This window comes from Aquarana catesbeiana, linkage group LG12 (genome assembly GCF_042186555.1).
Source record: "Aquarana catesbeiana isolate 2022-GZ linkage group LG12, ASM4218655v1, whole genome shotgun sequence".
In the NCBI taxonomy this organism is placed as follows: domain Eukaryota; kingdom Metazoa; phylum Chordata; class Amphibia; order Anura; family Ranidae; genus Aquarana; species Aquarana catesbeiana.
The window spans coordinates 39053610-39125698 of NC_133335.1; the positions used below are offsets into that span (position 1 = coordinate 39053610).

At 44.3% G+C, this 72089-nt stretch overlaps 1 protein-coding gene across 1 annotated transcript; it reads right to left on the reverse strand.

The window, feature by feature from the left end:
* Positions 1-17802: 17802 nt before the first annotated feature.
* Positions 17803-44130, reverse strand: DDX42 (DEAD-box helicase 42). Its single transcript, XM_073607603.1, has 18 exons — positions 44020-44130; positions 38395-38604; positions 36624-36774; positions 34166-34227; positions 31820-31856; positions 28621-28773; positions 28429-28533; positions 28224-28343; positions 24973-25149; positions 23970-24098; positions 23281-23380; positions 23065-23112; positions 21677-21774; positions 21275-21551; positions 19695-19921; positions 19362-19472; positions 19025-19126; positions 17803-18939 (listed from the first exon to the last, which is right to left on the reverse strand). Exons 2-18 carry the CDS (start codon positions 38601-38603, stop codon positions 18214-18216), a joined length of 2832 nt encoding a protein of 943 aa, XP_073463704.1. The 5' UTR covers position 38604; positions 44020-44130; the 3' UTR covers positions 17803-18213.
* Between the last annotated feature and the right edge of the window lie 27959 nt (positions 44131-72089).

Genomic DNA, 72089 nt, shown 5'->3' on the forward strand with positions numbered 1-72089 from the left:
AAGAAATGAAAGGGCTTACCTGATTGGAGGGTAGCCTGAAAGAGAGGAGGGGCTATGTGCATTTAAGGTGAGGTGTTCCCGCCCTGGCGTCCAGAGGATCTCGCGGGGCAGGTAGCAACTTCCCACCCTCCCTGGTTTTTCTTTAGGTCAGTTCTCACACCAGGAGCTGTGGGTTCAGGATGTGGTGGCAGCTGGCGGATGTTGGTCTTTGCTGGCGAATGAAGAAACCTCGGATAAGGAAGGGTTCGGGCCCCATTGGTGGTATGGGTCCCTCTGGTGTATTCCAGTTAACACTGGTTTTAGCTGGAATAGTTTAATGGGTGCACCGCGGTTAGTGGGTTGTCACCGAACCAGTATGTTGCGGCTGGAGGCCTAGTATAGAAAAAGGTACCGCAGTGCATTCTTGAACGATAGTTTGGGGTTCCTGCAAAGACCAACGTGATTAGTAACTGATGGGTTTCGGTTTAACAAATGTTTTTTTATGGTTTATGTTAATTTAAGTTGGTTTGTTAATAAAGAGGCTGCTACTGCCAATAAATTCCATTTATTGTGTGGTCTCCATTAATGGGATTTAATTGTACTGGTTGGGATGGAGTATGGGGTTGGTCTGACTAAGGATGGAACATCTGTTGTACACTGGTCATTGAATTGGATGCGGGTTTCGCAATAGTGTGAACCCAGCCTTAAGTTGAATAAAGCCCTTGCTATGCATGTAGGCCATACCTAATATAGCGCTACCCCCACAAGGGCTGCTGGTAACTAGCTCCCCTATTCCTGCACAGCCAGGCAACACACATTTCCAACTTGCATCCAGACACAAGAAATCATCCATGGGCTTGTTTTTGTTGTTTTATTGGGGAAAACAATTTGGATAGGGTGTAGGGATTATGAGAGGCCCAACTTGACTCGAAGAACAACAGATGAGGACTGCTCTGCTTGCTAGAAAACCCCAGTCACTTTGGATCAGTGGCAAAGTCCCTTACAGACCAGGAGCTCTTAGCGCCCTTTGGTAAATAGCACAAAATGTTGCAAAACTGCATGAAGGAGTATCTCCTCCTAGCTCCACCACCTGTAGGAACTACCAGCCCTCCTGGCTGCTTGTCTGTCAGCCCACCCGGTTGCTCTGAAGATCTCCCAGGACAAGGGATAAAGGGTTAAGCACAGCGCTGTCCTTTGAAAGCTTGCTACATGTGCAGGCCCGGATTTACTCCCTTTGCTGCCCCAAGGCCAGGTCCTTCAATGCCCCAACCCCCCCCCCCCCACACACACACACACACAGACACAGATGATCGTAAATAGTGTTTTATGCAAATACATTTCATTCATTTTTATGCACCACAGCTCAGTTGCAGTGCATAGAAACAGTATGCATTTTGCACCACACTGCTCAGCACGCAGTGGCGCTGTTGCAGTGTGAACAGGACACATAGAAAACAATTGTTTTCTATTGCCCTTGCAAAGACCTGTGTTTTGCTAGTGCAGAAATCACAGACACCCTTTTACATCAGTGTCCTCAGTCCCCCCCCTTCACATCACATCACAGACCCCCTTTTACATCAGTGTCTTCAGTCCCCCCCCCCTTCCCATCACATCACAGACCCCCTTTTACATCAGTGTCCTCAGTCCCCCCTTTACATCACATACCCCCTTTTACATCAGTGTCCTTAGCCCCCCCCCATTACAGACTGACCCATCACAGACTGACCCCCCAAATCACAGACCCCTCATTACAGACTGACCCCCCCATCACAGACCCCCATTACAGACTGACCTGACCCATAGCAGACCCCCCATCATAGACTGACCCCCCCATCACAGACCCCTCATAACAGGCTGACCCCCCATCACAAACTGGTCCTGACCCATCACTGACTCCCCATCACAGACCCCCATCACAGACTGACCCCCCAAATCACAGACCCCTCATTACGGACTGACCCCCAATCACAGACCCCCATTACAGACTGACCTGACCCATAGCAGACCCCCCATCATAGACTGACCCCCCCATCACAGACCCCCCATCACAGACTGACCCCCCATCACAAACTGGTCCTGACCCATCATAGACTCCCCATCACAGACTGACCCCCCTAATCACAGACTGACCCCCCTAATCACAGACTGAGCCCCCATCACAGTCCTCTCTCAATATCAAACTCCGTTACAGCACAGCACTCCCCCTTCCCCAAAGAACCCTACCTTATTCACACAAGACATGGCACCTGGCCGCTCTGGACAACGGGCGGGACTTTTCACGTTAAAAGTGAGTGATTTATTGCTGGGACGCCCCGCTTCCTAGCAACCAATCACCCACTTCTTAACTTAAAAAGTCCCGCCCTTTGTCTAGAGCGGCCGTGCTTCATGTTTTGTGTGAATAAGACAGACAGTGTGGGGAGGGGGCAGTGCAGTGATATTAGAGAAGGCACAGACCTGCCGCACATGCCCTGCTGCTATGTTAGTGCGGGGGGGGGGGGGGGGGCGGCCGCGAAAGCCGAGAAGTTGCCGCAGGAGCGGTGCCGCCCCTGCACCACTGCCGCCCCGAGGCCTGGCCTCGGTGGCCTTGTGGGCAATAAGGCCCTGTACATGTGGCGGTCTCTCCCCTTGTAAAACCCGGGGTGTACTGATGTACTCACTCTGTCCTCCTTGCTTCCTGCTGCTCTCAGATTCCTTCTCACACCGGATGCTGAAAGGATTCTTCCAAGCCAGCCTGAGCACAGCCTGGAGGCAAAGCCCCCCTAGACCTAGAGGACCCCTCCTAGGCCACGACAGCCTCCTCAGCACTCCATCTTCCACCTGACTCCCTGCTGGCTAGGCTCCACCATATTTAAGGGCTATGAGAAAAATATATCCCCAGGTGGAACGCATGCCAACACTGGCTTATGGGTCTTGCCATTCTCACCATCCTTGCGGGTCAGGGAGAGGATTTTTTAAGTTTTAGGCAGCTGTAACCTTGCAGTTTGATTCAATAAACAGTTTGGAATGGTTTACGCTATGCGGATTTTCATTTTTCCTTCCTTTCTCACCCTGCTTACCAAGAGATCTCAATGTCGGAACCCACGTATCATCGTGAGGAGGGGATGTGAGCAGGGGCGTTGCTAGGTCTACAAAAGATCTGGGGCTAGAGCCCATAGCAGTGTAGTAAAGAAAGTCATACGCTTGGGTGGGCATACACATGTATTTACAGTAATATACGTGTGTATATCCCCAGAGAGCCCCCCACTTACATCAGGGTCTCCAGAGAGCCTCCTTCTTACATCAGAGTCCCCAGAGAGCCTCCCCCTTGCATCGGTGTCCCCAGAGAGCCCCCCACTTACATCAGGGTTCCCAGAGAAAACTCCTTAAATCAGGGTCCCCAGAGAGCCTCCCCCTTGCATCAGGGTCCCCAGAGAGTCTCCTCCTTGCATCAGGGTCCCCAGAGAGTCCCCCACTTACATCATGGTCCCCAGAGAGCCTCCCCTGCCTTTGGGGACCCCTGCAGAGACCCGGGGCTATAGCCCCAAAAGCCACCCCCTAGCAACGCCACTGGATGTGAGTATCAGTTGTTTTCTCCCCCTTTTTTCCAGTCTCGGAGACCACTAAGCCTTATTTGACTCCTCTTGCCATACGGCAAATAGGGTCAACAACGCCCAGTGAGTAGGAATTTCTACAATACCCTGCACTGTTGTCTGATTGGAAAGTTTTCGCCTATGCTGTTTATGATATCTACCAACCATTATGGTCCATGAATATTAGGATGATCTTATACACCTGAAAGAACTTTCTCACATTAGATGTCACAATTTTTTGTTCACTAAGAAAGATTTTTTGTTTGGACTTTTTTGCATTTGTTTGCTAGTTTATATGAAATTCACCTAATTTCTTCACATTATATATATATATTTTTTCACTGATGCATATGTTTTCTTCACAGGGAGTCACCCTAGTGCAGTGATGGAGAACCTTGGCACCCCAGATGTTTTGGAACTGCATTTCCCATGATGCTCATGCACTCTGCAGTGTAGGTAAGCATCATGGGAAATGTAATTCCACAACATCTGGGGTGCCAAGGTTCGCCATCACTGCCCTAGTGGATCACCTAACACTTTATATTTAAGGGCTGACCCAGCCACCCTGCCAGGGCCTCTGCCCAGGGATTGGCCAGATTCCCTCAAGTATGCAGATTAGGATCTCCTGGCCTCCGCCCACTAACTTCCAGAAGCTTCTCCAAACTTCTAGATCCAGGGGGAGGTACCAGAGACCTGTACTGTAAAGTCACCCAGCCTGACCTGCAGTGACCCGACCTAATTACAGACTCACACTGTTACCATGAGTGAGTTATACAAATAAATTTACCAACACTAACCCTAGTAGCACACTAGAGGGTGCTACACTAATGAAGTCCAGCTGGAAAACTCCTGGGATGTTGCTAAAAAAGGACCAGCTGTTACTGTTCACCTTCCCCATCTAAGGACTAAGCTCTTTCTCTGATTCAAACTCCCTCACATGCGTTTTCTCTCCCCTGATGCAGTAGCTTTGAGCTCAGTATTTGAGAACTCACTCCTGTGATGGAGGAGGTGAGCAGTAACAGCTGGGCCTCTCTTGGCAACGTCCTGGGAGTTTTCCAGTCAGGCCTCAGGATTATTCAAATTTGGTCAGAGCTGCACAGTTTGTTTTTACCTATAGACGCCCCTTACCTGCATAGGAAGGGGGATTATTCTCCATTGATTATGTTTTCCCTGCTAATGACAGGGCGATTTCTGTTTTCTGGGAATCCGCTGACCTCACCGTCCCTGGCTGATATGTAGGGGCCTCAAAACTGTGTGTAGACACAAGACAGCTGTGTAATATGGAGAATGATGTCATGCCCCCCCCACACAATACAATCCCATCCTGGAATAGAGATTTCAACTGCCTGTGTTTGCAATGACATACATATAAATCTAACAATGTAAGCATAGAACCCTCAGCATCAGGAGAAAAGGCAGCTTGCAGGAGATGATTCTTTAATACTCTCTTGTCTCCTCAAATAAATGTTTACTGGAGAAAAATTTTAAATTCCAATTCCGGCTAACACTATTGTCTTTATTTTGTTTTGGCTAGAGTGAGAAAAAAAGTCGGGACTTTTGTCAGGTTTTTATCTCCGTGTCCCCATTGGAGACCTTTCCCCCCACTTCCTGTACCAGTGTCACCGTTGGTCGCAAGATGCTATTGTCAGTCATAGAGCGGCAAGCCAAAGGGTACACAGACTGTAATAAATCCTTGAAGTCTGGATTTAAAGTGAACCGGACATCAGATATACAGTAATTAGAATCACAGTCAACAGTGTTAAACAGCAGGAAGACTTACGGTAAATGTACGAGAACAAATGTTTTAAATCCTGGGGCCATTCAGGGAAAATGAGAACATCTGGCACCTACTGTATGTATGTTGCAGAGCCTCCTCATGTATTGTTGCATGTAATTAGAACAATTTGTTACTGTTCAGATTTCATACAGACTCAAGGTTTCATACAGCGCATGTTTTCAGATTATGAATTACATTGTTATACACTCTGACAAAGTGAAGGACATCTCGCCCCCAAAATGTGTTGAATTTTGTATCCAATTTATGTTTGGCATGAAAACGAATTGCGGGCTCATACATTTTGGTGTGGCGCTTCAATTCCTCAGATTTATATATAGCCTTCACTGCCCAAGGAGACTGCGGTAATCCCATGGCGTTTGGAAGCTGCCTACCAGACATCCAGGTGCCCCAGTCTGGGACATCCAGGCTAATATTTACATATGTATTTGAGGATTATATTGTTACAGATCAATACCTCAAGGTTCTAGCACCATCAATCAACTACACTGAGCCCTACCATCGATGGTCAGTGTAGATGGGAGATTAAGGTCCACCACTGAATACAGCGCAAGGAATGTCTAGCAATTTTTGTAGGAACCCTAGTTGGTCTAGAGCAGCCTTTCTCAATCTTTTTTTACCCCAGAGGAACCCCTAAAATAATTTTCAGGTCTTGGGGAACCCTTACCAAAACCCATAGTTTGGGGGTCAAAGGGAAAAATGCCCATTACTTTAGTCATACTGTAAGTACCAAGAATGCAAGCCTTACAGTGATGGTCAGAGGGCCACCCTTATGCCCCGTACATACGATCGGATTTTCCGACAACAAAACCGTGGATTTTTTTTCCAAAACTTTTTTCCAAACTTGTCTTGCATACACACGGTCACACAAAGGTTGGCCAAAAATTCCGAACGTGAGAACGCAGTGATGTACAACACGTACAGCGAGCCGAGAAAAAGGAAGTTCAATAGCCAGTGTGGCTCCTTCTGCTTGATTCTGAGCATGTGTGAACTTTTGTGCGACGGACTTGTGCACACACGATCAGACTTTCCGACAACAAGTCTTGTTAAGAGCCTTCTCTCAAACATTTGTGTGCGGATATTCCGATAGCAAATGTTCGCTGGAGCCTACACACGGTCGAACTTTCCGACAACAAGCTCAGATCAAACATTCCCCGTCGGAAAGTCCGATCGTGTGTACGCGGCATTAGACAACTAAAAAACGTTCATTGGTGTCTTTTGCTGCTGGTTTTGCCAAGTGGCCCTGATCCCAGAACTATGCACCATCAAATAGGAGGCCATTCGGCCACAGCTCAAAGAACTCCTAGCAACCTCTGGAGGAACCATAGGGTTCCAAGAAACATTGATTGAGAATAGCTGGTCTTCGGGGTGGCTACGCTGCCTTTTGAGATCTCCCTGGAGCCTCAGCGTAGCCACTCTATCTGTGAGCATTCCCGACAAGATTACATCTGTACATGATGACATCAATTAGAGAACTGAGATAAAAAGAAAAAAAAAGAGTGAATGGCGTTTATTGAAAAAAAAAAAAAAAAAAAAAATGCTGGTCCTTTAATGCAGGAAGCTAAGGGAGAAGGGAGCAACAGAAAATGAGAACGGAGCACACACGCGTTTTACAAGAAATGCACAAGGTATCGTGACAAAGGCCAGTCGTTAGACTGTCTTCTGTCGGACAGACAGCTGTATTTTTGGTTTGTGTATATCCAGAATAAGCACACCAATGAAAGCAGCTTATCTAAAGGTGGAAAGTGAAGATGATCTTCTACCCAATGATGGAGAACGCAGACAAGCAGTGGGGGCATGTTCATACATTGCAAGCACTATACGTCTAGATATAGGAGCTACCAGGTCACTTCTCTGCACATGGGAGGTGAAAGGCTGTGGAGTGTTGGACTGTACCTGGAGTAGAGGAGGACCTCAAAGACTGTGTCACCCTGATCCAGAAGTCCACATATTACTAGTAATTGTCTCCTTGCTCTGCACTGTGGTAGACTTAATCACCGCACTAGGATGGACACAAATCACCCCTTTATTAGCAGCTCCGGTAAGCCATACACAATACAATGTGATCGTACAATCTGCTAGATTTACCAAAACCTTCGTAATGTGAGGGCCTGAATAACTGGATATAAATTGAATGGATTATTTAATTGGACCCTAGCAAGACATAGGTCATCAGAACGTAACCTGCCTTGGTTTTGGTGACTTGCTGAACAGTGAACTGGCAATGTTGATTGGATTGCATTGTGATTTGGTAAAAATCCAAGTGTTGATGAACTACAACTACCCTGTGAGGCCGCCAGGGGCCCAAAGGGCCACAGCAGCACACATACCCATGATTAGGTTAGGCATACCTAACCAGGACTTTCTGCATTCACTTTATTCACTGAAATTACATTCATAGACATCCCACCATTAAAGCCCAACTCCAACAAAAATGTTGGACTTCATTTTGGATAGAGCAGGGAGGGGTTGGAGCCTCTGTCATCTGTGTCCCTGATAGGGAGATTCGCCTTCTCCATTTGGCCCTCTGGGTCCTTTTTGGGGAGATCCCCATATTCTCATCACACACATGCCTGGGCACAGCTAGCAGGTTGATTGGATAGGAACATATCTCACCAGCCCACCCTGGATCCCCAGTCACTGATCCCAACATTTATTACAGCCAGAATAATAATTAAAAAAAACATTATCTGAAGGTCTAAACCTTCCCAACTGTAATGTCCTCAATGAAGAGATTTCTTACTACTTCCTGTCCTGAAAAGAAATCTCCCCAAGAAGGTAAGAACATGTCAAAGCACACCTTGAATCCATAGTTCAAATGTTTATTACAGCAAGAATAATGAAAAACATTATCTAAAGGTCTAAACTTTCCCAACTCTAATGTCCTCAACACCGAGCTTACCCATCACTTCCTGTCTTGAAGAGTAGAGTAGAGCTGAGCATTATGCTTTTTATTACTGTCTGCACCTTTCACAGTTAAATGTACAGGAATCACAGGGACAGGAAGTAAGAGGAAATCTCCCCCATGGGACCACAGACAGAAATAAACACCTGCATGAAATGTAATGGCTAACTACACATTTTGCACCATGTTACACCCGTATTTATGGTGCAAATGAGGCCCCCTACCCCCAAACCGCCCCGCCCCCCAATGATAATGTACAGGGGGTGTTTCTCCTTCTCAGTCGCTGTCATTTTCAAAATTTGCACCACTGTGCAGGACGCTGTGCAGTTATTTGAATAAATAAGCTACAAGTCCACTGCAGCAGACGGACGTGTAGTTCTCAGTGGGACACAAGTTTGGTGGCCACCGCGCTCATAGTCCATTGACACTTCCTCCAGATATCCACAAACTCTATTCCTCTGTACCAGTGTTTCTCAATTCGCCCTCAAGGCGTAGGCGCCCCAACAGGTCATTTTTTCAGGCTCTCCATTATTTTGCACAGGTGATTTGATCAGTTTCACCGCCTTAGTAATTACCACAGCCATTCAGCTGGGGGAAATCCTGAAAACATGACCTGTTGGGGAGCCTTGAGGACTGGAGTTGAGAAACACTGCCAAACATAGAGCTGCAGCAAGGGTCTGCAGGAGCCTGGTATTGCACTTGCCAAACATTGATAGCAGTTGCAATGCTTTGCAGGTTGATTTTTCTTTCCTGCAAATATAAATGCACATTTTTTTTTTTCTAAAAGGTGGACTTCGCCTTTAAAGCAGTGGTCATCAACCCTGTCCTCAGGGCCCACTAACAGGCCAGGTTTTATGTATTACCTTGGGGGGATGCAGACTAGAATACTTCAATCACTGAGCAGCAAATTAGATCACCTGTGATGTATTTTAGTTATCTTGCAAACCTGGCCTGTTAGTGGGCCCTGAGGACAGGGTTGATGACCACTGCTTTAAAGGATATCTAAAGTCTCGTTTAAAAAAAAAAAAAAAAAAAAAATCCAAACACGTCATACTTACCTCTGTGCAGTTGGTTTTGCACTCCTGGCTCCTCCTCTTCTGGAGTGCCCCGTTGGAGAGCCGCTCTGCCCGGGCGCGTTTCCGTGTCCTGCTGCTGCCTCTATTGACACAGACAGCAGGACTTGACCCTGCCCCCCACGTCATTGGATTTTATTTGCCGCATATCAGTGCCGCCTATCAGTGCCACCCATAACTACCCATCAATGCCGCCTATCAGTGCCACCCATAACTACCCATCAATGCCGCCTATCAGTGCCACCCATAACTACCCATCAATGCCGCCTATCAATGCCCATCAGTGCTGCATATCAGTGCCACCTCATTGGTGCCGCCTTATCAGTGCCCATCAGTGAAGGAGAAAACTTACTTATTTACAAAATTTTAGAACAAAAACAAAAGAAAAACTTTTTTTCAAAATTTTAGGTCTATTTTTATTTGTTTAGCAAAAAAAAAAAAAACGCAGAGGTGCTCAAATACCACCAAAAGAAAGCTGTATTTGTGGGAACAAAATGATAAAAATCCTGTTTGGGTACAGTCAGGGACGTAACTAGAAATAGCAGGGCCCCATAGCAAAATGTTGTATAGGGCCCCCCTGCAAACAGCCCCCCCCCCTCACAGCTGCCCTAGTGTCAATACAGCGTGACCTGTGCCCCATACAGCCTCACCTATGCAGAGGAAGAGGCAAGCCACCCAGATCAGCAGAGAGCGGGATTGCCCGCTGTAATAGCTTTCATTTGAATTTCCCGTCTTCCTGGGGCTCATTGTCACATAGCCCCACCTCTTGGCCCGACGCCTTTGATGACGTCACATGTCCCGCATTGGATCGGCGTTCTGTCTATCAAAGGCACCGGGCCAAGAGATGGAGCTATGTGACGTGAGCCCCGGGAACACTGGAAGTTCTAATGAAAGCTCTTACATCGGGCAATTCAGCTCTCTGCTGATACGGACAGCTCGCCTCTTCCTTTCCTCTCTCTTCCCCTGGCTGACTGTGCTGGCGGTGCTCTCATCCTCACCGGGCCCCACTCGGCTGAGGGCCTCATAGCGCCTGCATGGGTCGCTATGGTGGTAGTTCCGCCCCTGGGTGCAGTGTAGCATGACCGCGCAATTGTCATTTAAACAGCGACAGCGCTGAAAGCTGAAAATTGGCCTGGGCAGGAAGGGGGTGTAAGCGGTATTGAGGTGGTTAATAAACCCCAACATGGCTTATGTAGCAATTGTTTATGCTAGAATACTTTTTGCTGCTGTATTTTTTTCATGAAAGTGGAGTTGTCCTTTAAGTAATGAAGCAATGCCGTAGCTTCGATATTACCACGAGGCTTGATGGGGTCTGTTAGACATGCTAACAAATATTGAGCGGCGAGCTTCATTGATTTTTACCTCCCCCTCTGCCTATTCAGTACTGGGACACAATTGTTGGAGAAACACAGCGTTGAGTTTTCTCCATTAGAACACTGAAAGGTCTATAATAGAAGCAGAGTATTGCTTCCGCTGGGTATACGGTAAGAGAAGGGTTCAGATGCTGTGTGCGTGCCCAGCGCAGGGCTGCGTGTAAAGAGGAAGCGAGATTTGGGGGGGTGGTGAAGAGGAGGCGGATGTGGGGAAAGGTACAGAGATACAGGCAGATTGAGAAAGATGCTTGTGAAAGAGATCAAAACGAAGATATCATCACAGAGCACACAAGTGACGTCTGATCCCTACAGAGTACATTTACAGCTCATCACACATCCGACTACAGGAATGTCACATCTGTGTGCTACGGGGTACAGCACCGAGTACACCATCAGGCCTGGATTTACCAGGAATGTCCATTTATCAGTTATACACTAAATTATGAGAAAACAACTGTTGATGTTATTTCCCAGGGTGATCTTTATGAGAGGTAATAAATACAGGACATAAAAACATACCCTATTACCAAAAGTATTTGGACACCTGCCTTTACATGAACTTTTAATGACATCCCAGTATTAGTCCGTAGGGTTCAATATTGAGTTGGCTCACCCTTTGTAGCTATAACAGCTTCAACTCTTCTGGGAAGGCTGTCCACAAGGTTTAGGAGTGTGTCTATGGGATTGTTTGACCGTTGGAGGTCAGGCACTGATGTTGGTCGAGAAGGCCTGGCCTGCAGTCTCCACTCAAATTCATTCCAAAGGTGTTCTATTGGGTTGAGGACAGGACTCTGTGCAGGCCAGTCAAGTTCCTCCACCCCAAACTCGCTCATCCATGTCTTTATGGACCTTGCTTTGTGTACTGGTCCAAATCATTTGGTGGAGGGGGATTATGATGTGGGGTTGTTTTTCAGGCGTTGACCCCTTAGTTCCAGTGAAGGGAACTCTTAAAGAGGAAGTAAACCCTGATGAGCTTACTTCCTCTTTGTTTCTCTGCAAAGGTAAAGCATAATGGGGTACTATGCATCGCACTTACCTGACACAGGAGCCTGCGATGTCACCGCTGTCCCCTCTGCTACGGAGCGTCCATCTTCTTTCCGGGTATCGTGGCTCCGGTGCTGTGATTGGCCGGAGATGCGATGACGTCACTCCCACGCATGCGCAGGGAGCCGCCAGTAACGGCATATCGCCGTTAGCAGCGGCATGCTCAGTGCGCCTGCACGCCGCTTTCTACGATGCATGCGCCGTTGACAGCAGTGCCTGTCTTTTTGCAAATATCTCCTAAACCGTGTAGGTTTAGGAGATATTTCTTGGACCTACAGGTAAGCTTTAATCTGGGCTTACCTGTAGGTCAAAGTGGTCTGTAATGGTTTACAACCACTTTAAGGTGTCAGCATACCAAGACATTTTGGTCAATTTCATGTGGCCAACTTTGTGATAACAGTTTGGGGATGGCCCCTTCCTGTTCCAACATGATCGCACACCAGTGCACAAAGCAAGGTCCATAAAGACATGGATGAGTGAGTTTGTGGTGGAGGAACTTGGCTAGCCTGCACAAAGTCCTGACCTCAATAAAACACCTTTAGGATGAATTAGAGTGGAGACTGCGAGCCAAGCCTTTTCGTCCAACATCAGTGCCTAACCTCCTACCTAAACCTTGTGGACAGCCTTCCCTGAAGAGTTGAAGCTGTTATAGCTGCAAAGGGTGGGCCAACTCAATATTGAACCCTACGGACTAAGACTGGGATGCTATTAAAGTTCATATGCGTATAAAAGCAGGTGTCCCAATAATTTTGGTAATACAGCGTATTTCTTCATTGAGGTTTTTATTGCTCCCCACTGAGGAGATTCATTCTCTATGTCCTGGTCACTACTGTCACCAAGACAGGAAGCGATGGGAAATTCTAAAGACATGGATGAGCGAGTTCGGGGTGGAGGTACTTGACTGGCCTGACCTCAACCCGATAGAACACCTTTGGGATGAATTAGAACACAGACTGCGAGCCAGGCCTTCTCATCCAACATCATTGCCTGACCTCACAAATGCTCTTCTGGAAGAATGGTCAAACATTCCCATAGAAACACCCCTAAACCTTGTGGACAGCCTTCCCAGAAGAGTTGAAGCTGTTATAGCTGCAAAGGCTGGGCCAACTCACTATTGAACCCTACAGACTAAGACTGGGATGTCATTAAATTTCATGTGCGTGTAAAGACAGGCGTCCCAATACTTTTGGTAATAATGTATGTTTTTATGTCCTGTATTTATTACCGCTCATAAAGATCACCGCTGCCAATAACGTCATCAGTTGTTTTCTCCAGGACAGTGAGCTCTTTGTTTAAGCATCGTCCAGAGTCACTATTTATTCATGTAAATTCTGGGGCCGCTGTAATGCTTGGTTGTGTTAACAAATATCTCACACAGATCAGCCTCATCTTTGGGTGCCATAAAGTTACAATGTTGCAGTCGGATCATTGAAGGAGAGGACACTGAGGAAATGGAGCCTCCTGCAGCAGACTGAGGACATCATCTCAGCATAGGCAACATCAGGTCTGAAAGAATACCAGTAAATAAATGAGAGTTTAAAAAAAAAAAAAAAAAAAAGATTGCTACTTTACATTATTTTAGAGACTTGAAGCCCTTTCACACAACCTGTCAAAGTTCACTTGAACAAGCTGAAGTTAGAAGCGGATTGGTTTCTATGCACAGCTGCACCTGATTTTGCACTCTCTAGGTTTCAGTAAATCAAACCCAGTGAGCTGATCAGAGCAGATGACAGGTCCGTCCACTTATGGAGAGCGGACCCAGACAGACCCCCGCTCTGCTCTATGGGCGGCCAGGAGTAGATTCCATTGTCCTTTTACACCCCGCTGACTCCGATCTAGTCCACTCCAAAGAGAACAGGACATAGTCCTCTGGGGTTTTTTTTTTTTTCTTAGCGGGCCCGATATCGATCACTGACCCTGGAGCATGTTATGTTTCCTTCCACTGACCTCTTACTCCCCAAGCGGAAGGGGATGTAGTCCTCAAATGTTTTTTTAGCTGGCCTGATACTGACCCTGGAGCATGTTTCCTTCCACCCTGAGCAAGAGGACGCAGTCCTCAATATTCTTTTTTTTCTTTTATCTGGTCTGATACCAACCACTAACACTGGAGCACGTTTCCTTCCACTGACCTCCTCCATTTTTATTTTGAACTGATACAGAGCACTGACACGAGCGGATGCTACCTACCGAGGTTCTGTGTGAGACAAACGCCGCCATTTCTCCACCAAGGACTGATTTTTTTTTCCAACAAGTGCAGCTATATACTAGCCTGAACTTCTCTGTTAACCTCCCTGGCGGTATAATTATTTCGGATTTTAGGTGCTGAAAGCGGTACAATTCCTTTGCATGGAAATTTGGCGTTTTATATTGTAGGTCTGTAATTCTTAACAATAACACACTTAAATCTGTCCAAACAAGAGTCTAGTAGATATCCCGGGTATGACGAAGTTTGAAACACAAAAACATAAATTATAATATAATAAATAAATATAAATAATTAAAAAAATAATAATAATAAAATACATTTCCCCACGATTCACTATTGCTCAATTCTGCAAGTGTTCTAATTTACTATCGCTGTTTTCTAGCTGATCTAAAGCCACTTTTGACATAAAAGGACACTTTTTGGTTGCTATGGACAATCTCCAGTTTCCAGGCAGAAAGAACAGTATTTATAATATAAAACTGCATGCAGGGCATGGGCCAAAGCACTGGGGACAAAAGGGATGTGAAATAATTTCATACAGTACTGTAATTTGTAAGATTACAGTACTGTATGTGTTATGATTTTTACTTTCTTTTTAATTTGCCGCCAGGCTCCGCCCCCATGCGTCGCGCCACTCGCAGGGAACGGAGCCTGGCACGGAGAGGCTTCGGAGGAGACAGAGCCCACGGACACTGCGGGGGACATCGCAGGATCCCGGGGACAAGGTAAGTAACGCCGCACCAGGATCCTGCAATGCAATCCCGAGTGTGGCTCGGGGTTACCGCTAATGGGACTGAAATTTAACCCTGAGCCACACTCGGGATTACCGTCAGGGAGGTTAAGAGGACTCACTTTGTTGTTGGGGACCCTTGTGTGGAATCTTTCAAGTCTTGAGGATTTATGCTTTTTGCTCGGGCAACCATCTTCCCCACCTGGATATGTGTCTCTACACCCTTTTGGTACCATCTAAGTTTAATATTTTATTTCATGAAACAGTATCGAGCACCTCCAATTATTGTCTCCTCCATGCCCCTGAAGAAGAGATTTATCTTGAATATCCCGAAACGCATCGGGTTACAGGAGAAGTGTTGTGTTGTTTTGCTCATATGCTGCACATGAATACTGTATATATTATTTTGTGCATTACTGTCATGTTTGCTTATGACAGGGTTTTTTTTTTTTAATATGTAGAAAAATAGAAAATTTTGTATTTTCTTAAAAAGTTCACCCTTAAAATCCCTTTTGTACCGGGGGGGTACTTACCTTTATATATAATATATTGGGACGGTGGCAACAAATGAAGTTCTGTCTCCACAATGGCTCTTCCCAAAGAATATATACGGACACGAGAACATGTTTCCTTCCACTGACCTTTGCCGCCCCAAACAATGGAACGTAGTCCTCAATTTTTTTTACCTGGCCCGATACCGACCACTGACCCTGGAGCAGGTTTCCTTCCACTGAACTCTTCTGCCCCAAACAGAAGAGGACGCAGACCTCCATTCTTCTTTTCTTTTGTTTAGCAGGCCCGTTACCGACCACTGACACTGGAGCAGGTTTCCTTCCACACTGAATGGAAGAGAACGCGGTCCTCCATATTTTTTTTTTTTTAGCTAGCCTTATAACGACCACTGACACTGGAGCAGGTTTCCTTCCACTGACCTCTTCTGTCCCAGACAGAAGAGAACGCAGTCATCCATTATTTTACCGGGCCTCGTACTGACCACCAGAGTATTTTTCCTTGCAGTGACATCAGGGCATTCTTCGTCCTTATGGTCACCAATACTGGGCATTGTTTTCTACACACTGTCAGAACAGTATTCCTGCCCTTGACCACCTACACTGGGCAATCCTCTGGCCCCCATACTGGGCATTTTTTTCTACACACTGACAGCACTGCATTCACCCTCCTTATGACCACCAATGTTTTGCATTTTTTTTCTACACATTGGAGTATTCGTCCTCTCCACGACCACCAATCCTGAGGCACAGACAGCAGTGGGTAGAAAAAAAAATGCTCCCGTTTCGGTGGTCATGGAGAGAATGAATGCTCCAGTGTCATGGTGTAGAAAAACTACACCATGGAGTCGAAACATTCATCCTCTAGATCAGTGGTTCTCAACCCTGTCCTCAAGTAACCCCAACAGGCCATGTTTGCAGGTGTATCTTTATCTTGCACATGTGCTTTAAATCAGAGTCAATGGCTTGGTATTTTGGACAGTTATTTTATCTAAGAGAAATTCCTAAAACATGGCCTGTTGGGGGTACTTGAGGACAGGGTTGAGAACCACTGCTCTAGATGACCGCCAGTGCTGCCCTGACCACTCGAGCTGGGCAATTTTTCTACACATTGACTGACAGTCACCTTATTCTTCCTGGCCCCTAAAGCATTCTTTTCTTCCCACTACCCAAAATACTACAAGCTCCTCTTTACTAGCATGTTGATTGATAACTCTCTGTGAGAAATCATATGAAAGCTGCAGCCCAGGGTATACTGAAGTCTATGGAGGTGGTGTGGAAGGAGGTAGACTCACCTGAATTTTTATACTTTTTTTTTTTTTTTAAAGGTTAACTTTTTTATTGTTTTTATTACACTTTCCTTTATAACTTTAGACATGACTAGTAGAAGAATCAAAGCACAAAGGGGTTGCTTTACTAAAACTGGAGAGTGCAAAATTTGGTGCAGCTCTGCATAGAAACCAATCAGCTTTCAGGTTTTCTTATCAAAGCTTAACTGAACAAGCTGAAGTTAGAAGCCGATTGGCTACCATGCACAGCTGCACCAGATTTTGCACTCTCCAGTTTTAGTAAATCAACCCCAAAGTCTGGTTGCTCTGGGTAACAGCCCTGTTTTGTTCTTTGCTCCAACTTTAATAAATGTAGGTGTTTCCATTCATATGATACGACTTGTTCTCTTTCTTACAGACGTGACCATTGAAGATGTCGTTTTTAGCACACTCTTTGAAATTATGGGACTCAGTTAAATTTTCTGCGGGTCTGATCTCCCCCCACCTCCCTCTTTTAATACTTCTTTATTGCCCATTATTCCCCCGGGTCGCGATAACCCAGCCCAATTTTCCTGGTGGACCGCGAATGGCTTCACAGATATCCATTCCCTGTTTATTCCTACTAGGATCCTAACTTTTGATGCCTTACGCTCCTCTCACAATATCCCTTTGCGAGAACATTACAGCTATCTTCAACTTAGACATTTTCTTCAGCAGATTATTAAATCTTGCCATACTCCATATACTCTGACTCCTTTTGAGAGAATATGCAGAGCTAGACCCCACTCCCCGGGCATTATATCCCTGATATACTCCTCTATAATTTTGGCGAGAAAACCCGTTGAGACTATATCAACTCCAATGGGAAAAAGAACTAAGGAGGCAGTTAGACCCAGAGGACTGGCACATAATGACTATAACTCTTTCAAAATGTTCCCACAAGGTCCTTATCTTAGGGAATGCCTATAAAGTACTGTATAGGTAGTACTACACGCCAGCTAGACTGGCTTGGTTTATCCCATCCTAGTCTCCTCTCTGCTTTCGGGGGTGTTCACAAGAAGGGACAATGGCACATATTTGGTGGTCTTGCCCAAGGGCATGCAGGCTTAGTTCGAGCTTTAGCTATTGAGCTCTGTAATTACTTTTCCAGTGAAATATCAGCTTTGTTGAGAGAAGAAAAAAATAAAATAAAGAAAATCACAACCACCCCGTTCTGGTGAACCATATACATTGAAAGAAATGAACCAAGCTAATTTGCCTGACCAAGATATTTCTCTGGGCATGGCAGGATCTGCCTTCATTATTACCAACTGCTCAGTCTTAGTCAAATCATAAGGGAAAACAAGTACCATTGAAAACAAAACTCATTCTTTTATTCACGGTTTGTGAAATGAGAACAACTTGATACACAGAAAAAAAAAAAAAAAATGAACATACGGAATAATAAAATCAGAAAACGGTGCTCCATACAGAGACGCATCCTAAACACACACAGGTCGGAGATGATGGGTTTCTGGATGGAAGGACTCTTGTCTTGCGTATGTCACACAGAGTGAGGAGTACAACATGGTAGTAGCTGCTCTACACAGTAGCATACGGACACCAAAAATACTCTGGAGATTGTGTGAGGGCAAAGCCTTTTCCCAACGTGTTGCAAATCCAGGACAGTATATAAATCTCACCAACCTTCCACCCAGCCTCCCCAGAAGCAAACTACGTTTGTGACAAATGTTGTACCCCTTTGCTACATTTTTCGGGGAAGTTAACTGTCCCATCTGCTCTTTTTCCGCTTTGGAGGATCTGGAACGACAAAACTTTCGCTTTTCGATTCTTTTCGACTTTCGCCCTCATCCTTCGATTCCCTGCGACTGTCGCTGTCCCTGTCCCGGGAGCCCTCTCTCTTGCCTTCATGAGCGCTTCCTTCTTTTCGACTTTCTCCATGGCTGTCTCTTCGGCTGTCGTCCCTGTCGCGGGAGCTTTCCCTCCGTCCATCGCCCTCTCGTGAGCCCTCCCTCCGACTGTCGCTATCTCTTCTGCCATCTCCATTACGACCATCCCCATGTCTCCCACCGCTGGAATGCCGGTGTCCGTCTCCATGGCGGTGGCTCTCTCTGTCGCTATGGCGATGTCCTTCCCCGTGTCTCCCTTTTCCATCGCTGTACCTATCTCTGTCTCGGCTCCCGCTTCCCTCTCTTCCGCCACCGCTGCTGTCTTTGGCACTGTATTGGCTGGAGGCAGCGGGGTAACTGGGAACACTCACAGGAGCATAAGTACTGGGAATACTGCTTAGTGTTCCACTGCTGGTAAAGCCAGGAATGGATCTAGGAGGGGGTGGAGCTGACTCCTCTGCGAGTACTAAACTGTGTGATGGGGTGCTGGGTACGGAACTTAAACTACCAGCACTTGTCCATGCACCAGAGTTGACTGTAGATGTCCCTGTTTTCTGAGTGTTCAGACTAGCAGCAACAAAGTGATTTTTGTACTGAGACTGGAAATAAGATGGGGAAGAGCAGTCATTAAGAAGTCAGAAACAGTGATAATGTACATTGCAGTGTAAACTTTCCATCGCTTACCTGAAAAGCAGCCTTCATGGCAGACAATCTGTCTCCCATCGCCCCGCCTGTCGGTTTGAAGGCTTCGTAGTTGCTCATCACATTCCCAGTCATGTTGCGTTCCTACAAAAGGTTTGAGAATTTTACTACACAGATATAGCCAATGGCCTGCAGCAGAATCTATGGCACCTCAGAAAAGGATGGGAGTTTTATGACTTCTAGAAGCCACTTTGGGTCAGGAGGAGGTCTACTGGTGGCTGAAGGGCTGAAGTATGAAGATTGGAGGTCTACTGGTGGCTGAAGTATGAAGATTGGAGGTCTACTGGTGGCTGAAGTATGAAGATCAGTTGTCACTTACCGAAGTGTCTGCTCCAAGTCCTGGGCGCTCTCTATAGCCCAGGCCTCCTCCACCTACGTTTAGCTTCTTGCCTTTTCCAGCCTTAAAGCGGGACTTGCGAAACCAAGCATTCTGGGTAGCAAAATAAAACAGACAAGTCATCAAATACAGAAAATAAAAAAAGGATACATGATCTGACCAGGTACGATGGTCAGGCATCCACTAGTTTTTGAGCATACAGTATACCCCGCTGTTATTGCTATGAAAGCAATATTTGGATAACAGTGAAAAAGTTTCAGCAGGTGTTCTAAATAATCATTCTGAAGTTACTCATACGTGGCTAGTGTGAATTACCTGCATAGCCAGGTCCAGAAGCTCCTTAGACACATACTGGTTTGCTCCTTCCAGATTCCTCACCAAGTCCCCAGCAAAATTGCTGTCTTTTGGTGTCAACAGCGTATAAGCCACGCCCTTCTCTCCTGCTCTGCCCGTACGACCAATACGGTGAGTGTGTGTGTCAATATCTCGCGCCACGTCATAGTTGATCACGGTTTTGATTGATGGAATGTCCAAGCCTCGGGCTATAAACAGGAAAAGAAGAAGAATTTTGACAATCTGATGACCAACATGAATGGTATTGAAGACTGAAACCTAACATAAAACTGTATTACTCAAATTCCACCATACCTTTATGTATTTTTTCTAAGCATTCACTATACCGGGGGTGTCTGTTTTTGTCATGTTCCATGGCTGTTTCACCTCAGACTAGGTTAGGGTTAATCCCACTGTTCGGACTAGAATGGGCAGGTTATGTTCGGGGGAGGGGTAGCAGGGGTTAAGCCATGTTTCACAGGAGAAGAACCTTAGAATTAGGCTTGGTAGATGAGCTTTAGTGAAGTTAGTGGTAGCAGTAGTATAACAGTCAAAGGTTCCATTGGTTGTCCACCTGCTCCAATGCAGATATTGACTTGCCCTGCCCTTCTTCATTTACTAGTCAGAGCGAGTAGAAATGCAAAAGCTCCCCCATGCGCATGTGATGGTTACTAGGCCCAGTGATTGGCTGCACAACCATTAAAGCAGAACGTCACCCGAAAGGAAAGTCCCGCTTATTTGCATCCTCCGCTCCCCTCCACTGCCACACTTGGCAATTTTAGGGGGGAGATGGAAGTTCAGCCCCCCTCCTTCCCCTGCACCTATTCTGGGACACGTCACATGTCCCAGAAGACAAGACCATTTACAAGGCGCGGCTCTCGCACATGCACAGTAGGAGACCAACTGTAAAGCCACAAGGCTTCGCTGCCCGTTTCCCTTACTTGAGGTGCCAGCATCTGCACCTGAAGCAAATTGAAGAATCAGTTTGGGTGAGCACACCGCTGGATGCCTGGACAGGCAAGCGTCCTTACATTAAAAGTCAGCAGCTACAGTATTAGCTGCTGACTTTTACTTTTTACGGGGGAGCCGAGAGCTCCTCTTTAGGCACTGCAATTAGGAAAGGAAAGAAGAGGGCCACGTGCTTCCCTATACCTGGAGGTATCAGAACTTTTACAGAGTGCGATCTGGCAAAAAGGGTGGGAGAAGGAAGAAGACATGCCATTAAACTCTTACTTTGCCTTAAATGAGTATAGGGAGTAAAGTGACAGGTTTGCTTTGAGGTCAAACAAAGCAGCTCAGGTTAGGTTTAGCAAAGGGTCAAGCACATTTTAGCCATTACCAGCATTATACATGCATGTGCATTATAGGGGTGTATTTTAAACTTGGTAGTCCCAATAAATATAGGATTTTCCTTTCTCTTCAAAAACTGTCAAAGCCGCTGAAAAATTCCATTACGTTTGCTCTTAGGCTATGCATACTTTTTCACTGAGCTAGCCATGAAGTATAAACTGCTGGTATGTTCAGCAGTCTAGCATTCTTTAGTTTATCTTTGAGGTTCTCACCAGCAACATCTGTAGCTACCAGAATGGGGATGGCCTTCTTTTTGAAGTCTGTGATGACTTTGTTCCTCTCACTCTGGTCCATATCTCCATGAAGAAGTCCCAAAGAATGGTCCTCTAAGCGTAGGTTGGTGGCCAGCTCTTCAGCGTTGGCTTTCTTGGTGACAAAAACAAGGACGCTTCCTGTAGATGTGAACTCTACCAGTCTGCGGCTCATCCAGCTCCATTTCTCTGGGCCAGATGGGAGAATCTCAACCAACTGAGTGATGTCTTCATTGGCCTGATGTATGAAAATAAATGGTTATATTGTACTTTGCTTGTGAAAGCTTCCAAAAAAAAAAAAAAAAAAAAAAAAAAAAGGGGGGAGTGTTCATTTACTGACACACAGAAGAGAAGACACCTCACCTCTCCGATATCTCCCTGAACAATGCGGATGGGATCAATCAGAATATCTCTGGCTAATCTTTCAATCTTCTTCCGGAAAGTGGCACTAAACAGGAGAGCTGTGACAAGGAAATTAAGAGTTTAGGAACAGCCAGCTTTGTATTGGATCAGTGATCCCCAGACTGATTAATGGTTGGCCACTCACTATATTCACAAAACATCCTTAGTCTAATATGCTTCCATATATTCACACATTACAAGATGAGTGCATAACCTGCTTTAGATGAACTATGTGGGATAAGGATATTCCAAAACAATCCACTCTATATGTATCCAACGAGGCAGACCTCTGCACTACATAGTTGCTGGAAACCCCTCAGAAGATCCAACAATTAGAATGTAATGTGTGTGACCAGCAAGGAGCATAGATATGGTTACTTGCCTATCATGCTTCCCCATTGCGTGTAATGCAGAGTGCAAAGATGATTGCACTATATAATGTAAGGAGTTAAGCCTGTAGTTTTATTGTGGTGTATTTTTTTATTAAAATAGTAAGATTTTACATTGGAGCTTTTCTTTTTTTCCCTGGTTGTTTGATGAACTGGAGGGTGAATACCTGGCCTGATTCATGTATGAGGAACCCCTGGCGGGGATGAAGAGCATTGTGGCCCAATCTAATTGAAGCGTCCTGGGACTCTGAGTTCTCTGTATTGCTGGTGGTGGTGACATACTGAAGATTAATAGTATACTGGATAGCACTTTAAAAGAACAGCACTTTGTGGATGAAATACAAACACATCGTAAGCATTTTTGAAAACTACATGGACACTTTTTTGTTTTGTTTGTTAAAGATATATGTATGGGTACATATTATTCATACAAGATTGATTTGGTATTGGTGTAAAAGCACTGTTCAATTCAAATGAGTGATTTGTATTTCTGTACATCTAATTCTGAAATTGACACTGCTCTGCCCCACAGCACAACGCTGTCTTGTGATGTTTTAAATACACGTGTGCCTGCATTTGTGTACAAAAGCGAAGCGGGGAGGGGGTTAATTTACGTTCAGTTTTTTGCTACCACAGAGGTGGCCAACAAGCCCACTATGTGATAGCATTTGGCAGGTGACAGGTACATTTTATGGAGACAACAGGGGCTTTATATCTCCCCCTTACTTTCTGCTCCAGCCGATCAAGCACAGACTTGCTAGATCTGCTGTTTAACCAGCCTTGCAACCAATTGAACTGAACTGATGTCTCAAATTTATGAAGGACTGTATTTGATGTACATTGAACCATTCTTCAAAAGAATACCCAAAAAAAACAAAAAAACAAAAAAAACCTGGAGACATTTGCCCAAGGTGTCTAATATGCTCTCTGGTTGATCACAGCTGGTCACGTGGTACTTACTTTGTCTGTCTGGTCTCACATGGTTGGCGATGGATCGGACCTGGTATTCTGAAAGGAAAGGTGCATATGTTTTACAATAGACACTAAGGAAAAATAAAGAACCTTCCAAGGGCGTTAACCCTTATCTACTCTATGCAAATGAAATAAAATAAAATGGTCTTTAGATATACTTCATTAAGCAAAATAAAATTAGTTACTATAGATTTGTAACCTTACCAAAACCCATGTCAAACATTCGATCCGCTTCATCAAACACAAGGTAAGTGACACGTTGCAGGTTGGTGGCTTTTTTCTTCACATGGTCAATAAGACGGCCCTAAACAGAAGACATGTATCTACTAACTGATGTGGAAAATAGTAACAACTTAGCTGTCTTTCTTCTGATGAAGGTCATATTGTTTGGTAATCGTATCGAAATTTCTTCAGTTTTATTAAAAAAAAAAAAAAAAAACTCAGATTAACCCAGCCAATGCTTTCATATATACTGTGTATACAAAGGCTCGGATTGTACAGGATGGTTATTATGGCAACACTAAGGCCTGGTAAACACTAACAGTTTTTTCGTTCAACCCAGCGGGCTGAACAAAAGCAAATTGAAGCGCTCTGGAGGAGATCTCGTACTAACAATCCGATATTAGTACAGCAATATCCTCGCTGAGCTATTGTGTTCTGACAGGGGGACAGCCTACAACAGTAAGCGCTCTCAGTCATTGGATCGGCTGCTGATTGGCAGACCTTATTCGGTCACGCCCCTTCGACAGAAGCCAGACGTTCATCTGGCTGCCGTACACATGGGCCAAAGGTCGATATCGCCCGATATTTAGCCTGTATGTACGGGGCTTAAGCCTGTAATGTCAATGTTCTACAATCACTGTAAAGCTTCACAGACCCTCACTGGGACTCACCGGAGTGCAGACCACAATCTCTGCTCCTTCCTGCAGAGCCTTGGCCTGTTCCCACATGCTGCCACCTCCGTACACAGCCACAGAGCGCAGGTTATAGGCCTTTCCAAAACGTTTACATTCACTGTGAATCTGAAACAGAAAATATAAAAAAAAAAAAAAGACATAACTATTAGGGCCACTATCTGCAAATCTGTTGTTCTTCTGGAGCCAAGTCCCCCCCCCGACATTCAACTGTCAAGGTCAAAGCCTTTTTTGGCCACTGACAACTGAATGAAAGGATAAAGTACAGTGTGGGTCTAAGAGCCAAGGGGCTCCACAGAAACAGACATTAGTATGAAGATTAACACAGGTGGCACTTCAACCCTGCCGGTATAGTCCAATTTAGGTTCTCCTTTACCCTTTTTACCCGGGGCAAGACGTTACATGGGCTTTGTCAGGCCTGCGATAGCCGAATGGCTTTCACAGGACCAAGTGATCAGGATCCGGAGTCGCCTTTGAAAAGTCTAATAAATGATTAAATTCATTATATGCATTATAAAAACAGATTGTAAAAACAGAAGCCATATAAAAATCTCAAATTCTGTCAAAATGAAAGAATTTTCTTTTTAGAATTGTGACACTGCTGGCTACCTGAAACAAACAATCACCAGCTTCCTGAAGAAACTGGTGGTGGGAGGCCCCCCCCATCACTGCCACTATACGGGGATCTCTTTTGCCTTTCTGGATTTGATCTTATATTATGCAGAATTTATAATGTACAAAGGAATTTCCTATTGAAAGATCTGGAGTTCCAGGGAATAAAAAAAAACTAGGCGATGAGTCAAGTGAAATATAAAGATTCAGTGGTTAAACCTTTAAAGAGGCAGAAATTGTTCTTTGGGATGGGAAATTGTAATAAAATGTCCATCCAAGAGGTAACACTGTATACACAAAGAAATAAGAGAAGACTGTTAACTTTAGACAAATGGTCCATCAAATATGAATCCTACTGCGTCTGCAATACCTGCTGGCACAACTCGCGTGTGGGACACACAATGACTGCAATGGGGCCATCCCCTGTCTGGAGCTCCTTCTGATCCATAATGTGTACCAGCACCGGCCAGATGAACGCAGCCGTCTTACCACTCCCTGTTTTGGCAATGCCAATCAGGTCACGTCCGCTAAGTGCCACTGGAATACCCTACAGAAGGAAAAAAGAAAAATATATACATAAGGCGGCAGTTCAGTTCTAGTGCCAAATGACAGTACTGGACATATGGGAAAGGTGGCCATCTGCAGCTTTGTTACCAGTTTCTACAGAACAGGCTAAATTTCTAAGAATACCCCTTTAAGTGACTTAAAGGGCCGCTCCAGATTTGCTTTCACTTTAAATAGTTTGGCACACACTGGCAAAAATAAAATTCCTTTACCAAGAAGCGCGGCTGCTGTGAGCGCTGTATAAACTGTATGTAGAATCAGCTACATACAGCATACAGTGTTGTGCTCCAGCAGCAGTACAGAGACTTCCCATTCCAAGAACAAAATGGAACCCTTGTATTTTAATCAATGACTAAAAGACTTCCTCCGATTGGCTGAGGCGGAGATCATAATGTCATCTAAGTTCACCTTTACCAAAAAGCACACTATGCTGTCCCCCATATAGGTATAGCAGCATAGTGTACTAAAACCTGCCATCCACTCAGGACTCTCTTTCATTTCAAGGAATGTATGCCAAAGAGGCCTTGTTAAAATTCTCTACAGCCTATGATGGCGCCATACTGAATTATTGTAGGGATGGAGCAGCAGTTGGTTTTCTTTAAAGCTGGAAAAGCTCTTGCTCTGAGCTCAGCTTTAAAGCAATGGCAGAATGTACAGCTCTCTGAACATCCAATTGGCAAAATCTGACAATGTGTGAGACTTGTAAATGATCTTGGGAGATGGGAAAATTGCCACATCCGGAAGTAGAGGGACACAGGGAAGGGTACTTACTAGAGTAACCAAAAATCGGACTTTACATTGGAAACAATGGCAAAGCGACAAAAATAATATTCATAAAATTTATTGAAAAAAGTACATCGTATAAACAGTGTGTTCAAAAAGAGATAAAAAAACATGAAAATGATACAGTTTGTACAGTAAGCCCTTGTGCGTCACTGTTATGAATATTGTTATTTTCATTTTTTTTTATCTCTTTTTGAACACTCTGTTTATACGATGTACTTTTTTCAATAAATGTTATGAATAATATTTTTGTCACTTCTCCATTGTTTCCATGCCTAAAAAGGTCCGATTTTTGGTTACTCTAGCAGTACCCTTCCCTGTGTCCCTTGTAAATGATCTTGATCGCCCCCAACATAACTACACAAGACAGGAATAAAAGGGGCCGTCCATCCCTTTCCTCTTCATGTCTTGTTTTACTTTCCCCTATTATATTCCATGTTTAGGGCCGGTTGACACTCGATTCAGTGCGAATGCACAGCGAATTCGCTGCAAATTGGCACTGCATCAAAATCGCAACCTGTTCATGCGAACTGATTTTGGAATATATGCTAAGGTAACGACACCCCGCAATTAGTTTGCAAAACGCAGAGCGATTTGCAGAATCGGATCGCATGGGTGTGAACACCATGCGATCTGATTCCGGTGTGGACAAAAAAGGGTCCTGCACGAGTTTGGTATGAATGTGATGTGAATTCAGACATACAGTTTGTATGGTTGAATTTGCATCGCATACATCGCATGTCGTCTGGCATTGCACTAGGGTGAAGTGGCCCTTAAGTTCCAATTTCAATTTCCACTTCACTAGATAGCATACGGAATTATCTTAAAGCAAAGCCCCACCCAAAAGGGGATGCTCTGCGTGTCTGCCTCCCTCGCCCGCTGCTACATTTGGGGAGGAGGGTAACGGGTACTGGGTTTTGACAGGCACACGACACCACTTGCAGGGCTTCACTGCCAGTTTCCCTTATTAGAGATTCCGCGGGCAGCACCCAATAGCAGATTGAAAATTTGACTTGGGTAAAGAAACCGCTGGATTCCTGGACAGGTAAGTGTCCTAATATTTAAAGTCAGTGACTACAGTATTTGTAGCTGCTGACTTACGTTTTTTTCTGAAGGAGCCTGGAGCTCAGCTATAACAAGATTGATAAGAGAAAGCAAGAGTACAGGTAAAACGTTAATTTCTAATTTAGTTAGTAAAGGGTCAGAAAGGGTTCTTAATGCTTTCTCTTTGTTTGGGCAATTTCCCCTCACTTACTTTCCCAAAGACTACATTTGAGAGACAGTTCCTCCAAAGTGAGAGGAAATCTCACTGCAATTAGAATGGGTGACCCCACTAGATTTCCCTTTTTTCCTGTTTAAGCGACAAGTATAAAGATCTGAACTTCTCTCATCCTCCCTGGTGACAGCAGTAACCAGATTGAATAGAGAGCGGATCTCCCTGACCAGGGATGCAGACAGCAACAAAAAAACCTAGCAAGAGTTCTAACTTCCTCACTCGATTAAAGTTTTGCCTAGATTTCCACTTTAAGCTCTCACCATCCAATGGTATACATTACACTAAAAGTCTATTTACAAGCATAACACAATTCTGCCCATTGCCTAACCTACCACAAATTAAAATACTAACTTACAAAGCTATCCACAGCTCAGCCCCCAGCTACATCACTAACCTAGTCTCAAAATACCAACCATTCTATTCACTCCTCCCAAGACCTCCTGCTCTCTCGTTACCCTCCTCCCATGTTCACCTCCAGGACTTTCCCTGAGCCTCTCCCATCCTTTGAAAACTCTCTACCCCAATCTGTCCAACTATCTTAGATTTTGTCTACTTTTAGGCTATCCCTGAAAACCCTTTTCTTCAGAAAAGCCTATCCTGCCCACACCTAACAACTGTACTTTTATTTTCTCCATCAGCTCGTCTCACAGTTTTTACCTTTTGTATGAATTGTCCCTCCCTTTTAGATTGTAAGCTCTAGTGAGCAGGGCCCCCTGATTCCTCCTGTATTGAATATTCTAACTGTAATGTCAGCCCTCATGTTGTAAAACTGTGCACAAACTGTTGGCACTATATTATTTTTATACAGGATTTATATAGCGCCAACAGTTTGTGCAGTGCTGTACAAAAATGAAGACATTACAGTTTTAATACAACTGGATACAAGAGTAATCAGAGTGCCCTGCTCATTATATAAATCCTGAATAATAATAATAACAATATAGTAATAACTGATAAAAATATCTGTCTGTATTGGCAAAATGTTCTGCTGGACTCACCTGGCACTGGATGGGTGTGGGTTGGGTGTATTCAGACTTCCTAATCTGGTGCATGAGCTGTTCATCAAATCCAAAGTGAGCAAAACTGCTGGCTGGACGTGGCGGAGCGGCTCCAGAGACCTGCGTTCACCAAGAGGAAATGTTTACGATACGGAGTTTCCCGTTTTCATGAAAAATACACATTCTCCACATCTTTTATCCTCACCCGCAAGTTCAACTTGTGCCTCAGCTCCACAACCTGCTGGGGGGTCAGAGCAGTGATCTCCTCATGTTCTTCATAGAAATTCTTCTCAAAAGATGAATACTCTATCTGCAAAGACAAGACCAATATCCACAGGTCAAATAATTGAAGATGTGAACATTGGACAGGAGGGCAGCATGGGCATCCTATTCTTACCTCGGAATGATCCATGGGGGGAAGAGGATCAATGACACGCTTGGTGGTGCCAGCCATGGGGTTTCCATCACTATCATACTCAAGGTTGTCCTCCTCTTCCTCTGGGATAAGCCCGGCGGTTGGGTTCTCAGCCATGTACCTGAAGTACGCTTCCTGCAGGTTAAGAAAAAAAAAAAGAAAAAACACGAATAAAATAGGGGAGCAGACAAATATTAAATTCATACTTGCCGGATACTAAACACCTACCATAACCATACTGCGTTCTTTAACCCTTTTGCTGCCAGAGCCATTTTTTTGCACGTTTAAAAATAATTTTAGCCATGAAGATTACATAAAACCCCAAAACATTATGTATTTTCTGAAAGCCGACAACCTAGAGCAGTGGTTCTCAACCCCTGTCCTCAGGACCCACTAACAGGCCAGCTTTTATTTATTACCTTGGGGGAGATGCAGACTAGAATACTGCAATCACTGAGCAGCAAATGATATCACCAGTGATGTATTTCAGTTATCTTGCAAACCTGGCCTGTTAACGGGTCTTGAGGACAGGAGTTGAGAACCACTGTCCCAGAGTATAAAATAGTGGTAAGTTCCAATTTTTTGTCACTTGATATTACCGCAAAGGTCTGGGAAATGCAAAATTTTAGCCAAAAAAAAAAAAAAAAAAAAACACTCTAAAGTGAATTTTAGGGCAAACAAACAAGAAAAAAACCTACCCACATTTTTGGTAAAATATAAAAGCTGAGATTGCACCAAGTAAATAGATACCCAACATGTCAAATCTTAAATTTGTATATGCCTGTGAAATGGCGACAAACTTCAGTACCCTATAGGTCATCAGTTTACTAGTTTAGTGTTTACGGAGGAGGTCTCATGCTACAATTATTGCTCTCACGCTGACACACGCGTCGATATGTAACATGTGTATCGCAATCGATGTTCGCACATGTAGGTGCCCCCCCAACGCTTACATTTGTATATGTGAGGGGCCATAAAAAATTTTTTTTGGGGGGGGGGCCTAATGTGCTTGGGTGTAACTTGTGTAATTATTTCTTTTTTACTTAACTTTTTAACTCTTTAATGAGACATGTAAGGTCACTAAGAAGCTGACCCAGAAGTGACATCATACAAGTTCCCCTCCCGGTCACAGCAAGAAGGAGAGGAGAGTGGACACGTGTCTGCTCACGCCCCTCCCCTCCACCCACCACGTCGGGGGCGTGCCACCAATGGGGGTGTGTGGAGGCAATCGGTCGTCAGCGCAGCCGTACAAGTGCATCCACCTGACAGGCAGTTTTTACACACGATTGTGTGTGAACCCCCCCCTGCTGTCAGGTCCGTACAACGTACAGACCCGGCAGCGAAAGGGTTAAAGCCCATCTCCAGGTAATATAAAAAGTGCGCCTCTGCAGTGGGGCTGTGTGTTTAGTTTGTCTGAGGGAGGGGAGAAACAATTTTACTTATTTGACCCTTTGCTCCACCAGCAGATGACGCCTCCCACAGCATAACCAAGTCCAATGCAGGGTTAAGGACCTGGCTTTGTTCTTGAGGACGTCAGAATACTAGACCACCCTAGCATGGGGGAGAAGACACTGTGGGGCCTCATTTACCAGCAGGGAGGAGCGAAGAATCAGGTAGGTAATTATTCTTTTATTGTTCTGTTAGACCTCTAAACAAGCAATTAACTGACCAAGGGATAAGTTTAATTGCCTGGAGCTGAGCTTTAAAGCATGTTCCCAATGCTGCAGTGGCCGCCTACCCCCGAATTGGTTCAGGGGAAAAAAAAAAAAAAAAGGAAGGACTGCTCAAACATAATAAGCAATTCTAATACAATGGGGAGCTCCAAGAGACTTGTTTATTCAAAGCATTGTCTTTCACATAATTTAAAATTACATAAAGAGGTGGAGCCAGGTGCTTAAAGGCAAACTGTCTATTTTAGAGACTACCTCAAAGCAATATCAGGTTCAACTTTCTTGTTGTAGCATGGTTGTGCTGCAATATTTTTAAATGGTATTTTGTAGAGAAACTTGTTGATTTTCCCACTAAGCGGCTTTCTGAATATCAGATAGTTCGTATAGCAACATTGCCATCAAAATCAATTGAGCCAATAAGCTCAAAAACCTCTTATCGTGACTACTTAGTAGTAAGGTACTGTACAACTGCTGTGCTGCATTACTAAACACGAAGTACATCATGTATATATAGTGACCAAATATGGCTGCTGCCTTGTATGTATATGTGACGGGAGGGCCCATGGAACCCAGAATCCCTTGGAGAGGCTGGGAAACCTTTGTTTCAGCTCCCCATGCACCTCCTATGTCTAAGCCACCCTGTGTCCCTGAGAGGCACAGGGTGATGAGAAAAATGATGGACGGCTGTTTAATGGACAATGAGAAGGTGGTTACTTAAATATAACAGTAATATTTATCCACAATATCTCCCAGGATATATATAAAAAGCTGATCACAGGCCTCCAGAGCTGGGTAGGAGCCGGACAGTCTACCGTTTGTATTGTTAACTGTAATTAGCTTCTGCTATTGTGAGAAGGTTTTATGTGTTTCTATTTATGATAACGTTGATTGTGTCTTCTGAGTTAAAAGACGGCAAGTCCTAAAGGTCATGTCTCTAAGTCACCTAGGCTGTCTAAAGGATTAGATAATTAGCTAATGTTAATTAGGTTTCTGGTTACAGTTTGTATTGTCATCCTGCTGCATATATTTATTTGTGTGAGATCTCAAATAAAGCAGGCTATTCCTCATGTACTCCAAGACTGGTTTTGTCTGGTTCTTGGGGGTTACTATAGCAAGATCCATTGGACCCGTGTTCCAGGACTTAGGAAGCGATATACTGACGGAAGCACTCAAGCGGAGTGTGGGACGTTCAATCACAATTGGTGGCAAGCAGTGGGACGCTTCCTGCAGTCTGGGACATCCAAACCTCCACCTGGATCCAAGATCAGGATAGCAGACTTCGGAAGCAATATACTGACGGAAGCACTCAAGCGGAGTGTGGGACGTTCCGTCACAGTGTACAAAGAAAAAATATTAACAGAACTAAAGCATTTAAAAATAGCATCATTGTTTACATCAAGCTGATCCAAGAGCTTACACGTATATTGCTAACACAGACAAGCTGTGCATCTTTCTCTGTTACAATCAGAGGCCAAATATCTACTTTGGAGAAAAAAAAACTACAAACTTACCTGGTCATCTTCTTCCTCAATGTCGTCCCTGATACCCCTGCAAGAAAAAAGAGGAGAAACAAACTTCCCTGCACTCAGTCCACATACTCAGTCTTGTAACAGCCTAAGTGTTTAATGCAGCGTCTGTAAAGTAGTATATAAGTGTATGGCAGAAGTGCGTGCACCGGGGGGGGGGGGCTGGGGGGAAATCCCAAATAGTCTGAGCCAGAAACATTCATGCAGCTGTCTGCGGCTCTCCAGTGTCTGCATTCATAGTACATGTGCCAAGCACAGAAAACAGTTATGCACATGCATGCTTGGAGGTGGTAGCCTGAGCCGAATAGGAGGAGTCATAGTTTTGCTGCGACAAGAAAACACACAAATTGCTTTCTGAATAAATTAGCCTGTAAAACACGTGTGCTTCCCGTTCCAACAACCAGAGTATAATCACTGATTGGCCACTTTCACCTAAACTGATGTTTCTACTGATAAGTCGATTCATCCATCAGTTTCCCACATACATGTTAAAGGTAATTTGTTTCCATTAGTTCCTGGCTCCGCCCCACTGCTACATCACTTACAGAAATCTTTCATAATGGCAGTGCTATTTAGATCTCTAAATAGAAATGACTTCCTGAAGTTTCTACACTTAGGCCGCCCATTGACAGTTCAAATCCTGCTGAACCCACCGAGATTTGTGTGCGGGTAGGCTGAATGTACCAAGTTGATCGAACAACTTGGGTACAACCAGCTTCACTTGCGATTATTGCTAGCAGCTGCTAGCAATAATCATTGCCTTCTTCTGGTGGGGATGGCTACCCCCCCCAACCAATTCTTCGGCAGAAGTGGTTACCCAGTCAGCACGGTCTGTGTTGATGGGGGAATCGTGCAAATTGCTTTTCTGCAACCCGTGGTTGCAGGAAAGAAATTTCCACCATCTATGTCCTGCCTTAGATAATCCAAACAGTTTATCTGCGTTTGACCTTCTACAACAGCACTAGGAGCCATGGCCAGCCATGCTTTGTGTGGACCCAGCCACTGAATAGTTCAAATGAGCAATGTTTTTTTTTTTTTCCTTCCTGACAGACTTGCTTAGCTCCGCTCTACTCCGCTACGTAGAGGTGCCATACATAAGGTTTTAATTTTTTTTTTACTTCTGTCTTCCAACGGTTAAGGTCATGGAGGTCTCCATAAGCAGGAAAGAGTTTTCACTTTCACTGCTATACATCTCAAAATACACTAACGTTGTGTGGCCATTTACTAGCCAACAGTGCTTGGTGGAATTCATTAAAAAATAAAAAAGCCCACCAGTTGGCCTTTTCTGTTCACATTGCACTGGATCTGTGTGCTGGTATAGAAGCCAACAATGCTTCGTGGAGTTCTCTTTAAAATGGAGTTTCACCCAAAAGTGGAACTTCCGCTCATTTGTCTCCTCTCCCCCTCCGGTGCCCCAATTGGCACCTTTCGGGGGGGGGGGGGGGGGGGGCTCTCCCTCCTCCTCCCCCTGTCGCCGGGCCAGTAGGAGAGAGGTGGAGCCTCGTGCCTGCGCAGTAGGGTTCCTGGCGTGAAGCTGTAAAGCTTACAGTTACCTGCAATGGCGCTGATGGAAACATGACAATGACAGCTGATGGAAACATCAGCTGCGGTGCCAACATCGCTAGACTCCAGGACAGGTAAGTGTCCTAATGTTAAAAGCCAGCAGCTGCAGTATGTGTAGCTGCTGGCTTTTATTTTTTGGGCGGAACACCGCTTTAAGAATAAGACACTGGTTGGCTTGTTCTCTTAGTTCTCATTGCACTGGGGTTGTGTGGAAGTCTGGAAGCTGAAGTACATTTACTTTTTAAAATATACTCCACTAGAAAACTCCACTGATTGCCTATTTCTTTTAATTCACGTTTCTTTTCCAATGGGTTTTTATTGAAGATAAATTTTTTGACAAATAAGGTATTTAATAGCACAGGTACATGTTTTAGTTCACATTTCAAACAGCAGCAAGAATTAGACAGGAACGCCATCATGATGGAGCTCAAAGCCCAAAAAAAGCAGACTGTATGCAATCGGGTCCACAGTACCCACGTAAAGCTTGCTTCTTTTAATCGCTAAAGAGCTCCTGTAGTAAAATATCACCAACTTTTGCTAGAGGAATCCCTGAAGCCCTTAGATGATTGAAGTGCCGCAGGGCCTAACCAACCCTAAAATATCAGCACACGGTTGGTGAAATAAGAAGAAAAAAAAAAAAAAAAAAAAAAACACAGCATCAGGGCTACCACACCAGTCATGCTGCATTTGAGTGACACGTCTACAATAATGATGGCCTGGCCTGTTTGTGTATTCAAGATTGGCAGTTATACCACCGCTCCTCCATACCTGGCGTTTTTCTTCTCCTTGTCCCGTTCCTCCAGCCTCCTCAAGTCTCGGGCAGCCTGATCCTAAAATAATAATAAAAAAAAAAAAAAAAAAGGACGCTCGTCATTCTGATAAAGCCACAATATACACTTACCGACCCCTTTATTAGGTACACCTTGCTAATACCGGGTTGGATGCTCTTTTGCCTTCAGAACTGCCTTCATTCTTTGTGGCATAGATTCAGCAAAGTGTTGGAAACATTCCTCAGAGATTTTGGTCCATAGTGACATGATAGCATCACACAGTTGCTGCAGATTTGTTGGCTGCATCTATCGGATTGAGATCTGGTGACTGTGGAGGCCATTGGAGTACAGTGACCTCATCGTCCAGTGGTGAGATGATATGAGTTTTGTGACATGGTTCATTATCCTGCTGGAAGGAACCATCAGAAGATGGCTACACTGTAGTCATAAAGGGATTGACATGGTCAGCAACAATACTCAGGTAGGCCGTGGTGTTTAAACGATGGTCAATTGGTACTAAGGGGCCCAAAGTGTGCCAAGAAAATATCCCCCACACCATTACACCACCAGCCTGAACTGTTGATACAAGGCAGGATGGATCCATGCTTTCATGTTGTTTATGCCAAATTCTGACCCTACCATCTGAAATCGAGGCTCAGTCAACTTTTTTCCAATCTTCTATTGTCCAATTTTGGTGAGCCTGTGCAAATTGTAGCCCAAGTTTCCTGTTCTTAGCTGACAGGAGTTGGACCTGGTGTGGTATTCTGCTGCAAAGTTTGCTTTGTTGTGCATACCTTGGTTGTAACGTGTGGTTATTTGAGTTACTGTTGCCTTTCTGTAACCAGTCTGCCCGTTCTCTGACACCAACAGGGCATTTTCCTCCACCAACTGCAGCTCACTGGATATATTTTCTCTTTTTCTGACCATTCTCTGTAAACTCTAGAGATGACTGTGTGTGAAAATCCCGGTAGATGAGCAGTTTTTGAAATCCTCAGACCAGCCCACCTGGCACCAACAACCACATTCAAAGCCACCTAAATCCCCTTTATTCCTGCATTCTGATGCTCGGTTTGAACTTGAGCAAGTCATCTTTAGCACGTCTAGATGCTAAACGCATTAAGCTCCTGCCATGTGATTGGCTGATTAGCAATTTATGCTAACAAGCAATTGAACAGGTGTACCTAATAAAGTGGCCGGTGAGTGTATACATTACTATATTTCACATCACAGGCTAGCATAGCTGAGCTTGCTTCTTCAATATACATGCAGTAAAGTGTTCTGACCTATTCCACTGTATGTTTACCTTTTGGTGTCTGTTACACACGACTGGTCCTCAGCTGGACATCTTATTATGCTGTTACGAGGGCACATTGAAGAACGAATGTTGCTTGCTCCTTAAATCCCCCCCCCCCCCAACACAAAAAGTGACAGCAACATAGCAAGTGCCCCCAGTCATCTCCACTTTGCTACAGTAGAAACCCTTCAGATTGTTGCTGGACACAGCCATCTTTAATTTGACATCAGTAGAACCCAGCAGACAGTGACACCGTGGTTGATTTACTAAAAAATTGGAGAGTGCAAAATCTGGTACAGCTGTGCACAGAAACCAATCAGCTTCTAACTTCAGCTTGTTCTATAAAAAATATATATATACACATATATATATATATATATATATATATATATATATATATATATATATATATATATATATATATATATATATATATATATATATATATATATATATATACACACACACATACATATATATATATATATATATATATATATATATATATATATATATATATATATACCCCGATTGGTTTCTATGCAGAGCTGCAACAGATTTTGCACTCTCCAGTTTTAGTAAATCAACCCCACCATGGTCACTAGAACGAGAAGTAAAGGGGAGGGAGGAGAAGTTCAGGCTGGAGTTGGGTTTAAGTTGTATTAGAAATGATATATTTCAGTCTAAGCCCCCGTTTACACGATTTCAAAGCCACATTCAGTGTGAACCTAGACTAAAGCTAGACTTGATTTACGGAAACTGTAAAAGTTCTCTTCAGGCAGATTGTGTAGGCAGTATTTATAAGTATGTTTCCCTACAAGGTCTTGCAACCTGTTTACTGATTTTATTAGAAGCTGTACAGAGTTTGCTGTCAAACTACAAGCAACCCCGTGCTTGTAAAAAAAAAAAAAAAAAAAAAAAAAAAAAAAAAAAAAAAAAAAAAGCAAAGATGCATTTCTTTTTGCATTGCATTAACCCAAAGACATGAAGCATTCTTTTTTGAACACCCCTGTGTTAGAGTGCAGCATGAACGACAGCTCTATGAATGGATGGCACTGAAATTAAATCCATGTATGCTAGAGAGATGTAATGTACAGCTAGAAATGACACAAATGTAAACAGGGCCCAATATCTATAAGCACCGCTCATAGAAAGAGCTCACCTCCACTTCTGCCATAAAGGCCTCAAGCGGGTCCTCCTCGCTGTCAGATTCTTCCTTCTTCGCCAACATCTGCTGTCTGGTTGGGGAGTTCTCTGCTGGAATGTATGGCAGGTCCATATTGGAGGAATCTTCCTCCTCATCATCAAAGTATCTGCGGGATGAGATGTAACAGATCACACACGGATCAACTGTAGATTACGTTTTATAAGGAACTTGCCGCCTGCCCAGTGTAGTTTTACTGCTACAGTGCAGGCCGGATATGCAGAATAACTAAATATATAACATACATACACATTGTGTGTGTGTATATATATATATATATATATATATATATATATATATATATATATATATATATATATATCACACATACACACACACACACATATACATATTACTAATGGCGGTGAATAGCGATTAATAATGGGACTGCGATAGTGCGGCAGGCAGTCTGACACTAACTGAAGCTGGGGGGGGGGGGGCACTGACATCACAAGTGACAATACTATTCACTGTCACTGTACTAATGACACTAGGAAGGAAGGTTAACATCAAGGGCAATCAAGGGGTTAAATGTGTGCTTAACTATGTGTAATTGTGTGTAAAGTGTGCTGCTTTTAGTAATAGATCTACAAAGCAGGGATGAGAAACAGAGAGATTCTTCTTTCTGTTCAAACCCAGAGATCTGAGCCATGAATGCACACAGCTGATCAGCAGGTCCCGAATCATGAATCATTGGCCGGGATTTGCAGACAGGCATCCGCTGTGTACTGCGAATTGGTGGCCCGCACATACAAAGCGATGTACAGGTACACGGCTTTGTCTGTGCGGGTCGCTCATCCGCAGGACATTGCTTGCGGGTGGTCTGCAAGTGGTTAAAGTTGAACTCCAGGCAAAACTGTGGGGGGGGGGGGGGGGGGGGGGTTGGTTCAAACTTAAAGGGATTGTAACCCTAAAGAAAAAATAAAATGCTCCTGTTCCTTTAAAGCATGATCAGTAGCATAGTGCTGTTGCAGTGCAATTTGTCTCTTTTTTAAAAATCTAAAATACCTGGCTGATCCTGCCTGTTCCTGTGTCCCCCTGTGTGTGCTGACCACGGTAATCATGGCTGCTGATCCATGATTACCGTGGTCAGTTTAGGTGCCTCCGTCATCCTGCTGTGTTCTGAGTGTCTCTCCCTCCTTGCAGGGTTGATCTCCTCCCCTCCGAGGTATTACATAACACAAGTACTTGTATCCTCTCTGTTTCAGCAAAATATTCAGTACATTATATTTGTTTTTGTTTTTTTAAATGATAATCCGAAATACCTTTCTGCACAGCGCCTCTGTGTGGTCACATGGTCCCTCACACTGGGGAATATCAGCCCCTCCCACTGCTGTTCTTAGATTGGAGGATGGAGAGCAGAGGGAGATCATAATAATTTAGAACACACTGCACATTATATCTTGCAAAAACAGAGAGGATATAAGTAATTGTGTAATGTGACTTTTACAACAATAAAATCTCTTAAAGAGGTTGTAGATTTCCTATAATGGTGGCTCTAGTCCCCAGGACAGAGAGTGATAGAAATCCAACATTTTAGAACTCTCCATGTAAATTTGAGTAAAGGAGATTTACACGATTTGAGAGATTTTTCACTTTCTGCTGTCTCTTTGGGGACAGGAAGTGCTGTGAAATCTGAATGTTAGAGATACAGGCAGAAAACTAAATGGGGATAAAAAAGGGTTTTTCCTGGAGCTGCATTTTAGTTATCACCCGCTCGGTCTCTTACGCATTCTCCTCGTCAAAGTTGGCCCTCTTGGATCCAATCTTGTAGAAGGAGGGCAGCTGGGAACTGTTGCCGGTAGGTGGCCCATGGAAAGCGCTGTGAGCCGACTGTGGCAGTTTCGGCTCCTCCTTCTTCCCCGTAGAGATAGCGAAGCCTCCAAATCCAAAGCCACGCTTCCCGGTCGGCCCCCCTTTGTTCCAGTTCATGGACATCCTGCATAGAGAAAAAAATGTCCAATTATTTATTGGTGTCAAAATGTACTTCTGTCTGTCCTGAACTGTGCCTTCCCAAGTGTCGTGGAACTAGATTACCCAGAATGCCTTGTGTAACCACAAGCCCCATCATGTATCTATATTAGGGATGCACTGATACCATTCTTGTATTGGCAAGTATGAGTAACGATGCTTTCGGTTAAGTACTCGTTGATACTTTGCATCCATACAAAAAGAATCGCATGCAATTTGACCAGGGATGCGGTGTGAATCCTGTCCGAATCGAATGCCGTTTCCCGCACCACTCCTGTGTGAACCCAGGCATTCGATTTGGACAGGAATCACACCGCACCCCTGTTAAAATTGCATGCGATTCTTAGCAGTGCAGTTTGAGCTCATTAATTTTGTATGGACGCAAATCGCACCGGAAAGTATAGTTTTCGGGAGAATTTTCTCAAGTACTTGTGAAAACTCTCAGCATCGACACATCCCTAACCCTTATTCAGTGGCACATAGAAAGCTGCACTCTGTTCTCCTTCAATAAAAAACAACTTTATTGTAAAAGTTCTAGCATGAACACTGACACTTATGCATGCACAGCTCAGTTTACACTCCCGGATCAGTGCCTGTGTGTTGGGATGACTGTACTCCTACGCATGCACGGAAGTGACATCATGCCTGCACCAGCCCACCAAGATGGCCGAAGACCAGCATTGGGAAAAAGCCGAAGAGAAGGTGCCGGAACCATTGAAGCACAGTACTGCGGACTTTAGTTCTGTTTTAAGGCCGGGTTTGTGCCTGGGGTCTGGTGCATGTCTGTTCACCAGTTCAGGTGCGAACCAAGCCTGAAGCCACATCTGAAATCGGACCCAAACACGCACAGGACCCTTTCTGAATGCGGACTGCGGCATCCCTGAACATGTGTGCACTGGCTGCATTGATAGCTGGTCACATTCACATGTGACGCGAATTGGATGAGGGGAACCCAACCTAACTAAACAAGCTGAAGTTCAAAGCTGATTGGTTACTATGCACAGCTGCATAGTAAAATCCCCCCACTGAACATACATTTCCTGCAGGGCTCAGGTTACATGCACAATAGAATGGCTATATATAGAACAATCATTTCATGTGCTTGAAGAAATCACATCAAGCCAATAGCTCGTGGCACAGTTGTAGGATTGACCCAGAGTGTTCCCCAACGCCAAAGGGATGCCGTCCAGGATCAAACAATGGCTAATCTGTTTCAAGGGTAAACCCACTTCGTTAGAGCCAAACTAATAGAATCCATCCATTACACTTTATATACTTCTACTGACCAAGACATGAAAACTACAGGCTCCTCCTTGCACAGAGGGGGGGGGGGGGGGGGGGGGGGGGGGGGGGAGTAGTATCAAGATCATGTGACCATAGCTTAGTGACCACAGAACGCCCATTGCTAGAGTGTAGAGCAGAAAACCCCCCTGTCCTCTTGCTGAAACACAATAAATAAAACAAATCACTGCAGCATACAAAACATAAAATCAGAATGCAGCGAGACCAGTGTTCTATTAAAGCTGTGGTCTCACTGTATTCTGATTTTAGGTTTTGTGTTTCGGCAAGAAGATGGATCCTATCCATTTGGCTCTGAAGAGGAGTGTATACCCTCGAAACACGTTAGCCATTTTTTTGATCCTGGACAGCGTCCTTTTGACACTGGAATGCTCTGGGTCAACCCTACCACTGTGCCACGAGCTAGTCCCTTGACGTGCGGTTTACTTCCATTGTCTGCGAGTATATTTTATATTGTGGTATCCATGGGACAATGCACTTGGCCGATGCGCCCTCTGTTTTTTTTTTTTTTTTTTTCTCTTGCAGTTGCTTTTCAGACTACTCCAGTCGTTACAGGGCAGCAAGGCCCGTTACCACCCCCCCCCCCCCCCCCCCCAATAGTGCCATAGGAGGAGTATATCTATAAACTCATCCCTAGTCCACCACATTCATGCGCAGGAGACCTTAAAACATTTTGTCTAGCAATGGTTATGGAATGTTGACTGTTCCGGGAATAAAGGAACTCCGAAGTCTGCAGCTTCAGTTGTTCTATTGCTCCCTAAAGGGTAGCTTTGGTTTTAGTGGGTGAGGAGCCATCATCCCTAATAAATATATATATATATATATATATATATATATATATATATATATATATATATTATATATACACACACACATACATATATACAAAAGAAAGAACCCTCTAAGGGTGGGACTATGTAAGCACTAAACAGATGTCAAATATAATTTAAAAAAAAATTAATGTATCGGTACAAAAGAATAAAATCTAGTAAGATATACAGAGCATCATGCGAATATGTATAATCATGTGTGTCAAAAACATTTTTATGATTATTTTGTACCTCTCCATATATATTTGCATGATGCTCTGTATGTCCTACTAGATTTTATTCTTTTGTCCCAATAGATTACATTTTTTAAGTATTTGATGTCTGTTTAGTGCCTACATAGTCCCACCCTTCCTTTCTTTCGCTTCTATTGCTCCCTTGACTGGTCCTCTTCATGTAAACCTGATACTTGTCTCTGATGGAAATTAGAGAGGAGCTCCAAACCCGCCTGCACCATATGCCTGCGGACAGCCAACCATAAATGGCAGAGGTAGAGATGCACCAAAATTTCAGCAGCTGAAACCTATCGGGTGAAAATTGTGATTTCGGCATTTTGAAGACAGAGAAAAGGGTGCTGATAATGGCGTTGAAAACGCACAGGATTTTGCTGCGATTTTACTGTATTTCTGGTGTGATTTTCATGGGTCATGTGACTAAACCGCATTAAAAACGTAACATGGGTGCGTTATTAATACATCTTAGCTGCATTTTCAATGCATTTCAACAGGGTGGTGCATTTTTGGTGTGGTTTTTGAACCGACCAAAAATTCAGCAAGATTTTTAACACCACAACGGAAACGCAACAGACCAGAGTGAAGACATACATAGAATTTAAAGGGATGCATTTTTTTGAGATTTTCTTGCACTAAGCGTGCCGATAATGGCCGAAAAATTCATATACATTTACAGTGGAAATTCAGTTATTTTTCATCTTTCCATCTATTAAATCTTCTGCCCTTGTTGTTTTACCTTTGGATAGTAAAACATTTTCTGCCAGTAAATACCTTATACAGCCCACTTCCTGTTTCTTGTCTGGTCATTATCCTAGGCTTATGACATCATGCACAGCTCTCATTCTTATGAGAGTTTGCCAGGAAAAGAAGGGGGGGGGGGGATGAGTCATAAGAGGGCCATTGAGAGCTGCAGAGCTGGAGGCGTGCCTCTGTGTAAATCCAGGAAGTGAACAGGCAGCAGCTTCAGCTGCCCAGTTAAAATGGCTGCCGCCAGATTAGTGTAGGGAGATTTCTGCAGCATATTTGGCAAGTACAGAATTACAGTATATATAAAATAATATGCAAAGTGGTTGGAGGGAAGCGTCAGAATGGCAAAGATGTTCCTCTTTAAATTCATAATATTAAACAGTTGAAATTTAATATATATATACATATACACACATACACACACACACACATACTCCACTTAACCACTTGCCGCCAAATCAGTTACCTGTAGGTCACTGGCTTCAAGTGGTTATACCAGAGTGATTCCTTCAGTTGCAGGCATCGCCCGGTAACGCTTTAGGTCGGCTCTCTTGTAGGGACTACTGATGTGGCTAAGCAGCGGGCTTGACCCAAGACTCAACGCACGTCCGGCGGCTGGCCAGAGACCCGAACAATGCTGGAATCGGCTTTGATCAGGTCTCAGCTATGGGAAACCAGAAGCGAAGTCACATCACTTTTTTTTTTTTAAAGAGATTTTTATTGGCATGACATCACTTCTGGTTTACTCGGTTTCACTTTAAAAATCAAAAGTATTCAAAAACGCAGTTCTTGGCGTTTTGAATACTTTAAAGTGCAGAGGAAGGGGTTAAGTGTCGTAGTTTGTCGGCATTCCACAAATGTGTGCAGTTTTAAAAAGAGTGACATGTTAGGTATCTATTTACTCAGCATAACATCTTTCACATTATACAAAAAAAAAAACTGCGGGCAGCACAGTGGTGTAGTGGGTAGCACTTTCACCTAGCAGTAAAAAGGGTCGCTGCTTCGAATCCCAACTACGACACTACCTGCCTGGAGTTTGCATGTTCTCCCTGTGCCTGCGTGGGTTTCCTCCGGGTACTCCGGTTTCCTCCCACACTCCAAAGACATGCTGGGAGGTTAATTGGATCCTGTCTAAATTGTCCCTAGTATGTGAGTTAGGAACCTTAGATTGTAAGCTCCTTGAGGGTAGGGACTGATGTGAATGTACAATGTATATGTAAAGCCCTGCGTAAATTGATGGTACTATACAAGTACCTGAAATAAATAAAATAAATCTATAATATATATATATATATATATATATATATATATATATATATATATATATATATATATATATATATATATATATATATATAATATATTTTTTATTTGGGGGTTCCAAGTAATTTTCTAGCAAAAATACAGATTTTATCCTCTTAGCAACAAATGTCAGAAAAAGGCCTGGTCTTAAATTGGTTAAAATGGTGGAACCTGCCTGCCGTGGGAGCGCTAAGCAATGCGCTTTTCCTCCAGGATCCGCTGGCTGTGCACTCTGCAGCAAATCCGCTTATGATTGGCTGTCAGCAGTGGGATAGCTTCAGCCTAGACTCATCCCTGATCAGGCGTTCCTCCAGGGTGGCCCTACAGCTGTTCCTGAACTACAAATCCCATCATGCCTCTGGGAGTCATGGTTGTGGCTGTCAAGAGCCCTGCAATGCACCATGGGACTTGTAGTCCTGCCACAGGTAGTAGGCCCTAGTTTGGCAGCCATAAGGAGCACACATCCGGGGTCATTGTCGATGTGTCTGGCATGGCGTAAAGAGATGGTCGGCCATTCCTGAAATGCAGGGACACCGGTGAGAGCCGTACAGAGCCCACCGTAGGCTGTCATCCTCATCCCCTGGCTTCAATTCTTTCCCTAGGTCACCAATCAAGAACAACAAAGCCCATCAGGTTCCTGGCTGCACTCCCACAGTCCTCTATGATCCCAGAGGATCACCATAACAGCCAGGCAACCAGCATTTCCAGAATATCCCCTCCCCCCCCCTAGAGGCCTGCTTGTTGCGATGATTGGTGAGTCCCCAGGCTGACTTCACTAGCTACATGCTTGTTACAGGTCAGAGAAGAGACTGCAGGAGGAGAAGACCCACCAATGTCCGTGTTATCCTGCCCCTCCACATACACTGTCATATAGGGCCCCCCGGGCTCTCCTCCGGGTACACACGTCACCCCAGTCCGCTCACACAGTCAAAGAGAACCCAACAAACCCCCCTCCGCCCCGTCTATCACCATCACCTTTCCGCCGTTCTCACACCGGAGCTCGCAGCCGCCTGCAGACGTCACCACGCCGCGACAGCCGCCTCCTAAAACGTCACTTCCGCTCTATAACGGGCCTGGGCGCTAGATGTGTCCGCACTGCAGGAGCCATGTTGTTGTGGACCCCGTGCAGATTCAACGGAACGTGGCTCCGGCAAAATGGAGCCTGCCGAAGCGTGTTTACTGCACCCGTCTAGCTATGCCTTTGTTACATAATGATATTCAGCTATGTGGATTTAGAAGACTTCTTCTATAGAACAGGGAAGTGTTAAAGTATAACTAAAAGTAAAACCTTTGTTTTTAGTTTATAATAGAGTGCAGAGTGATTAGAACCCCTGTCAAGCTTTCATTGCTGTCTGTGTTCCCAGTAGGCATACCTCCCAACTTTCTGAGATGGGAATGAAGGACACCTATTACAAAAGTATGTAGGACATAGGACACACCCTCTGCCACGCCCCCTTAAAGGAGAATTGTACAAAAAAATATGATTGGTTTAACCCACAAGGTCTTTTTTTTTTTCTACAATTCCTTTATTGGCTGTTGACATTTACAAATGCAGCAATTTAGAATTTGAATGAAAGGTTTAGCACTGGGAAACTTGAAAATTTGAAAGATAAATAGTGCATTTTATATACAACTATATAGATCAGACCAAAATGAGGAGGAATGAGGGACAGAGGGACATTGCTCCAAATCAGGGGCAGTCCCTCAAAATCCATACTTACCAACTGTCCCGGATTTCCCGGGACATTCCCGGGATTTGGACTCTTTTCCCGATTTTATTGTTTCCCGGGAAATGTCCAGAGAAATCCTGTTTTTCACGATTTTTCCCTGCCGCCGCTAGAGGGCCGTTTTTAAGAAGACCAGGAACAGCTGGGTGGCTGGACGAAGCTCCTGCGTCGCCTCCCACCCTGCGCCCCGCTCCGCCTACCCCCCCTCCCCCCCGCTGCCGGTCTGTTATGGAAAGGGGCAGGGGTTCTATTGTAATCACGCGGCCGGTGGAGGGAGACATTATCTTGTATATCCCCTCCTACTAGGACACCTGAGGTAAGGCGGGGGCACCACTGGGGACACCTGATGTAAGGGGGGGCTCCGCTGGTGACATCTGATGTAAGGGGGGGCTCCGCTGGTGACACCTGATGTAAGGGGGGGCTCCACTAGGGACATTTGATGTAAGGGGGGCTCCGCTGGGGACATCTGATGTAAGGGGGGGGCTCCGCTGGGGACATCTGATGTAAGGGGGGGCTCTGCTGGGGACATCTGATGTAAGGGGGCTCTGCTGGTGACACCTGATGTAAGGGGGGCTCCGCTGGGGACATCTGATGTAAGGGGGGGCTCCGCTGGGGACATCTGATGTAAGGGGGGCTCCGCTGGTGACACCTGATGTAAGGGGGGGCTCCGCTGGGGACACCTGATGTAAGGGGGCTCCGCTGGGGACACCTGATGTAAGGGGGGGCTCCGCTGGGGACATCTGATGTAAGGGGGGCTCCGCTGGTGACACCTGATGTAAGGGGGGCTCCGCTGGGGACACCTGATGTAAGGGGAGGCTCAGATGGGGACACCTGATGTAAGGGGAGGCTCAGATGGGGACATCTGATGTAAGAGGGGGCTCCGCTGGGGACATCTGATGTAAGGGGGGCTCCGCTGGGGACATCTGATGTAAAGGGGGCTCCGCTGGGGACACCTGATGTAAAGGGGGGCTCCGCTGGGGATATCTAATGTAAGGGGGGGCTCCGCTGGGGACATCTGATGTAAGAGGGGGCTCCGCTGGGGACATCTGATGTAAGGGGGGGCTCCGCTGGGGACATCTGATGTAAGGGGGGCTCCGCTGGGGACATCTGATGTAAGGGGGGGCTCCGCTGGGGATATCTGATGTAAGGGGGGGGCTCCGCTGGGGATATCTGATGTAAGGGGGGGCTCTGCTGGGGACATCTAATGCAAGGACGGACTCTGCTGGGACACCTGATGCAAGGACGGACTCTGCTGGGGGCACCTGATGCAAGGACGGACAGCTGGTGGCAGGCGACGTGGCAGGTGACACGCTCAGGGATCCCACTGATTCGGCATTATGGTGAGTTGAATGATTTCATTTTATATTACAATGTAATAATAGAAATAATGCACTTCAATCATCCTGACACCATAACAATCATGGTGCCGGGATGATTGAAGTGCTAACACCAGGTGTTTGAAGTATCTTTATCTGCTGGTTGTTAAACTTTCTAGAATACACATATTTCCATTGTTGTGTAGGATCTGGGGCTGCTGTCCCTCCATCCCTCTCCCGCCCTTTCCCTCTCCATCCCTCATTCATCTCAGACTCTAACCACACCCCCTTTGAGCAATGCCCACTTAAGGCACGCCCACTATTTTGCGTAAACCACGCCCATTTACCGCCGCGGCGCGCTAAGCGCGACGCATTTTTATTTTCCCCTGTGCCACACCTACAAACGCATGCCCCCCTAATTATAATAAGACTTCACCTACAGCCAAAAAAAAGTGTCCCTAAAAATTTTTTTCCAGTGTTGGCAATTATGAAAATCAGGGACAGTTTTGAGCTATGCCGTTAGGGAGAATCACCCCCTCTCTATTTGTCCTGTTTACTGTTATCATTGAAAGTGAAAGGAAATCCAAAATGTTGGGTTGTCACCAGAAAAGTAACCATAGCTCCCCTGGTTTGGAGCACAGCCCCTCTGTCCATCTTTCCTCCTCATTTTGGTCTGATCTATATACAGTGGCTTGCGAAAGTATTCGTCCCCCTTGAACTTTTCAACCTTTTGCCACATTTCAGGCTTCAAACAAAGATATAACATTTTTATTTTTTGTGAAGAATCACCAACAAGTGGGACACAATTGTGAAGTGGAACGAAATCTTTTGGATTTTTGAAACTTTTTTAACTAATAAAAAAATGAAAAGTGGGGCGTGCAAAATTATTCGGCCCCCTTGCGTTAATACTTTGTAGAGCCACCTTTTGCTGCGATTACAGCTGCAAGTCACTTGGGGAATGTCTCTATCAGTTTTGCACATCGAGACTGAAATTCTTGCCCATTCTTCCTTGCAAAACAGGTCGAGCTCAGTGAGGTTGGATGGAGAGCGTTCGTGAACAGCAGTTTTCAGCTCTTTCCACAGATTCTCGATTGGATTCAGGTCTGGACTTTGACTTGGCCATTCTAACACCTGGATACGTTTATTTGTGAACCATTCCTTTGTAGATTTTGCTGTATGTTTGGGATCATTGTCTTGTTGGAAGATAAATCTCCGTCCCAGTTTCAGGTCTTTTGCAGACTCCAACAGGTTTTCATCCAGAATGGTCCTGTATTTGGCTGCATCCATCTTCCCCTCAATTTTATCCATCTTCCCTGTCCCTGCTGAAGAAAAGCAGGCCCAAACCATGATGCTGCCACCACCATGTTTGACAGTGGGGATGGTGTGTTGAGTGTGATGAGCTGTGTTGCTTTTACGCCAAACATATCGTTTTGCAACGTGGCCAAAAAGTTCGATTTTTATTTCATCGGACCAGAGCACCTTCTTCCACATGTTTGGTATGTCTCCCAGGTGGCTTGTGGCAAACTTTAGATGAGACTTTTTATGGATATCTTTGAGAAATGGCTTTCTTCTTGCCACTCTTCCATAAAGGCCAGATTTGTGCAGTGTACGACTGATTGTTGTCCTATGGACAGACTCTCCCACCTCAGCTGTAGTTCTCTGCAGTTCATCCAGAGTGATCATGGGCCTCTTGGCTGCATCTCTGATCAGTCTTCTCCTTGTCTGAGCTGAAAGTTTAGAGGGACAGCCAGGTCTTGGTAGATTTGCAATGGTCTGATACTCCTTCCATTTCAAAATGATCGCTTGCACAGTGCTCCTTGGGATGTTTAAAGCTTGGGAAATCTTTTTGTATCCAAATCCGGCTTTAAACTTCTCCACAACAGTATTACGGACCTGCCTGGTGTGTTCCTTGGTCTTCATGATGCTCTCTGCGCTTTCAACAGAACCCTGAGACTATCACAGAGCAGGTGCATTTATACAGAGACTTGATTACACACAGGTGGATTCTATTTATCACCATCAGTCATTTAGGACAACATTGGATCATTCAGAGATCCTCGCTGAACTTCTGGAGTGAGTTTGCTGCACTGAAAGTAAAGGGGCCGAATAATTTTGCACGCACCACTTTTCAGTTTTTTAATTGCTAAAAAAGTTTAAAATATCCAATAGATTTCGTTCCACTTCACAATTGTGTCCCACTTGTTGGTGATTCTTCACAAAAAATTTAAATTTTATATCTTTATGTTTGAAGCCTGAAATGTGGCAAAAGGTTGAAAAGTTCAAGGGGGCCGAATACTTTCGCAAGCCACTGTAGTTGTATATAAAATACACTATTTATATATCAGAAAAAGTGTTTCCCAGTGCTAAACCTTTTTATCCAATTCCTAAATTGCTGCATCTGTAAAGTGCAAAAGCCGGTGTAAAGGAAGAGTAGTGGTAAAAAAAAAAAAAAGCACTTGTGGGTTTAACTAATCATTTTTTGTACAATTCTCCTTTAACCACTTCAGCCCCAGAAGGATTTACCCCCTTCCTGACCAGGCTGTTTTTTGCGATACGGCACTGCATCACTTTAACTGACAATTGCGTGGTCGTGTGACGCTGTATCCAAACAAAATTTATTTCTTTTTTTCCCACAAATAGAGCTTTCTTTTGTTGATATTTGATCACCTCTGTGATTTTTATTTTTTGCACTTTAAACAAAAAAATGCAACAATTTTCAAAAAAAAAATAAAATTTTTTTTTACTTTTTGCTATAATAAAAATCCAAATAAATAAATAAAAAAACAAATTTCTTCATCAGTTTAGGCCAATATGTATTCCTCTACATATTTTTGGTAAAAAAAAAAAAAAAATCGCAATAAGTGTATATTGGTTAGTTTGCGCAAAAGTTATCACATCTACAAAATAGGGGATATATTTATGGCGTTTTTATTATAATTTTTTTTTTTTTACTAATAATGGCGGTGATCAGCGATTTTTAGTGAGACTGCAACATTGTGGCGGACACATCGGACACTTTTTTTAGGACCAGTGACACTTATACAGCGATCAGAGCTAAAAATAGCCACTAATTACTGTATAAAGGACACTGGCAGGGAAGGGGTTAACAGTAGGGGGCGATCAAGGGGTTAAGTGTTCCCTAGGGAGGTGTTTCTAACTGTGGGGGGAGTGTACTGACAGGGAGTAGAGAGAGATCGCTGTTCCTGATCACTAGAAACAGTAGATCTTTCTCTACTTCCCTGACAGAAAGGGGACCTGTTTGTTTACATTGACAGATCCCTGTTCTGTCTCTGTGTGGAGTGGGTTACCGGTGGACATTGTGGCCGCCGGCCATGCGCATCAGCTTTGGCATTGCGCGCGCCCCCCCCTATAGCTCTTAAAGCGAGCCGCTACGGCGATTCGTGCAGTGGAGCCAACCTGCCGCCGTATAACGATCGTGTTTACACAAAACCATCGGACTTTAGTACAAAGTACAAACATGCATGCTCAGAACCAATGCAAAAGATCAGACGACAATACAGAAGTTGACCAAAGGGTGGCGCCGGAGAATTGAACGTCCTCTTTTGAAGTGTCGTCAGTACGTTGAAACATCACTACGTTCGTGTTTGTTGCCTAAAAAGTCCTTCCGTGTGTATGCTTAATAAGTTCACGGCCAACGCCCTTTGTACAGAAATCCACAGGAAAGTTTGTATAAAGTCAAATTGTGTGTATGAGGCTTAAGACTTCCTTCCTTAGATCTAGTACTCCCGTCTGGGTCAATTCCCCTCACACGGACCACATGTAACACAAAGGCAACTCTATAGTGCTCTCCATTTGAATCGTTTATTGAGATGACCCAATTAAAATACACTTACAAGAAATCAGATTAAAAACAGCATGTATAAATCACCAAACGATCGTCTGACTGCTCACCACACCATTCAGTTTTTCGGCAGCTGTGTGACGTCCCAGACTGAACTCCCTCCTATACGCGTATCGCCATTGGATTGGCTTCTTCAGTAAGAACTTTAATTGGGTCATCTCAAAAAATGATTCAAACGGAGAGCACTATAGAGTTGCCTTTGTGTTACGTGTGGTCCGTGTGAGGAGTATTGGCCAGAGTACTAGATCTAAGGAAGGAAGTCTTACATCCACTTCAGGGAGACTGGCGGGAGTTGTAAAATAAGTCTGTTATTAACAGGAGTGAGGTGAGCGTTCAATTCACCTGGTGGTGGTGGCACTAATTCATTTGTCTAAGGCCCCTTTCACACAGGCTTTCCGATCAGTTCCGCTTGTCAGTTTTTCAGGTGGACCCGATCGGGCTCTCTATTCACCCCTGTGGGGCAGCGGATGTCAGCGGTGACATGTCTGCTGACACCCGCTGCTATCCGATCCGATACTGTCCGTGAAAACCAGACAGTGACCCTATTTTCCATTCGCTGATCGGTTCGGATGAAAACGGACAGGTGGTCCATTTTCATCTGATCTCCCCATAGAGGAGAGCAGGGCTCTGACAGGTCCATCTCAGCACAGTGAGTGGAGACGGACCTGTCATCTGCCTGCTCAGTGGGGATCAACAGAGCGATCCCCCACTGAGCAAAGCGGAGTCCGCTGGGCGGACCGCCCGTGTGAAAGAGCCCCAGGAAGATTTGAGCACGGCGGTGGTTAATATATTTATAAAGGACTTTTCCTTTACACATTTATATGTTTATTTACTCATTATTATCTTTTGTGATACATTAGGAGTTGTTCACAGTATTGAATATTCAGCAGTGCTGCACCATATGTTTTGCTAATAGGTGTCCCTCATTCCCATCTTAGAAAGTTGGGAGGTATGGAGTAACAAAGGGGAAACTTTCCAATAAAGACACTAGTTCTGGTGGCAACCCCAGGGATTCCCTCACTTTGGAGGGATTTTCTTCTGGAAATGTCTCCCCAATGATGGAAAAAAAAAGACAGGGGTTATAACCCCCGACATTATCAAAAATTAGATTTAGAAATCCCCCCAGCAGTAAAAAGCTTATGCCGCGTACACACGGTCGGACTTTTCGTCTACAAAAGTCCGACAGCCTGTCCGACATACTTCCGACGTACCTTCGGCGGACTTGCGGCAGACTTTCTTACGAACGGACTTGCCTACACACGACCACACAAAAGTCCGACGGATTCGTACGTGATGACGTACACCGGACTAAAATAAGGAAGTTCATAGCCAGTAGCCAATAGCTGCCCTAGCATGGGTTTTTGTCCGTCGGACTAGCACACAGACGAGCGGATTTCGGGGTCCGTCGTACTTACGACGTAAAGATTTGAAGCATGTTTCAAATCTAAAGTCCGTCGGATTTGAGGCTAAAAAAGTCAGTTGAAAGTCCGGAGAAGCCCACACACGATCGGATTACCAGCCAGCTTTAGTCCGTCAGCGTCCGTTGGACTTTTGTAGACGAAAAGTCCGACCGTGTGTACGCGGCATTAGATGCTCAAATCTTTCCAAAAGGGGGAAAAAACAGAAAAAAACTTTTGGCTTTGAATTTTGTCTTGGACTCGTGCACATGGATGTACTTGTGTACAGGGTCATGTGCATACAGAGATGTGTGCCCCATACAAAAAGGCATATACGGCATACCTCCCTGTTTACATTCACAACTGTCCCTCATTTGGATTGAAATCTCCCTGTCCCTCTCCCCTCCTCAGTTGGGCCTAAAGTGTTATACTATGCTAAATTGTCATCCAGCCTCTAATGCCGCGTACACACGAGCGGACTTTACGGCAGACTTTGCCCGGCGGACTTTTCGCCGGACTTAAAAACGGACGGACTTGGCCACACACGCTCACTGCAAAAGTCCGCTGGTTTGGAACGCGGTGACGTATAGCACGTACGACTATAAAAAGGAAGTTCAAGCCCCACTACGGCACCCTTTGGGCTCCTTCTGCTAATCTCGTGTTTATCTCGTGTTAGTAGAAGTTTGGTTAGAGACGATTCGCGCTTTTCACACTTCAGCTTATTTCGATCGTTTTCTGCGGTTCAGTTTGTGCTTGTGAGGTTTGTATCTGCTTTTCAGTGCGTGTTGGTCAGTTCGTACCCTGCCTTGCAGGCCGTTCTGGTCCGCTCGTTCCTGATTTTCAGGTCGTTCTTCATAGGCCTTGCTGTTCTTCAGTGCGTTTGTTCTAAGTTTGTTTGTTTGACCAGCCGATCGTTTTGAAGCCATGTCGCGTGGACGTTCTCGTTCTCGAGTTCGTGCTGCGTGGGGACTTGGTGTTGGGGTTAATACTTTGACCCGAGTCCAGTCCATGAACAGGGTGGGGAGGAGTTCATGGATGAAGAATTGGTTGCGCCAGCGTGACCAATTCTCGCATATGCCTAGAGGAATGTGCTAGCTTCAAGACGAAGGCTAGTTTTACCAGACCGAGCGCTTCCGTCTTGTAATTGCTTCAGAGCATGCGTCAGTTTGAGTTCGTCGGACTAGCACACAGACGATCGGTTTGTCCCCTAGAAAGAAGAGTCCATCGGATAAATTTAAAACATGTTTCAAATCTAAGTCCGTCCAACTTTTGAGCAAACAAAGTCCGCTGGAGCCCACACACGATCGAATTGTCCGACGAAATCCAGTACGCCGGACCAAGTCTGCCGTAAAGTCCGCTCGTGTGTACGCGGCATAAGGCTCCATTCACACCCGGCATTTCTGGAACATGTGACAAAGTGCACAGAAAATTATTAGAGGGACTGAGAGGGCAATCTGTCACAAAGACCGTGATCAGCAAATGGTATGTCAATTACTGGGAGCTCAGGTTTGGCACATCATGGATAGGTTGGACAGATTGTTGGATGAGGCCGGGGAAGACCCAGCTGTCATGGTACATATTGGAACCAACAGCAAAGTTAGAAGAAGAAGATGGTGCACCCTACAAAATGATTTTAGGGACTTAGGGGCTATATTGAAGAAAAGGACCTCCAAGGCAGTATTTTCAGAAATACTGGCTGTACCTCGAGCCACACCAATGAGGCAGCAGGAGCTTTAAGACTCGTACACACGATCGGAATGTTGGCCAACAAAGCCGTGGAATTTTGTCTAAAGGGCGTTGGCCCAAACTTGTCTTGCATACAAACGGCAGGGAATTGTCGGCCAACAAACACAAAAGTACTGACGTACTACGTGTTTTTTCAGCTCTTTAGTGCCACCCTTTGGGCTCCTTCTGCTAATTTCGTGTTAGTAGAAGTTTGGCGAGTGTTGATTTGCGCTTTTCAGTTAGTTTCTGAATGGCCGTTTGTCAACCAGCCATGTTGCGGAATCGTAGGAGATAACGTGTTATTTATTATTGGCCTTGGAGTTATTGCTTTGACCTAAGTCCAGTCCAGGAACAGGAGGAGGAGGAGTTCTTGGACCAAAAATTGGTTGCTTTATTAATCGTGACCAATTATATCATATGCCTTTGCTGCGGGAGTTCCAGGAGAATAATCCGGATGATTTTCGGAATTATCTCCGGATGACAGACCCCTGCTTTCACCAAGTCTTGGTATTGTTGACCCCCTATTATAAGAAGCAGGACACATGCTTTTTATTTTTTGGTTGAATAATAATGATTTGATATATTTTCTATATTTTTGGATGCATAGAATGCACTTTTTGGTTAAGTTCTATTGGCAGATAGCATGTCTAATTTTATTTGTTTTCTTTTTTTAATGCACAATAAAAAAAATGTGTAGAATAATACTTGGCTATGTGTTTTACTTCAAATTACAGTTTGGGAGTAGGCAGTTACATTTAAAAAAATACAATGTAAAATTGACAAGGGACACCAACATAGTTGTATCTTTGATCTTAAAAACTACGGGATAATGGTGTTGTGGTAACTTGCCCAAATAAAAATAAAAAAAAGCATAATAATATTATTCTTATAGCACTATAGATAGCACTAGAAAAAAAAAGCCTTTGAAAATTTGTTTGCAATAACTCCATCAGTATCACCAGCAAAGCAGCTGCAATATTATCCTATTAAAGAAGAGAATTGTGCGCTGCATTTCGAGATTTCATAATTTGCCGCATCACAAATGTTAATTCTCCATTATGAACGCTAGATTACAAGACTGACTGCTTCTGGCTCGTCCTTGCTTCTGAGCATGCGTGTTTGTACTTTGGACTTTTGTCCGACGGACTTGTGTACACACGCTCCGAAAATCTGACAACACACATTTGTCCGCTGAAAATTTTAACCATCCAACATTTGTCCTCTGAAAATCCAACAACAATTGTCCGATGGAGCGTACACACGGTCGGATTTTCTGCCAACAGCCTGTCATCACACAAAAAAAATCCGATCGTGTGTGCAAAGCTTAAGGAGCTTAACAAGTGGCTGAGGAACTGGTGCAGGGAGCAGGGGTTTGGTCTGGTCTGACTTTTTGGTCGTTTACCAGCTCTATAGCAGAGACAGACTGCACCTAAATGGGGAGGGTGCAGCTGGGACAGGGGCGGGGCTGAGCCGACACCTGCCCTGGGCACCATGCTAAAGGGGGGACGTGCTGGCGATGCAACGCTCATCCTGCTTCTCCCTGACAGGAGTGACACCTCCTGTCAAAAGAAGCAGTGGCCGATAGCTGCAGCTGGAGATAGGATTCGTATTTCTCCTTTCTCCAGCCTGCAGGTGGCAATATGGAGCCAATTCTGAGACTGAGAACTCAGCTCAGTCTCAGCGTGGCACTGCTTAGTAGTGAGGGCAGAGTTCCCTTCTTTCTCTCTCCTCTTGTCATGTGACAGTCGGAGAGAGGAAGAAGAAGCTGCCTCTAAATTCCAGATGATCTGTGAGTAGGGGGGGAAGGGGCACAACTCAGCCCCAGAACTCCCCTCCCCTCCCCTCTTCTCCTCAGACTCCCCCAGACCTCTATCCCCCCTCCTCCTCCCCCTCAGATCCCTTCTGTGCTCTTCAGACCTCTCCCCTCCTCCTCAGACCCTCCCAAGCCCCCCTCTTCCTCAGACCCCTCCCCTTCCTCCTCAGACCCTCCCAAACCTTCCCCCTCTTCCTCAGACCTCCCCTGTCCTCTCCTCCTTATGCCCCCTTGGTGTCCTCCCTCTTACTCTAGGTAGACATTTGCAGGCATTTGGTGGTACCTTTATTCCTAATGGCCCCCCCAACTTTTGCACTCATTTGCCGCACCAAAACACAGGGTAACGGTTTTGGTGTGGCACAATTTCAAAAATGGTTCTCTTATGCATTTTATACATAGAGCAGCACATTGAAATGAATGGAGCTGCTCTACACGAGCTGCACAAAAAAAGCACACACTCCATCAGAACTGCAAAGATGTAAAGGCAGCTGTGGGGCAAATTTATACTTCTTGTAGCCCTCTGAAGAGTTATTTGCATTGGATTCGTTTTTAGAGGGCATTTGACAGACGGTGAAGACCTGTTATGTCTGCTCCTCGCCGCCTGTTTTAATGCCCTAAAATCCTGCACCACGCTAAAATTGCATGCTGTTGCAGCTCAGCCCCATTCACTTACATGGTTCATGTTCAGCACACCGTACTGCCTGTCAAACGTGGTGTGGATGATTTCCGCTGAGCATGTGTATACACCATACGGTCACCTTAGCAGCTCAGGAAGGGGGGGTGGAGGCAGTAAAAACATGGCTTAACCTCCTGTTTTTACTGCCTCCACCCCCTCAAACTGCAAGTGTAAACAAGGCCTTAGGGCAGGGATATGCAAATAGCGGACCTCCAGCTGTTGCTAAACTACAAGTCCCATCATGCCTCTGCCTTTGGGTGTAATGTTTGTGGCTGTCAGTCTTGCTATCCCTCATGGGAATTGTAGTTCTGCAACAGCTGGAGGTCCGCTAATTGCATATCCCTGCCTTAGGGGCTCATTCACAGCAGCTGAGCCCGATTTTTTCTGCTCCCATCTAAACAAGGAGATGCAGCTGTTCTGGGCTGATGCTTTGCTTCATGGCCATGGCAAAACTTAAATGGAACGGGGCCACACTGCAACTCCATGCTATGCACATGGCAGCAGCACAGTGGGTTAAAACAAGCAGCAAGGAGGTGGTACCGTACGTCGCCTCCTCGCTGCCTGTCCAACAAACTCTGAAAATGGATCTGCCACAGGAATGATAGTTGCATATCTGAACGAGCCCCTAGATCCCTCTATGCTCCCCCCAGAGCCCACTTCCCCTTCCCTCCTTTAGCCCACTGACAGTTCTACTCAAACTGACACCAGCAATGCAGCAGCAGCCTTTCCCCCATTGACACGGATGCAGCATCAATGTTCCTCTTAACAACATCGCTGACACCGAGATGTTTTTTCTTCCAGTGACACCAACACAGGGCCATTTTTTGTCATTGCCACTGCTTTCCCCATATTGTGCACCAATTTTAAACTCTTCAGCTTCCTGCAGTGTACCACAACTATTGGTAGTATTTTGCCCATGCCACAAACATTATATACATTGTTCCCCATGGGAGGCGCAGTTTGCCATCCTCACGCTGGGTGACCCTGGCCCGGCACTGGGTGCAGCTCTGTTGGGAGAAAAGATGGCCAAAAAGTTAGAGGGGCATTTAAACTGGGGGGGGGAGTGAAAGCTAGCAGTGAGCGAAGGTCAGAGGGTGCATTCGTGGTAGTATAACCAGGGCTGGCATTCCCGCTAGGCGAATTAGGCAGGCACCAAGGGCGCAGTGCTGTCTAGGTGGTGCAGCCATGGCCGCTGACTTCCCCACGAGCCTGGCCGGGGAACACGAGGGGCTGAAGAATGCCACCCTACACAGGGCTGGGGTTATGACTGACTCTCCAGAGAAAGCAGCAGCCGTGGAGGACATCCATCATGGCTGCTGCAGAGGAGGTCAGCAGCAGCTCAGGATGTGAGGATGGCAACAGATGGCAACAGATGGTGAGGCGGAGGAAGCGGGCACGAAGGCAGCGGAGGAGGTGGGCACGAGGACAGCTGGGGAGGAGGCAGGCATGAGGACAGCTGGGGAGGCTGAGGAGGTGGGCACGAGGACAGCTGGGGAGGCGGGCACGAGGACAGCTGGGGAGGAGGCGGGCACGAGGACAGCTGGGGAGGCGGAGGAGGTGGGCACGAGGACAGCTGGGGAGGAGGCAGGCACGAGGACAGCTGGGGAGGCGGAGGAAGTGGGCACGAGGACAGCTGGGGAGGAGGCAGGCACGAGGACAGCTGGGGAGGCGGGCACCATGTCTCAGGTCTCCGGACATAGGAGAATTTCTGCTGCCTGGGGAGTCCACTCTGACCCTATTGTAGTCACCCGCACATAAGGCAAGACAGAGGGGGGGGGGGGTGTGTTTGTCTTGCTTAGGGCACAAAATAATCAAGCACCGGCCCTGAGTATAACTAGAATATCGAAACCAAAGGGGAGTAGGCTGACTCAACACAATTGCAGCCTCAGAAAATCTAAGGAGAAATTATTATGCACTCGTCATGGCTTTTTTTTTCAGCGGGAACGCAGGGGAGCACAGTTCCGGCACCTCCAGTACTGAATGTATGTAATGGCAAGGAGTGCTGGTGTGTGCTGGAGGATCTGTTGATGCTGGCTGCTGGGAGAGTCTATTGCAGCTGGTGGGGATCTATTTTTGCTGGGTAGGTCAATTGTTGCTGGGAGGGATCTACAGTTGAGGGAGAGGTCTATTTTTGCTGGCTGCTGGAGGGTCTATTGTTGCTGCTGGGGGTCTACTGTTGCTGGGGTGATATTTTGTTGTGGGGGGTTTATTGTTGTGTGGGGGATCTATTGTTGCTCAGAGTGGGGGATCTATTGTTGCTCAGAGCAGGGGATCTATTTTACTGTCTTTCTTGTTTTGGTTAACAAATTCCGTGCAAATCACTTAGTAGCACAAAAATGATACTTGGTTCTGTATTCTCTAATGGGAGTTCCTGCGCCTATTCTCTGAGAAAAAAAAGCCCCGGCACTCGTACAAAACTAAAAGGTATGTACACAAATGCTAGGAATCTAGGTAATAAAATGGAAGAACTGGAGCTGCTGATACACAAGGATTTTGACTTTGTGGGAATATCAGAAACTTGGTTTGACAGCTCACATGACTGGCTAGCAACTATCCAGGGGTACTCCTTGTATCAGAGGGACAGGGAAGGTAGAAGAGGAGGAGGCGTAGGTCTGTATATCAAGTATGATTTAATAGTGAATGTGAGGGACAACACTGCTAATGGGACAAGGGGGGAGGAATCCTTGTGGCTGGAACTTCAAAAGGAAGAAACAAATGGGAAACGAATAGTGGGCGTATGCTACAGGCCCCCTAACTTGAAGAGTCTGACCTCCGGTCACAGTTGGGAATGGTGCCGAGGCAGGGCAATGTTACCATAATGGAGACTTCAACTATCCAGAAATTGACTGGGCAGAAGGAACTGTTCACTCATTTAAGGTTCGCAATTTCATAAATATTTTGCAGGACAATTTTATGTGTTGATTGGTGGATGCCCCGACTAGAAATAATGCTCTGCTAGATCTATTAATTACGAATAACACAGATCTGATTGCAGATGTGGAAATAAGGGACAAATTGGAAAACAGCGATCACAGGATAATTACGTCCAATGTAAAATTATAGTAAAGGAACGTATGAGGGAAGTGATAGAACACTACATTTCAAAAGAGCCAACTTTGCAAAACTAAGCTCCGTACTACAAGATATTAAATGGGATCAAATTCTAGAAACATTGAGCACTAAGGAAAAATGGGAGTGCTTTAGAAGCATATTAAATAAAAAGGTATTAAGCCAGTGCATTCCAATGAGCAAAAATTTTAAAAGAACGAAGGTTAAACCTGGGTGGCTAAACTTTAACCTAAAAAGGTTTAGAAAAAAGAAAAAAAATGGCCTTTAAAAAAAACATAAGGTTGAGGAGTGATTGTCAGCATTCCAAAACTACAAGGATTGCAATAAGAAGTGTAAAAGTGCAATCAAGTCAGATTACAAAAAACACAGCAGAGGAAAGTAAAAAAAAAATCCCCCAAAATCTTTTTTTAAATAGATTAATAGTAAGAAAGTGAGGTAAGAGCATATAGCCCCATAAAAGATGATCAGGTGAGGTTGGTTACAAATGATAAGACAACTGTACTAAATGCATTCTTCTCCTCAGTTTTCACAAAGGAAAAGGAGGGATATAATAAATAAAACTGTATGGTTACTAACACATCAAAGAATGTACCCTTGTGGCTAACAGAAGCCAATGTCTGAAATAGATTTGAAAAACTTAACGCAAATAAAGCTCCAGGACCAGATGGCTTACAACTAAGAGTCCTCAAAGAAAGCCAGATAACAGCCAGACCGTTATTCCTAATTTTTATGGACAGGTTAAAGAGGAACTGCAGTCTGCTCATATAATTTTTAATAAAAACATCTTTTCCATTCTGAGGCTTCCCTCCAACCACTTTGCATCTTATTTTATATATACCGTGATTCTAAACTTGCCATATATGCTGCAGAAATCTCCCTCCACTGAGTCTGGCTGCATCCATTTTAACTGTGGGCAGCTGAAGATGCTCCCTGTTCAGTTCCTGGATTTACTCCAGCTCTGCAGCTCTCATTGGCCCTCTTATGACTCATCCCCCCTCCCTTCCTGGCAAACTCTCACGAGAGTGAGAGAGAGAGCTGTGCACATATCAAAGCCTAGGCTTTTTACCAGACAAGAAATAGGAAGTGGGCTGTATAAGGTATTTACTGGCAGAAAAAGAATGTTTTACTATCCAAAGTTAAAACAAGGGCAGAAGGGGGGGCAGGAGGCGGAGCCTAGCGGAGCAGACATGCATTGTTAGAGCTCCACACCGCTGAGGAGAGAAGAGAAGGACAAAGCGGAGCCTGCAGGCTCAAAAGGTATCCATTTGAACCTTTTTGCCCCAGGGAACAAACTGTGAAAGTTTGGGCAGGAAATATGGTACTGGGAGGAAACCGTGGCAGAAATAAAAAATCACCTCACAAAGAGCTCACAGGCACTCACTGCAGCTGAAGCAGCTCCAGTCACCTCACAATATACAGCATCAGGGCGCTCTCACAGACAGAAAATGTCACAGCAAGACTCTCCATTTGAGTCAGATACAGAACAAATCCTCTCACAAACTTCTCCACAAGCCTCCTCAGGATCCCCAGTAATATTATTACAATTTGAAAAGATGCTTCATAAGGCTTTAAAACAAACCTCAGACCAAATAACAAAAAGCCTAACCAAAGAAATAAGAGAGCTGGGAAACCGCACCGCAGCCTTAGAAATAAAAATGGATGAAATTGAAATTACAACCCAAGAAAATATAACAGAATTGGAACAATTAAAAAAAGAGAATTTAATACTTCAAACTAAGCTCGAAGATTACGAAAATAGAGCCAGACGTTCAAACTTGCGCATAAGGGGAATACCTGAAACTGTGACAGACCTGCAATCTACTATTACTGCTCTATTACAAGAACTAAAGCCAGATATCCCTATTGAACGTTTAGAACTGGACAGAGTACACAGAGCCCTCACAGCCAAAAAGAAAGATGGACCCCCACGTGATATAATCACAAAATTTCATTATTACAGAACGAAAGAACAAATACTAATTGCTGCAAGAGAAAAAAAGGAACTTAATTTTCAAGGACACAATTATCAAATTTTTGCTGACCTATCCCAACTTACTATTACTAAAAGACGATCCATGAAACCCCAACTAATGGAACTGCAACGCCACAACATTATGTATCAATGGGGCTTCCCCTTTTCAGTCAGATTTAACTACCAAGGTACAATTTACAGAAGCAGATCAGCAGATGAACTACAACAAACCCTTTTAAAATTAAATCTGACAGAACCCACAAGCAGCAACACTCTCACACGCAGAGGAATGGCATCATCTTCACCTTCAGGCAGCACCCAGAAAATTTCAGAACAAAATGGGAATCATCATTCTCACAAAAGAGGCCGTTATGCCACATCATCCATGGACCAAGAAGATTTAATGGACTGACATCCTAATTCCTGATATCTCTTCATTTATTATACTAAGAGATGGTTCTCTATAAAAAACCTATATTTATAACTGAATGTAACTGCATTCTGATAGTCACACACTGTGTGGGATCATGTTACATTCCAGTTATATTTCTTATTACTTCTGATTCATATAGCCTTAGAATATATAAGTGAAATAAGGAAATTCTTGTTCAGTTATATATTATCAGGTAATAACAATAGATTTATTACTTTTTAGGACAAATATGTTCAATAATCCAGAAGTAATGGAAGCTTTTTCTTTCTTTTCTTAAAACAAATATATTATTACCTAACTAGTTCCTAGAATTATGTTTTTGTTTATTCTAATCTGAAGCAATACAACCTCAATTTTATGAGTTAACATATCTAAACTGTTGCATATGAATAAAATATGTAATTGTTTACTCTAAAAGGGTTAAAATCCCAAAATAATTCAAACTATCTTCATCAATACCAAAGTTATTAACAGTACCTTTCTAACTGAATTATTTAGCCTAGGGCAAGACTAACCATATACAACCACCCTGGAATAAATAATTTAAACAAAAACTATATTCTGCACTCCAATTAATGAAACATCATTTTGATGTCTTTTGACATAGCACTTCTCTCCTGTAAGCGGAAGATCCGTGTACCCCCATTAGCCCTCCTCATTCTCCCAACCATATTATGTGGGAGTGTGACGAAGGCACTTATTCCCCTGAGAGAGATATTTATTCTCTTCCACGGGTAAATTGTGATTACTTGCAAAAATAATTTATACAATGTATCATCTAATCTCATATGTTTTTTGTTTACTCTTTACTCCAGAATTCACTGGTTTCTTTTCTATCTATTCATCTCTTCAGTCCACACAGGTTGATCTGCGCAGTCAGCTCTGCATAACAAAAAGTAAGTCAAAACTATTTGATCTATTGCCATGGCACCACTGAATATACTTTCCCTGAATGTTCAGGGAATAAATGTCCCTCAAAAAAGGACCAAAGTCTTCCGTACTTTCCATAACAAGAAGGCTCACATAGTATGCCTCCAAGAAACACACTTCACCAAAGATTCTACTCCAAAATATATTTCTCCTTTTTATCAACAAATTTACACGGCTTCTGCCTGTACCAAGCAAAGGGGAACTCTAATTGCATTTCACCGATCCACACCATTCACCTTATCATCAGAAATTAAAGACCCAGAAGGTAGATACCTGATACTCATGGGTTATATAATGGATACAGCAATCACGGTGATTTCCTACTACGCTCCTAACAAACAACCTACACCATTCCTCTCACATATATTACAAGTGATTAATACACACAAAATAGGAACAGTGATAATGTGTGGGGATTCGAACCAGGTCCTCCTCCCATTTCTAGATAAATCACCTTTTACACCATCCAAAATAACCTCTAGATTACCTTTTTCTCAACTTCTTTCCAAATACAATCTGGTAGATTCGTGGAGAGAAAGTAACCCAATGAAAAAGAAATTCACTTATTTCTCGCACCCCCATCAAACCTTCACCAGAATAGATCATATTTTTCTAACAATAGGAATGATACCAGAAATTATTGCATCAGATATAATTCCGATTCCGTGGTCTGACCATAATGCAGTATACACTACTATAGCCTCAGCCATACCAAAAGCGCATGACCCAACGTGGTACTTACCGGACATAATGCTCAAACACCCACTATATCAGATGGCCATTGAACAAGCTTTAAAGGAATACATATCAATTAATAATACAACAGACATCTCCCCAATAACACTGTGGGAAGCTCATAAGCCTGTCTTGCGTGGTACAATACAAAGACAAATGGCACTATTTAAACGGGAACGCAAAAATCTAGCAAAAAAACTAGAACTCAATTTTAATGCAGCCTACATATCATTTCAAGATAATCCATCTCAGAGTACAAAATCTCATCTGGAAAAATCTAGATTGGAATACGATCTATTTCTCACTGAGTCAGTTGATAAATCCCTCAAACACTCCAAACACAATTTCTACATGAATACAAACAAACCAGGTACATATTTGGCTCGGGCATTAAATTCAACTAACAAATCTTTCAAACCAATACGTTTGAAATTATCAAAAAATGTTTACACTTGTAATCCAGTTAAAATCCATAAATAAAGTCCATAAATTTCATTCACATCTCGCAACTTTATACAAGACAAACAATGAATTTAATCCTACAGAGGCTGAATCCTTCTTCTCAAAAATAACCTTACCTGAGTTATCTCAGAATCAAAAAAGCAGTTTGGATGAGCCTATAACTATAGATGAAGTTGCTAACGCCATAAAAGACCTAAAACTTAACAAAAGACCAGGCCCAGACGGCTACTCGGCTTTATACTATAAAACATTCTCAGAAATACTCTCTCCCATTCTCACTGAAACTTTTAACAAACTTCTAGATGGGCATTCTTTTCGGCAAGAAACACTAATGGCAATTGTTTGTATGATCCCAAAACCCCTTTCTGATGATACTTCCTGTGTGAATTATCGGCCTATCTCTCTGTTAAACCTCGATATTAAATTATTAGCAAAAATAATAGCAAAACGCCTCAATAGCATTATAGGAAAATTAATACATAGAGATCAAGTAGGCTTCATGCCAAATAGACAGGCAGGCGATAATATACGCAGGGCAGTGTTATTGGCACATATTGCTAAAAAACGGAAAATCCCTTTATGTTTTCTATCTCTCGATGTTAAGAGGGCATTTGACACAGTATCCTGGCAATATATGCAATATTCATTACAAAAATGGGGTTTTGGACCCCACTTTTTAACATGGATCAAAGCATTATATAATAAACCCAAAGCCTATATAAAATATGCTGGATACAAATCTGAAGCCTTTAATATCGAAAGAGGTACCCGACAGGGTTGCCCATTATCTCCCTTATTATTTGCCCTTATACTCGAACCCATGGCCCAATACATCAGAACAAACCAAACTATAACTGGCATTGAAGTAGGAGGTATTACACACAAATTATGTATATTTGCAGACGATATATTACTTTTTCTATCATCACCACAGGTCTCTGGTCCTAACTTAATACCAGCTCTTGATGGATTTGCAGCCCTATCCGGCCTTATGATTAATCCTAAGAAATGCCTAGTGCTTAATATTTCACTCACAAACATGGAATTGATCCCGGCTAGGGCTGCACTCCCATTCACATGGGCAGAAAAATCAATCCCATATCTTGGAATTCATTTAACAGCATCTCATTCTGACTTATTCTCAACCAATTATCCTTCTGTATTAAGACAGATCACAAATCTAATAAAACAATGGTCGCAACTTCCTTTATCCTGGATAGGGAAGATTAATGCAATCAAAATGACTATTCTACCCAAATTGCTTTATCTATTCAGAGTCCTCCCTATTCCAATTCCTTCCTATTTTTTGAGAATAGTACAAAAAAGAGCAACTTCGTTTATATGGGGCTCTTCTAAACCACGTATACCTATACACACACTACATCTTCCCAAAAATAAAGGAGGCCTGGGATACCCTAATTTTACTAACTACTACAGAGCAGCACATTTGGCCAGTCTGTCCAAATACCATGCAAAACAGGAAATCCCATTATGGGTATTTATAGAGGCTTCAGAAAATGACCCTCTATTAATATCAAATTTATTATGGCTTGATCCTAAAGACTGCTTTAAAATTCATAATCCTATAACTAAACACTTCTTATCTCTCTGGGATAAACTAAAAACCAAATATCAGTTACAATCTCCACACAATCCTCTCCTTTCTTTTATCAGAAATCCGGCCTTTTATCCGGCATGGATCTACCCAAATTCTTTTAAAGCTTGGACAACATCAGGCATTCAGACACTTATGCCGCGTACACACGAGCGGACTTTACGGCGGACTTTGCCCGGCGGACTGGATTTCGTCGGACAATTCGATGTGTGTGGGCTCCAGCGGACTTTGTTTTCTCAAAAGTTGGACGGACTTAGATTTTAAACTTGTTTAAAATTTATCCGTTGAAATCGAGTCCGGTCGAAAAGTCCGCTCGTCTGTATGCTAGTTCGACGGACAAAAAGGCACGCTAGGGCAGCTATTGGCTACTGGCTATGAACTTCCTTGTTTTAGTCCGGTCGTACGTCATCACGTACGAATTCGACGGACTTTGGTGGATTGTGTGTAGGCAAGTCCGTTCATTCACAAAGTCCGTCGGAAAGTACGTCGAAAAATCCGCCGGGCAAAGTCCGCCGTAAAGTCCGACCGTGTGTACGCGGCATAAATGACTTCATAGCATCTAAATCATTCCTTTCATTCCCATCGCTTAGAGAAAAATATGATCTACCAAACTCTGAGATATTTAGATATCTCCAAATCAAAAATTTCTATACACCATTCCTAAAGGGGGATACACCATTATCCCAATTATCCATTTTTGAATCAATCTGTACAAAAGATCAATTTGCTAAAGGTACAATTTCATCACTTTATAATCAATTATATGGAATAGCAAATCTTAATAGACCCTCTTACGTTCAGAGGTGGGAGGAGGACCTGGGACGAACTTTAGAAGACACGGACTGGTCTAACATATGGCTCACATCTAAGTCATCTTCACCCAACATCTTAGCACTGGAGACAAATTATAAAGTCCTAACTCGCTGGTACCTTGTACCCGCTAGAGTGGCAAAATATTCACCTAATACCTCAGCTCTTTGTTTTCGAGGATGCCCAGAAATAGGCACATATTTACACATATGGTGGACGTGCCCAGTAATCCAAACCTTCTGGAAGGAAGTCTTCGTGATTGCATCTAAAATATTTAAAAAAATAATACAACCAGATCCATATTTAACTTTACTTAATCTAAAACCGGAATGGTTAACACTCTCTCAATTCAAACTTATGATCCAACTAATAACGGCTGCAAAACAAACAGTGGCCAAGGCATGGAAATCTCCTACATTGGTACTAGCAGAAACAATTCACAGAATGAATAATACAATGTCCCATGCTAAGATGGTAGCCATCGATCAAAATCAAATTCCAAAATTTGAAAAACTTTGGCATCCTTGGATAAAACAACAGTTCCTGTCAAACTTCAATGACTCTGTCCTGTTGCCATGGTAACAGATTAAATGACTTACAGAGACACCCATTCTAATGCCCCGTACACACGGTCGGACTTTGTTCGGACATTCCGACAACAAAATCCTCGGATTTTTTCCGACGGATGTTGGCTCAAACTTGTTTTGCCTACACACGGTCGCACAAAGTTGTCGGAATTTCCAATCGCCAAGAACGCGGTGACGTCAAGCACGTACGACGAGACTAGAAAAGGCCAGTTCAGAACCAAGCGCGGCACCCTTTGGGCTCCTTTTGCTAATCTCGTGTTAGTAAAAGTTTGGTGAGAGACGATTCGCGCTTTTTCAGACTCGTGGCTTTCAGATCGTTTTCTGACGTTCAGTTTGTGCTTGTGGGTTTGTATCTGCTCTTCAGTGCATGCAGTCAGTTCGTATTGGAGTTTTCTGTGCGATCTTGTCCGCTCGTTGCTGTTTTTCAGGTCGCTCTTCACAGGCCTTGCTGTTCTTCAGTGCGTTCTGTTACTTCGTTCTGAGCAGCCGACCGTTTTGTAGCCATGTTTCGTATGCGTACTCCTCGTAGAGTTCGTGCTGTGCGGGGGCTTGGTGTTGGGGTCCTGACCTTGACACAAGTCCAGTCCATGAACAGGGTGGGGAGGAGTTCATGGACCAAGAATTGGTTGCTTCAGCGTGACCAGTTCTGTCATATGCCTTTGCTCCGTGAGATCCGTGAGAATAATCCTGATGATTTCAGGAACTTTCTCAGGATGACGGACCCCGTATTTCACCGTTTGTTGGCTTCGCTGACCCCCTATATTAGCAGGCAGGATACCTGCATGAGGCAAGCCATCACTCCGGAGCAGAGGCTGGTCGCTACCTTGCGGTATTTGGCCACAGGGAGAAGTCTGCAGGACTTGAAGTTCTCGACAGGCATCTCCCCCCAGGCTCTGGGGATCATTATCCCAGAGACCTGTTCTGCCATCATATAGGTCCTACAGAAGGAGTATATGAAGGTAAGATTTTTATCCTTTTATATCACATTTTATTGTATTGAATGTTTGATAATATATTGTATTTCTTCCCTCATTCCATAATTACCATGATTGTAATATGCTGTGAATGTCCCCTTTGTTCTCATGCATGCTGGATTTTTATGTAATTATTATTTTAGGTCCTTCATACATATTTGCCCTTCAATAACCTCCCCAGCATGGTGTCTCCTGCCCTATATTCACCTCATGTAGTCACTTAACAATGTATTTTAGCAGCTCCATAGTAGTGCTTTACCCCAAACACCCCCTAAAATGTTTGGAAATGTTATTTTTGATTTAAATTCAGGCAGAGTGGCAGAGGCTTTTTTTGTGGTGTCCCCAAATTTTTTGTAACCCTCCCTCCCCCAACTGCTAAGTCAGCTGATCCCAATTCTCTATCTTCAATCATCTATCTGCTGACTTTGCCAAACCCATACACACTATACCCATCTCTTTAGTGCTCAGATTTATGGATGAATTCCCCAAAGCATGTAGTGCAAGGGCCTGCCTGTATACTTTCCAATGGTACTGTTTAAAGTTCTTGTATCCTATTATGATCTTGATAGGTAATAGCAGAATGTCCAAATGTGCTCAAATGTGTACAGTGTGTATTTATATCTTTGTATTATGACACTTCTTACCTGTCCAGTGGGCTGCCAATAGTGTAACTAAGGAGGGGCTGTTCCAAGTAATACCCTGTATTTAGGCATTCATCTCTCAATGAAGTGAAGAGGGTTACCTGTCCAAGAGTTCCCCCCCCCCTATAATGTTAGAAATGGCCCATGAGAGGGGGGGAGGGGGAATATGATAGGTGTACCTTATACTTTGTTGTTGTTAAATTCCCCTTAATAAATGCTATCTGGAGGTTGACCCATAATGTTTGTGTCTAATCTGCTTGCCATGTTTCTGTGAAAAAATAGTAATGTTTATTGTTTTTTCCTCAACAGTTTCCTTCCACGCCACAGGAATGGCAGACTGTGGCCTCCCACTTTGCCCAGCGGTGGGACTTTCCTAACTGCGGAGGGGCAATTGATGGGAAACACGTCCACATCGTCCCACCCACCCAACTCGGGGTCGTACTATTATAATTACAAGGGGTTTAATAGTATAGTGATGTTGGCGGTGGTGTCGGCTAATTACGACTTCTTGTATGTGGACGTGGGGAAGAATGGCCGGATGTCCGATGGTGGAGTCATCGCCCAGACGGAGTTCTACAGGCGTCTCCAGAATGGCAGCTTGGACTTGCCACCTCCAGAGGACAATGTTGAAGGTCTCCCATTTGTGTTCGTTGCTGATGAAGCATTTGCGCTGGGGGACCACCTGATGCGGCCATTCCCGATGAGGACCCTCACCCCGGAACAGAGGGTTTTTAATTACCGGCTGGCCAGAGCCCGAAGAGTGGTGGAGAACACATTTGGAATCCTGGCCAGCCGGTTCCGATTATTTATGACACCCATCCATATGGCGGAGTATAAACTGAACCATATAATACTTGCCTGCTGTGTTCTCCATAATTTTCTACAAAAACATTCAGCCAACTATGCTGGCTCAGTTGGGCCTGAGGCCGGAATCCCTAATACATCAACAATGACGGCACTTGAAAGCGGCCGTCCTGGCTTGCCCTCCCTGAATGCCCGTGATGTCCGGTTACGATACCTGGAGTTCTTTGCGGGTAGGGGGGCTATCAATATGCCAGACAATCTGTGACATCTTTTTCAAATAAAAAACAACCAAAAGAAATTCTTGGTGGACATTTACTGCTTGTGTTTGTTTTAGCTGACCCTGACAGAAATGTGTTGAGTGCAGAAAATGTCGTGATTGGGTAACCTTATAAAAAACAGTGTTGGCTGGTACTTCCTAAATGCAAAAACACATTTCACTACAAGTGCACTTGCAACTGCACTGAACCTGCACTTGTAGTGCAAAGAGGATTTGCCCTTAGGAAATAACCCCCATTTGTGCATAAAACAACAATTACATCACCCCAAAAGTGTGGTAGTGTTGAGACAATAATCCACACATTCTTGAGTAAGGCACTTTTTTATAGCTGCACAATCACATGCGCATTTACCAAAGGTTTTTAAAACAAACCAACATGTTTGTTGTATAACAATGTTTGCAGTAGCATTATGAAAAATCAAAATATCCATTTCAGATAAAACAGGCCTGTGTAAAACCAACAAGAAAGCCAAAAAACTTGAACTTACAAAGTTCACATTAGGTAAAACCTGAAGGCTAGATCAGACATCAGTATTTAGGAACTGGGTTTGATCTAGCGTTCAGATGGGGGGAAATCACCCCTGGAAAAGCCAAATTTGGAAGATGCACACCAATTTACGAATGGCAACATGTGCTATCTGCCATCAGGGGGGATCAAGGGACGTGTTTTGGGGGAGAAAGCCCTTCCTCAATGCGACTTTATAATTGAGGAAGGTGTTGCACCCCCAAAACGCGTCCATTGATCTCCCGTGATGGCAGATAGCACATGTTGGCACACTGTGTGCATCCTCCAAATTTGGCTTTTCTAAACATTTTAAAAATTTTTTGAAGATTGGACCACATTAATAAAACAGGTGATTTTGTGGGGTTTAAATTCGCCCCAAAACATCAATGATGTTATTATTTTTTTTAATAACATCACTGATTTGGTTCTGGATGTTTTGCAGTTGGAGATTACACCCCATGATCTCCCCGATAAGTATCTGGGCACTTTCTGAAGTAAAGCGTTCAGGATCCCTCACATCACGATCACCTAAAAAGAGATAAAGAACAAAAAAAAGGTCTCAAAAATCTGCCACCATCCATCTCTTTTACCTGAGCCTGTGGTCGCAGACACTCACCTGTTGTGGTGCCAATCTCCACCACGTCTTCTTCTTCCTCCTGCTCTTCTTCTTCGTTTGGGGGTATTTCACCTTCTTCCATAGGTGGGGGGTCTGTGGTCTCCTCGGATGAGGGGTGTCCTCCGAGTCTTTTCTCCCCTATGTAAAACAAAAATGGTATAATTAGCACACAGATATTTGAGGTCAGAACTATAAAGATGAAACATTGCTTGGAAGTGGGGTACAATTGTCTATTTTAGCAGAGTTCAAAGATGTATATTTTTTTTATTGCCCTTTGTCAAGCTGCAATACTTTACCTGTTTGGTACAAGCTTCACAGATGTAGCCCCCCCTATAGTATACACTGGAGCACCTGTGTGCCCCCCCTAATAAAAATGGTGTTCTTGTGTCCCACACTAGTGCTCCAGTGTCCAGATGTGAAAACAGCTGCTCAGTGTCCTCTCCTTACACACAATCTAGTTGTCATTTCATTCTAGTAACAAACCCATCTACACAAACAAATCTTTGTCATCCAAGTAGGCCCCAAAAAATGTGTGAAAATGCATATGGCCTAAACAATGGTGTTCTAGAGGCCGAAATAAAAATGTTTGATACGAACGAATAATGGGCCCATGAACATTAAAGTTGCCCTTTTAAACGTTACAATTAATAAAAGCATATGGAGCAGAACGAACGTAATAAAGACAGAAAGAATAGGAACACAGCACAACTACTTACTTTTTTGCAGCACTCTCCGGATCTTTCGGTACTGCTCTGGCTCTCTCAACTTCAGGTCCGACCACCGCTTCCTGAGCTGATCTTTAGACCTTCGTACCCCGAAATTCCGCTCTAGACTCCTGACCACTTTACCAATGATTTTTGCCTTTCGGATGTTGGGGTTGGGGTAAGGCCCATATTTTCCGTCATAGTCGGACTTCCTCATGATGTGTACCATCTCCAACATCTCCCCAAACGACATATTTGTGGCCTTAAAACGTCTCCTTCTGGATCGGGACGTGCCTGGATCCGGCCTTTCCTCCTCCTCCTCCTCGTTGCTATAATTAGCCCGCACCTGCTGTAACTCTGCCATCATGCTCTTCACCCACTGCGCCGAACGAAAAGGGGCAGGGAATACACTAGAAAGAACGTCAGGGGCGGGCGGAGTTACACGCATGCGCAGTGTGTATAAAGCGTAACACGCGTGCGTATTACGTACGATCTGTGAGCGGAGGAAGGAGCATTGGACGCGCCGATCGTAAGAACGAAGGTAAGAGACAAACTTGTGCCTATACTGCTTCTAGATTGAGGCCTATATTGTAACAAGATTAGGAGAGTTTTGTCTGACATTAGGCTTTGTCTTGTGTTGTGTCTTGCAGTGAACATGGATATCTTAATGAGAGATACTGACTTCATGTCACTATTCATTGATATGCTAAGTGAGCTGCCCTGTCTGTGGGAGATTACCCACCCCCATTTCAAGAACCAAGCAAAGAGGAAGGCAGCACTGGAGCAATTGTGTGAAATTGTGAAGCAGGTGATCCCCACGGCAGACATCACTTATTTAAAGATTTTCATTGGTGGCCTGAGGAGCACATATCTGAGGGAGCGCAAGAAAGTCCTGGATTCACAGAGATCCGGAGCAGCAGATGACATCTATGTCCCCAGGATGTTGTACTACGACAGGCTGCACTTTCTGGCAGGCCAGACTGAACCCAGGCCATCCCTCTCCAGTCTTCCTTCCACGCTTCCTTCCCCCCTGGCTGAGGCTTCTGACGCCCAACCTGGGCCTTCCAGGCCGCATGTGGAGGAGCCCAGATTGAGCCAGGTATAGCATTCCTCTAAATATTTCTGCTTGTCCAATCAATGATGTTAACTAGATGTTAGTTGGGAGTACTAATTTAGGATTGTGATTGATGATGCAAAACATTACAACTATGTCCCTTTTTCATGCACAGGGAAGTCTCAGCCAGGAGGTGGCCGGGCCGAGCCGGCTGGCTGATCTGCAGGTCCCTCCACCCCCCCTGAAAAGAGAAAGTGGCAGTAGGACGAGTGCCCTAGAGGAGGCAGCTATCAGATTCTTTTGGAGGGCTACAGAGGTCCTGGGAGCACCCCACACCAGGC

Coding starts and splice junctions, on each gene's coding strand:
- DDX42 (XM_073607603.1), bottom strand. CDS start 38,603: ATGTCCATGAACTGGAACAAAGGGGGGCCGACCGGGAAGCGTGGCTTT. Junction 28,774..31,819: donor TTGAGGAAGAAGATGACCAG/GTAAGTTTGTAG, acceptor CTTAACCTGCAG/GAAGCGTACTTCAGGTACAT. Junction 28,344..28,428: donor GGCACAAGTTGAACTTGCGG/GTGAGGATAAAA, acceptor TGGTGAACGCAG/GTCTCTGGAGCCGCTCCGCC.